Here is a 69,092-nt window from a genome sequence, read left to right as displayed (position 1 = left end):
CTCTCCAGGAGGCTGGGATTCTGGAATGGGGATGGGATCTGAGTCTGGGACACCAAGGGAAACTCTCAGGGATGGAGGGAGAGGGAGAGTTGAGTCTGGAGGATGGACTTGGGGAGGAGGGAAGGTTTTACATGTTATTTCTGAGGGAGTAGCCACCGTAGGAAATGACCTCATGCAGCTGCCTATTGCTTATGAAGCTGCAGATGTTCTGGCCCCTGGGGAGATAAGGCAGGAGGACAAGGGGAAGAGAACTCAAGGCCAGGTCATAATGCAGAGAGGTTCAGAGAATCAGGAGAGGAGAATGGGGTAGAAGATAGGTGGAGGTGAGGGAGTTAGGAGGGGAAGGGTGGAGATGGGGAGTCAGGGATGAAGGAAAATGGAAAAGGGTCACGGGCAAATGAGAAGAACCAGGGCATGGGCAGGAGTTGGGTTTGGGGAGCTCTGGGTAATGAAAGTGGGTGGTTCTTGGAGGAATGAGGCCCAGATAGTCAAAGTGAGGAGCAAATTGCACAAGGTATGGCAGAGTCACGGGTTAGGATGGGATCTCTCTGAGGAGACCAGAGGTGGCTTCTGGCCTCAGGGACCAGCTTTTGGATAGGAGAGGTGGACACTGGGTAAGGGAAGGGCAACAAGCAAAAGGAGTATGGTCATGGCCACCAGGAAGCAGGCAGGCAGGTGGTGCTGGGAACTGGACTGATAGAACAAACAGCCCTGCAGAACTCACAGAGCAGCCAGACAAGCTGAAATCAGATAGGAAGAGCACCAGACTGGAGATGAAGGCAAATGCCAGGCCCAGTTATGTAGCCAGCCTCAGATTTCAAGACCTGGGAGAAAGATGGGAGGGAATGTGGTCTGAGCCTTCAGCCAGACATCTGGGTAGCTCCTCATAGTCCTACGTCCTGTGTGTGCAGGGCAGGGAAGGGCGGTGGCAGGGGAGGCCTCTGGAGGCCAGAGCTCCCTTTATCTTCCTGTAGATGCCCCACTGGCTGTCCTTGTTTTTTATGCTGTCAGCAAGTTTAGGTCTAGGTGGGGGAGGAGGCAGAGTGATGAGGCAGAATGGACCCAATTAGCCAGCACCTGTTGAGGAAAGAGGGGACAGTCTGCCTCGTGCTCCTTCCTTACACCATCCAGAAAGCATCCTAATGCCCTGACATGGGATAGTGGGGTGCTCCAGAACCCTGCTGCTTTGTTGCTAGACTATCCAATGTAATTCACAATTTCCTAGTTCCCAACTCTACTATCCTCTACTCCAGTCCTCCCACGTGTCCCATTTCAGGGTCCCATCCATTCCCACTTCTGTGGGCCTCGTAGCATCCTCTAGGGCAACCTCCTGGCAATGAGCTAGCTGGGAGAGGGAAAGTGGAGGGACTATGTCTGATCTGACGGGTGATGGGGACAGAGAAGTCCTAGCCACTACCCACCCATCCTCACCCCCAATCTCCCAGACTTCTGGGCATATCAAATGGCTCATCTTTATTGAAAGCTTACTGCGTACCAGGCATTTTCTAAACTCTCTTGTCAATTCATCCCCCTAACAATCCTCTAAGAGGTGCTGTTATGATGCCCATTTTAGACATGAGGAAACAGGCTCCAAGAGGTTAAATAACTTGTTCAGTTCGGTTACCTATAAGTGGATGGGCAAGGATCCAAAACAGTGGCAACTATAGCAAAAGCCCATGCTCTGAACCACTGTGGTGTGTTTACTCCAAGGATCCCTGTTTTACTTCCTGATACCTGTGTCCTCTCAGTTCCTCCAAACCTCAACAGTTGCCTTCCATCCTTCCCACTCATCACTCCCCATATTTAGTGAGCAGCCACACTGTATCTATTCTCCTCCTTCTTGCCCCAGTCCTACCACAGGTGCCCTAATTCAGCTCTAATCAGGTCTTTGTTACTTCCCACCAGGATTCTGTCTCTTTTGTGGTTAGTGTAGTTAGAAAGGTAGCATGAGTACATTAAAGGAAATTTGAAAAACAGCAAAGAGAAGAAAAATTCAGCTAGAATCCAATCATCTTGGGGTGCCTGGGTATCTCAGTCAGTTAAGTGTCTAACTCTTGATTTTGGCTTAGGTCATGATCTCCTGGTTCATGTGGGGTGCCTGGGTGACTGACAACACAGAACCTGCTTGGGATTCTCTCTCTCCCCCTCTACTGCTTGTGCTCTCTCTCTCTCTCAAAATAAATAAACATTAAAAAATATATTTTTTTAATAAAGAATCCAATCATCTTATTACGACCATTGTACGTTCTTCCCATGTGTTTTTCCAAGGCATAGGCCTTTTTACATAATTATAGCCACTAGTTTTTATCCTACTTTTTCAGTTAACATTTATCATAAGTGTTTTTTTTTTTTTCACATTCTTTTAACCTATTGGTAAACATAATTCTGATGGCTGTGTTGCATTCCACTATTAGGATGTCTGAGTTAACCAAGCCATTCTCCTACCCATCACTGTCTGAAGTTTCCCAATTTTCTGTATTACAAGTGATGCTGTGGTTCCCAGAAATGGAATTAATGGGTCAAATGATGTGCACGTTAACACAAGTTGCTTTTCTGGGAGATTAGCTCACTCAAAGTGTATGATATTCTAGTCTCTTCACATCTTTCCCAGCATTAAGACTGTTGAACATCTTTGCTTCTTTCGTATGATCCCATTTATGTACTTTAAAAAAAGGCAAAACCAGTCATGGGGTTAACAATCAGTACAGTGGTTACCCTTGGAAGAGAAGGGTCATGAGGAAGACTTCTGGGGTGTCGGTAATGTTCTACTTCTCGCTCTCAGCGCTGGTTACAGAGTGTGTGCAGTTTGAGAGATTGTCAAATTGTACATGTATGATATGTGTACTTTTCTGTATGTTATACTTCAATACAAAGTTTACCAAGCACACCAAAAACACAAGCAACAGTAAACAAAAAATGATCATTTGGATTTCATCAAGGTATACAACTTGTGCTTCAAAAGACACCCTCAAAAAAGCGAGGGGCACCTGGGTGGCTCAGCCTGTTGAGCATCTGACTTCAGCTCAGATCATGATCTTGCAGGTCATGAGTTTGAGCCCCGTGTCTGGCTGTCTGCTGTCAGCCTATCAGCGCAGAGCCTGCTTCTGATCCTCTGTCCCCCTCTGTCTGCCGTCTCCCACGCTTGTGCTCTCCCAAAAATAAAGAAAAATATTGAGAAAAAAAAGTGAAAAGACAACCCCCAGAATGGGAGAAAATATTTGTAAATCATATATCTTGAAAAAGACTTGTGTCCAGACTATATAAAGAACTCTTAAAACTCAATAATAGAAAAACAACTCAATTAAAAATGGGCAAAAGGTATGAATAGATATTTCTCCAAAGAAGATGTACCTATGGCTAGCAAGAATGACAAGATAGATGCATCATCAGTCACCCAGGGAAATGCAAATCAAAAGTACAGTAAGATACCACTGAGCACACTCCAGGATGGCTATAATTAAAAAGACAAAATTAACAAGTGTTGAGGAGAATATAGAGAAATTTGAGCTTTCATACGTTGCTGATGGGAATGTAAAATGGCACAGCCACTTCGGAAAGCAATCTGGCAGGTACTCAAAGGTTAAACATAGACTTACCATACGACCCAGCAATTCCACTCCTAGGTATATGCTCAAGAGAAATCAAAGTATGTGTCTACACAAATATGTGTACATGGATGTTCACAGCAACATTATTCATAGTAGCCAAAAAGTGAAAACAACCCAAATGTCCATCAGCTGATAAATGGATAAATAAAATGTAGTATATCCATACAATGGAATATTACTCAGCAATAATAAGAAATGGAATTCTGGTACATGCTACAATAAGGGTGAATCTTGAAAACATGCTAAGTGATGGAGGCTAGTCACAAAAGACTATATATTGTATAATTCCACTTATACGACACGACCAGAATAGGCAAATTTATAAAGACATAAAGTAGATCAGTAGTTGCCTGCAGCTGGAATAGTGGGCAGGATATGTTGAGTGACTACTAATGGGTATGGTTTTCTTTTTGGAGTGATGAAGATGTTTTAAAATATCACTGTGGTGCTGGTTGTACAACACTATGAATATACTAAAATCCACTGAATTATACACTTTAAAGTTTATTTATTTATTTTGAAAGCGAGAGAGCATGTGCAGGAGAGGGGCAGAGAGAGAGGGAGAGAGAGAGAGAATGGCAAGCAGGCTCCAGGCTGTTAGCACAGAGCCCAATGCGGGGCCCAACCTCATGAACCCATGAGATCATGACCTGAGTCAAAATCAAGAGTTGGACACTTAATCAACTGAGCCACCCAGGCGCCCCTGAATTACACACTTTAAATCGGTGAATCGTGGGGTGCCTGGGTGGCTCAGTTGGCTGAGTGTCCAACTTCAGCTCAGGTCATGATCTCACAGTTCGTGAATTCGAACCCCATGTTGGGCTCTCTGCTGTCAGTGAGGAGCCTACTTCAAATCCTCTGCCCCCCTCTCTCTGCACCTCCCCCACTTGTGCATATTCTCTCTCTCTCAAAAATAAATAAACATTTAAAAAACAAAAAATAGGGTGCCTGGGTGGCTCAGTTGGTTAAGTGTCTGACTTCAGCTCAGGTCATGATCTTGCAGTTGATGAGTTCGAGCCCTGCGTCTGGCTCTGTGCTGACAGCTCAGAGCCTGGAACCTGCTTCAGATTCTGTGTCTCCCTCTCTCTCTGCTTCTCCCTCGCTCATGCTCTCTGTCTCAAAAATAAATAAACATTAAAAATATTTTTAGGGGCACCTGGACAGCTCAGTCGGTTAGGCATCCGACTTCAGCTCAAGTCATGATCTCATGATTTGTGAGTTCCAGCCCCACATTGGGCTCTGTGCTGACAGCTCAGAGCCTGGAGCCTGCTTCGGATTCTGTGTCTCCTTCTCTTTCTCTGCCCCTCCCCCACTTGTGCTCTGTCTCTTTATCTCTCAAAAATAAATAAATGTAAAAAAAAAATTGAAAAAAATTTTTTAAATTATGTCTCAATAAAGCTGTTATATACATATATATCTATATAGATACAGATATACTTTGTTTTAATGTACCAGGAAAAACACCTTCATTAGTTTAATAGACAAAAAAGAGCCATATTATTTTAATACACATTTATTTGATTGCTATATTTCTTCTTCTTTTTTTAATTTTACTTATTTAAGTAATCTCTACACTCTATGTGGCGCTTGAATTCATGACCCGGAGATCAAGAGTCACATGCTCTTCTGACTAGGCCAGCCAGGTGCCCGTACTATATTTATTTTTAAGCTTATTTATTTATTTTGAGAGAGAGAGAGGGAGGGAAGGGCAGAGAGAGAGGGGGAGAGAGCATCCCAAGCAGACTCCATACTGTCAGAGCAGAGCCCGAACTTATAAACCATGAGATTGTGACCTGAGCCAAAATCCAGAGTTAGACACTTAACTGAACCACCCAGGCGTCCCAAAGAGAAAGAGAGAGAGAGAGAGAGAGAGAGAGAGAATCTTAAGCGGGCTCCACACTCAGTGTGGAGACTGACACAGGGCTGGATCCCAAGACCCTGAAATCATGACCTGAGCCAAAATCAAGAATGGATGCTCAACCAACCGAGCCACTCAGGCAGGCATCCTGTCTCTACTATATTTCTACGAGGTTTAGTCTTCATACTTCCTCCTCTGAAATTGTCCTTTACCTACTTATCTATTGAGAAGACCCTTTTTCTTTAACTTATTTTGCATTAATTAGTTATACAAAAAGTTATAACTCATCATGTTTGCATAATATGCATAAATATGTATAATTTGTATAATAGTGTATAAATATAGATTTTCCAGAGTATCTGCTTTTTTTGCATGGAGGAGGGGGAGAAAGGAATCTAGTTTGCTTTTTATTTATACACACACATACCAAAGTTGTAAATTTAGTCTGTATGTAGTCAAATTGATCACTCTTGGGACACCAGGCTGGCTCAGTCAGTGGAGCATTGGACTCTTGGTCTCAGGGTCATGAGTTCAAGCCCCATATTGGTGGTAGAGTTTATTTAAAAAAATAAATCAGGGGCGCCTGGGTGGCTCAGTCAGTTAAGTGTACGACTTTGGCTCAGGTCATGATCTCACAGCTTGTGAGTTTGAGCTCCACGTCAGGCTCTGTGCTGACAGCTCAGAGCCTGGAGCCTGCTTGGGATTTTGCATCTCCTTCTCTCTCTGCCCCTCCCCCGCTTGTGCTCTGTCTGTCTCTCTCTCTCTCAAAAATAAACATTAAAAAAAATTTTTTTAATAAATTAAAAAATTTGTAATTGATTACTCTTGAGTGCATTTGTTTTTTCTTTTTTATATTGAGGTGAAATTCACTCTTTTCCTTTCTGATTTCTGTGGTATTTAAACTTGCAAGTTTATCCTCCCCACACATACTCTTAGAAGCCTAATGAATACCATTTCATCTATTTTCTTCTAATTTTATTTGCTTGCATTTAATTATTTAATCTTTAATTTTATGATAAGTTGGGATCTTTTCGTTTTGGTTTTCTAAGTTGCTAGCTAAGTTTCTAAGTTGTATGGACTTCATTGCCTCCTAAGTGGTTCCCCTTCTCTAGTCCTATACACCATGCCCAAACTAATCTTTTTAAAAAATAGATCTAACTAGGTCACTTCTCTGCTCAAAAACTGTTGGTGGCTTCCCACTCCAATAAAATTAAGTCAAACTTCTCAGCCTGTCATTCAAAACTCTCTACAATTTAAGAAGACTTGGAGGGCAGTCTTGCTGATGCCTTCTCTGCCATCCCTCAAAGTACACACTACTCCTTTTCTCGACACTGCAAACGGCCACAGTGCCTCCTTTGCTGCTACAGACCTACTTAACTTGCTTAGTTGTCTTCTCCCTAGACCCTCCTGCTTCAGTATCTTCCCTCAATTTAGAATGTCTGTAGGTCCTCACCAAAATCACCTGCCACAGGTCCACCTCCCTTCAACAATCACAACCAATTTCGCCTTTAGCAAGAAGTCTTTCCAGATCTCTTAGGTCAAAACAAATTTCTCTCCTTATAGGTCTTTATAGCACTTTGTAGGTTTGTAATTCTGCTCCCTGATGTGGGCTTTTTACTCATATTATGGCAAGGTCTAACTTTCCCCTGCTCTGGGAGTTTCTGGAGGGCAGGGACCAGGTCTTAATTATGACCTGCTTTACTGACCTTCACTGACATTTACATTCACTTCCCATTACATTTAGATGAAATTCAAAATCCTTGCTGACTCTATGATCTTGGGCAAGTTCATTGGCTTCTCCTGGCCCTTAGTTTTCCCCCTTAGTTTCTGGCTCTTAGAGTTCTCCTGTTAATGGGAGATAACAACAGTGCCTAAACACAGAATTGTGGTTAGCTTTTAATGAGATCACTGATAGAAGGGATTTCTCACAATACCTGGTACACAATGGACGTTAACTGCTATCGTTAACTGCTATCATCGTCGTCATCGTCGTTGTCGTCATCATCATTGTCGTGGACACCACGGTATTGTCCCATATGGCCCTAGCCTCTCTCTTGTGACCATTTCCCCTTGCTAACTAGACTCAGAACCCACTGGTGTTCTATTCTTCCAACCTGCCAAGCACTTTCAGCATCAGAACCTGTTTCCTCTATCTGAAATCCTCTTCCCTACGCTCTTCACCTGGTGAAGTCTTCCTCGTCCTTCATGTATTAGCTGATAGAATTTGGAGAAGACTTCCCTAACACCAGTTTAAATCGGGCCTCCCTATTATGTATTTATCCTGCTCTGTTCAGTTATATCATAAATTGTAACTGCATATATATGTGAACTTTTGTTTAATATGTTTCCTCACTCGGGGTGCTTGGGTAGTTCAGTTGGTTAAGCATCCGACTTCGCTCAGGTCATGATCTCGCGATTTGTGAGTTCGAGGCCCGTGTCAGCCTCTGCGCTGGCAGCTCAGAGCCTGGAGCCTGCTTCGGATTCTATGTCTCCCTCTCTCTCTTTGCCTCTCCCCTGCTCATGCTCTGTCAATCTCTCTCTCAAAAATAAATAAATAATGGGGCACCTGGGTGGCTCAATCGGTTGAGCGTCCGACTTCAGCTCAGGTCACGATCTCACGGTTCGTGAGTTCGAGCCCCGCATCAGACTCTGGGCTGATGGCTCAGAGCCTGGAGCCTGCTTCCGATTCTGTGTCTCCCTCTCTCTCTGCCCCTCCCCCATTCATGCTCTGTCTCTCTCTGTCTCAAAAATAAACATTAAAAAAATAAAATAAATAAATAAATATTAAAAAATTTTTTAAAAATGTTTCCTCGCTCAACTTTATGTGCTAAGTTGTCTTGTTCACTGTTCTATCTCTAGTTCCCGGCATGTTGTAGATGCTCAACAGCATCTTGACTGCTGAATGAAGAAATAGACAAAGTGGTTTATATAGCAGGTACTCAACACATACTTGAACTTTAATCCAAGTTAACCTTAGACCCTCTGCCATAGTGAACGCACTCAGACATAGGCTTCAGAGTTGCAAACAGGAGTTTGCAGAGATCATATCTAAATATATAACCAGGAAAAACTCTTCACATGTACAATAGAAAATAGAGGCACCTGGGTGGCTCAGTTGGTTGGGCATCTGGACTTCAGCTCAGGTCATAATCTCATGGTTCGTGGGTTCAGGCCCCATGTCGGGCTCTGTGCTGACAGCCCAGAGCCTGGAGTCTGTTTCAGACTCTGTGTCTCCCTCTCTCTCTGCCCCTCCCCTGCTTGTGCTCTCTCTCTCTCTCTCTCTCTCAAAAATGAATATTAGAAAAAATTTAAAAAAAAAAGAAAATAGGAACAAAAACATTCATAGAAGTGCTCTTCATGATAGTAAAATCCTAGAAACAACCCAAATGTCCAGTGACAGAAGAATGAAGACCTGTGGTATAGTCCTACCATAGAATATTACACAGACCTCAAGACGAACCGCAGCAATACATAATAGGAACCTTACAATATAATACTATGTAAAAATAATAAGCTGCCAAAAATTATATATAGCAGTATTTCCTTATAATAAGTTAAAAAAAAAACCTAACATTAAAAAAAAAAAAAGTTTTAGGAATACAAGTATTGCCCGATTTTCAAAAGTTCATGTTAAAAAAAAAGTTCATGTTATACCACTTCGCTTTTATGAAAGACCTACATTAGGACCTATTTTCAATAACAAAAAAATCTGAAGAAGATTTTCACTTTTATGAAAAAAGGAAAAAAGAGAGTTCAGCGTTTGTTTTGCAGTAAGCCATTACAGAGGCAACACACACCCAGAGCAACAAGAGTGGCCCCACCAAGAAGCTCGGTTCCTGGGAACGACACTCAGCATCTCTGCACCAAACCTCCACAGGTTTGAACTGTGTCTGAGCATTTGTGCTTTATCTCTATTTTGTGCGTCCCTTAGCAAGATGTGTCCTGGGGTATCAGAAAAGCCTGAGTGTGAGTCTTATTTTCTGAGTCTGGGAATGCTCAAAATGTTTTCCATATAAATTAATGGTAATTGCTTCTTTGCTTTACACCATTTCATGTTACAGGTTTCATAGGAATGCTCTACTTTCAGATAGTGGGGGAAATCTGTATGTATAGTGAAGATAAATATATAAAAAGGATAAAAGAATGACAGAATGATGGGAGGGGAGGGGAGTGGGATGGGGATGGACCACAGATTTCAGTTATTGCCAAGGTCTTCACTTTCGTGTGATGAGTTTTGAGGACAGTGTTCTAAATAAATAAATGTGTCTTGTGCATGAAGAAATGAAAAGAATGTGTCATGAACCAAAGTCATGATTAATCTAACTCTGTGCATCTGACATCTTTAAAGGAAAAGGGGAGAAATTATGCTTACCTTCTCCAGACAGACTTACTTGTTTGGGAGCAATGGGGAAAAGATTCTTCTACCTCAATCCTCTCTGTGGGGTCTTTTCTCCAGAGACAGTCTCTAGGTTCTCCTCCTGCAGAAGTGAGCCGGTGGGGCAGCAGGGAGGGGAGTAATCCAGGGTTTGGCTACTTCAGGAAAAGGGTCCCGGAATTGGTGGGAAAATGGACCATTCCCAAGGCTGGAGTAGGAACCTAGAGATGTGGGGCAGCTTCCATTCCTATCCAGCTTCCCCCACTCCCCAGTCTAAGAACTGCAGGTGAGTAGGCTTCCACTCATTTCCTGTTCTGCTTTGTCAAAGACCTCAGGGTGGGGTTGGGAGGTGGGGAGGAGCCTCAGAATTGAGTCCTGAGAGATGAGGCTGTGGCCACACGGTAGAGAGTCGTAAATATTCTGGATACTGGGGAGCTGGGACCATCAGTGGTCAAACCCAGCATCGTTGAAGTTCAGCTTGGAACTAGGGGGCTGCTGAATCAAAACTTCTTATATATCCCTTTCCTTTCAGCCTGGCCCAGAACACTCCCGGGCCATTCTCAGCACTTTTTGTAATTCCTTTGCCTGCTTTCCCTGCTCATCCCTTCTTCATCCAGGCTGTAGTTCCAATCCTGTACCCTCACCTGAACTTCTACAGTCCCTAAGATAAGGCCCTATTTTGTGAAATAAAGGTTAGGGAAGGCCCTAGGGGAACAGTTTAAGAGCTTTTCACTTTATGGGAAGGGATCTGGGGTTAGATGGAACCAGACAGGGCTGGCTGGGCTGGAATCTTACCTTTGGGGAAGGGGTTAGAGGTCAGGCTGGACTGGGCTAAGAGTATAAAAGAGGTACTGGAGATTGTGCTGGAACTCCTAACAAAGGGGCTGGAGGTCAGGTTGGATTGAGTTAGAATAGGAAACATGGGGAGGAAGCTGGGCTCAGGCTGAGCTAGGGGGTCTCAGGGTGAGGGCCTGTGTCTGCATTGGGGCTGGCTGGGGTACACAGTTGGGCTGAAACAAATTTTTCAGGATCATGCTGGGACCTGAGGCTGGGCCTTAAAGCGCCTTTTCCTTCCCCAACCCTAGCAATTCCTCCAGACCAAGGTCTTCCCCAGAGGGGCTGCTGAGGCAAACAGGGAGGAGCCAGATCTGGGGCTCCAGAGGAAGTCGCCGGCCACTATGCTTCCTGAGTTTAAAAAGTGGGTTCCCCTGTCTCTCTGACTCACTCCCTTCCACCAAGCAGGGCAGAGTCCAGGCCTGACAATCTACCTTTTCGCTAGAACACTGCCTCTTCCAAAACACAAACACCCACACACCCACACACGCCACACATACAGGATATGAACCTTGTCACACAATTCCTGGCCCAGCAACCCCATAACCCAACACAATACTGCCAAGCCACACATTCAACAACATATTCTTATTTATGTACTTGTAGCCTCTCATTCACACCCAGTAGTCACACCTTTCTGCTTTGTTCAGCACCATCTCTCTAGTACCTAAAGTTTGGCCTTGCACCTAGAGAGGGCTCAATGAATATTAGCTGAATTAATGAATCCACCAAGACACATCCCACAAACAAATGCATAGACAAGCCGACATACATATTCACACATGCAATGCTTCCTTACACACCCATATCCAAGCCCTCTCCCAGCCCAGTCACATACATACCCTGGCACACACTCAGGCAAGAAAGCCAGATGTACACCTAGTTACAAAAGCAGACACACCACAGGTAGGTGTTACCTAGCACTCCCAGGGTAAGTTGGTGGTAGCAGCGGGCTGGTCAATGTCCTTCCATCAGGTCAGGCCTGCAGAGGAGTGAAGTGGGCATGTGCACAAATGCAAGCCTTTGGGGTTCTAAGGCAATGGGCAATGAGGAGCTGGGCTGGCAGCAGGGCAGGGCCAAGGTAACCATATGGATTGGAGAGGGGTGGAATGGGCCATGTAGTCCTTTCCTCTGGTTTCTTCCTGCCAGCTGGGGAGGTGAGGGTAGAGGTACACATCTATGAGGACTTGCTTCAAATCCAGAGAATTTAGTGGGGGAATAGTCTGAAAGGCCCAATTCCCCTCCCTGGGATGAAAATGGGAGTCTGGATAGGGGGATTTGGTAGGTGCTAAGATCCCGTCCCCAATCCACAGCAGGGTTTCCCTGTCTTGCCAATCTTCTTTAGTGGTGGGAGAGGAGGGGACTTGGGGCCGGGGGAGTAAACACCTGGAAAGGAATCTGGAAAGCACCCTATTCTTCCTTCCACCTAAGGAACTTCAGGCTGCCTCCTAGCAACCGTTTTCAGGCATCCTCCTGTGTCCCCACCCAAAGTCAGCAAGGGTACAATCAATCAAGCTACTCTTACTTCCCCACCCAAGACCTAACACCAGGGAATCCTAGTTCAGACAGCTCAGCTGGGCTGGGCCCGATAGGAGCAGGAGGCTGGAGGCTGGATAGGGGCAGGAATCTATCAAAAATAGGACCAAGTCTCCCAGTCATTCTAACCACCCAAAGCTCCTCAAACCCAAGCGCCCTCCTCCGCAAGGATCCCTCCCCCTCCAAAAGCCTGATCCAAGGCCTTCTATCCCAGGAACCCTGCCTCAGGGCCACCTGTCTGGCAGCCAGGACGGTTAGGGGCAAGGAACAACAGCCCCAGAGGGTGGAAAAGTCAACTTTTGAGGGAGACAGGGCCAGCCTGGGACAGGAGGAGCAACGGTGGAAGAGTGAGGGGCATTGTGAGATGAGACTGAAGGGGGATCCACAAGCTTAATTCCTACCTCCTTTCCAATGACTGGTCTTAGGGACCAGTCATGGTCCCTAAGGGACTGCATGAAGGAGGGAGAAAAGACTGCCTGGAACTTAGTGGTTATTAGGCAGCAATGACCAACCAAGACACTCTCAAACCAAAAAGTCTCTTTATTGATCGGTACCATACATGACTCAAATGGCCCAAAAAAAAAAAAAAAAAAAAAAAAAAAAAAAAAAAAAGGCATTACATTTGGGGGTGGGACATCCATCTTCCCCACCCCACCCCTCAGCTCCTGACACAATACCCTTCCAACAGTGGCAGCTGGAGTTAAGGAAACTGGGTGTGGGGGACCCGAGAATCCAGAAGGAAGAGTGGGGAGAGAGGTGGTGCTAACACTTCTGGAACTGGCCACAGGAAAAGGCAGCGAAGCCACAGAGCTGGGCCCAGACCCACGGGACCCTGCTCCTGGCCTCACCCTGGGCCCAGAGCATCCGTGTGTCCAACTGTGAAATAGAGCTGAGGATCCTGGCTGCTTCCCCACTCCCTTCTATGAGGAAAGGGATGGAAGGGATATTGGAGATGAAGACCTTTACTTCAGCTGGGGGACACAGGTCTATTGCTCCCAGGTGGGCTTAGAGCTGGGCCATCCTCAGTGGCTCCTTCCCCTCTGTGGAGGACAGGGGAGGACCAGATACACAGTTTGAGGAGTTGGGGAAAGAGAGTGCTGGAGAGAGTGGACGAGCCCCTCCCCCTCCATCCCATGCCTGCCCAACTGAGACAAAACAAAAAAAACAGCAACAAACAAGGTTGCTCCCTTCCCTCCACACTTCCTAAGGGAGGGAGCCTCCCTTCCCCCCATCCAAGACAGCTGCTCTAGTGGAGGACTTGTAAAGAATATACACACCATGGGGGAGGGGGATGGGGCTGGGAGGGAGTCACAAGCACTAGGAGGGCAGGCCAGAGTCCTGGAGGATGGGAAGACAGAGACAACAGCAGGGGGTTGTCACAAAGGTGAGGCCATCAACGGCCCCCTACCCCAAGGCATGCCTTCCCCAACTCCAGTCACCCAGAGGAAAAGGGAAGAGAGATGGCAAAGTATCTCCTTGGTCTGAAGCTCTCAAACTGTATAAAATGTTAATGCATACCCCCCCACACCCCACACTCACCTCCACGTGGGCCCTAAGCCCCGGATTTGCCTGGAGTAGGGAGGTAGCTGGACTTTCAATAAGGGGAAGAGGGGGTACATGTGTGACTTTTTTTTTAAACTTACATTTTTAATAATATTATTTTTTAAAAAACTTGGGAGCTGGGATAGGTGGCTGCAGGGAGGAGCCAGAGGTTCACCCCTCTACTACCAGCCACCTAGGGGAAGGTTTAGGAAAGGGGCACTCAACCAAGCCCCATAATTTTAAGTCCCTAAGGGCTGTGGAATTGACAACCCCAGGCTTGAAGGGGGTGAAGTCAGGAGGATTGGGAACCCAGAACCTGGGGTGAGGATGGATGCAAATGCCCTGGGGGGTGATCAGGACATTTCTCAGAGGCCCAGGGTCCATGTTGGCATCCACATGAGTACCCCCTTCCCCCAAAAAGGCTCTGCAGAGGCCAGGCCCAGCCCAGGGCCACTGGGGGGCAAATCTTGGCACCTGCCCCCAGCGAGTCCAGTTCCTCCCTGAAGTGGGTGGATGGAGGCTGCCCATTTTAGATGCTCAGTCTCTTCATTCTGTCTTCTGCTCCCTGGGGCTGCGAGGGGTGGGGCAGGCAGGCAGAGTGCTGGGTGGCCATGGAAAGGCCTTTACTGGGAGGCCTGTGACGTGGGGTTCTCCGATTTGCTTTCTTGGCTGGATGGAGGCTTGCTGTTCCAGGGGCTGTTGGCGCCCAGGGCGGGGGAGTTGTTAAAGCTGTCCTCGTCGTCAATGCCGTTGGCCGCGTCAAACTGGGTGTTCTCCAGCCGGGTGATGAGCCTCTCGTCCTCGTCCCCGAACTCCCCGCCCATCAGGGTGGGCTCCCCCACCACCATCACATCCTGAGAGTGGCGGAGGTCCCCAAACATAATCGGGGCAGGGGCTCGCCCGGCCCAGGGCAGCAGATACCCCCAGAGCCCCAATACCCACCCAGGAAACTCAACACCCCCAACCCCTTCTCATACCCAAGTTTAAAACCCCAAATCCTCTGACACCCTCAGCCCCTGGAATCCTTCCCACTGAAGGGCTGCAGAGCATCACAGGCTTTGACCCACACGTACTAGATTCTAGAAGTCAATACTCCCCTAGCTCCCTAGTTCATCTCCCCCAAACTTCAGGGGGGCTCCTAAACTTCTGTCCACATATAATAGGGAGGGAGCAGATTAAAAGAAAAAAAAAAGAAAAACACCAATGGGGAAAGCGTGTGCATGTACATATGTGTATTCTAGATTCGCACACGTTCAAATTTATGTGTCCCTCTGTCAGTGTGAGTGTGTGGGTCTCTGATGGTATGTGTGCCCCTAAGCTGTCTATCCTGAACACCCAAATGTTCTCATGGCTGTCTCTGTCCCTTTATGTCCTATGTTCTGTCTGAGTCTGTGATCACAACCATGGCATTTGACTGACAAGGACTCTCATCAGTGACAGGAGCCAGCTCATGCTGGCACATTACACCAGGAAAAACTGTTTTTGCTTCTATGCCTGCTAGTGAGCTCAGGCTGGGACAGGGTCAGGGGTCAGGGGTCAGCAGTAGGGCAGCCCAGAAGAGAGAAGAAAGCCGAGATGCTTACAGGTACCTGGCTGGAGAGGGCGAAGGTGCTGGCTGGGCTTTTCTTCTTGCTGTTGCTGTTGTTGGTGTTGCCACCCCCCGAGCTCATGGTGCTGCCCCCTGACATCTTTCGTTTCCGCCGTTTGCTGGGCTGCTGCCGCGCGGGCTCCGCTGTGCCAAGGAAAAGGAGACTCAGGAAGGGCAAGGCCCTGGGTCCCTTGTTCCCAATTCTGGCTCCTAAGGAGCCTGAGCCTACCCTGATCCCAATCTTGCAGACCCAGGAGTGAGAAAGGGGCTTCATGAGGAGACAGAGAGAGAGCGTTGGGGAGCTTCATCAGATCCTGGTTAGAGCAGGTGCAGGTGCAAGGCACTCACCGGGGGGTGCTACCATGCGCTGCCACTTCTGGAAAAGGCAGGTCTTGAGGCAGTCACGGGGGCTGAGGCTGTAGGTCTTGTGGCGGGACATGAGCTCCTGCATGGGCTCGAGTATCACACAGAGCTGGGGGGAGATGAGGAGGTGGCTTGTCAGGAGAGAGACATGGAGCTGACTCCAAATGGGATGGGGCAGAAACTGGGTGATCAAGGACTCACTCGGAGGTAGTTGAGAGTGGAATTGGACAACCCACACCGGGTGATATTTTTGGAGAGCTGATCCAACATCTGGGGGTCCTGGGCCTAGATGGGGAGAAAAAGACTAGAACCTGGGTTGCATCTGCTCACCTGCCCTATCACTGAGCCTCATGACACTCCAGAGAGAGAAGAGGGGCTGTTATGAAACCCATTTTTCAGATGGAGATACTCTAACCCTCTGAGGTCACTGTCAGGAAATGGCAGACCTTATTCCATCCATTCTTCCCACTGCCTGCCCTCACCCTTGCATTTTGGGTCTTGCCCACAACTCACATGCATGGCAAGGATGCTGCGGGGGATGAGCTCTCGGTGCTGCCGGATGCTGAAGTGCCACGTCTTTATCCGCATCATGTCGTCAAACATGAACTCTAGGTACAACCGGCCCTCCACACACACCTGGAGACAAGCTTGTCACATCTCTGCCCTCTCCCCACGTGCCTGAAAATATACCTGCTCTCCCGTTTGCTCACAACTCTCCCACTGAACACACTTCTGCCACTTGCACATAAATCTGGGTGCATAACTGACAAAGACCATTCCCTCATCTACCTGTCACACCCCTGGCCCTTACACACATACACACACAAAGTGGAAATGCTTAACAGACCCTTGTCCTCTTCCCAAGTAGCTAGTGATACACTCATCTGCTATAAACTCTATGAGGGCAGGCTCTCATTCACTGGTGTGCCCCTGCAGCCCAGAAAACTGTCATGTACAAACTTAGTAAGCATCTGATGGATGTTGCACCATGCCCGCCCCTGCCTTCTGGTCTTGCCACTTCCCCTTTTGCCTCCCTAGGGAACAGCTGAGTACATTTTGGGAGAAAGGAGGGGAATCAAACCCAGGTGCTTCAGTATTCCACATCCAGCTGGGTTGCTGACCTGGGTGAACATGGGTTTGCCATGCTGCGTCACCATGCTGCCTTGGTCACAGTCAAGGGACACAAAGTTGCTGTGGAATGCCTCCTTGGGGTGCTTAAGCACATAGTACAGTTCCGTAGCACCCCCTTCAAAGATGCTGCGGAAATAGCGTGGGATCAAGGTCCGGCCAATGGCTGTAGAGATGGGACAAACTCATTAGAACAGAAGGACTTGTAAGAGGGTCAGGCAGATGCCCTAACTGCCAAGACAGATCCCCGGAGACAAATACCTACTCCCAGTCCTTAGAAGGACATAGGAAGTATATGCTCTCATAGCAGAACCAGCAGGACCCCCAAAGGCCACTCACTATATCTCTTTGGTCCATCCTCCAGGCAGAAAGTGATGGTTAACATGGCATCATCCTCAAAGAACTCAGTTGTGAAAGCATCCCACCAGAGATTGTCACACTCCTAAGGAGCACAGGAAGATGTGTTTGTGTGTGTATGTCAGAAGACATCCCAGGGGTTCCCAGACGGCCCTCCCCCTTCCCAGCCGCTTTCCCCTAGCCATACCTCTGTCCAGTTTTGAAGCCGTTTGTTAAGCTCGAATATTCTGTAGTCAGTTTGGTTGCCATATGGTGTGTGCCTCCTGGGAAAAGTGAAGAAGGGAGGTCAGTAGAAAGAGGGTCTCCCCACTCCACCCCACCCCCACTTCTGCCTTCCCCCATGTAATGGAAAGCACCTCCCTCCTCACTGGACTCCACTTACCCAATCCCGGGCTCCAGATATGTAGGCGGGTACATGGGAGTTGGGCTGTGTAAGGGAAGAGGCTATGAGAATGGGAGTGGAAGACAGGAATTATTGGGGGTGTCACTCCCTCCCCCTTTCAGGCAGGATCCCATCTGGAGAAGGGATGGGAAGTAGATAAGACTAACCCCACATCCCGATCTAGCATGGTGCCGGGATGGAAAGGAGGGAAGGCGTTGCCGTTCGGGGGCTCCTTCGGCGAGTACAGCTTGAATGACTTTGAGGAACAACCTAGAAGGGAAAAAGAGAAGTGGTGCCCTGAGTCCCAGGGAGCTTTCCTGGAAGTCTACTAGATTGTGTGGAAAGGGACTGGTCTTCCAGAGCACCCAAAGTGGGTGGACTAGGGGAGGGGGACTACCCTATGGAACACCTACCTCTGCTTCTAAATCTGCCTCCAATTTTATTTTATTATGAAACTAGAAGTACTCAGCCCTAATACCCAAGACCCCATTTCTTCATGTGCTGAGCCCTGGATGATAGAATTGAAGCAGCAAAGAAATGTCAACACCATAGAAAAAATGAATATCCAAACATTAGAATTTAATTTTGATAAATTCCCTTTACATCCACCTAGTATTGTTCACTCATCACAACAACCTTGTGAGGTAGCAGGGTCAACTATAAAATCCCCATTTTACAGATGAGGCAACGGAAAGCTCGAGGGGACTTGCCAAGATCACAGAGGTAGCAATTGGCAGAGCTAGGACTTGAGCCCAGATCTGATTCCCATATCCTATAGTATTTCCACCCCTCTAATGCCCTCTGGAGACCAAGCTTGGGGAACGGAACCGGAACCGGGATTTTGCCAACTCCCTGCCCCTCCTCCACCCCCAGGGTCTCAGGAGGGCAGGGGATAGAAAGATAAAGGGGAGTGGGTGCCTGCTGGGTGCCTCCCACCAGATAACCAGTTGGGCCTTCTGCCTCCCCCACCAACGGCCACTCCCTTATCAGCCCAGCCCCCTCCCCCACAGCTACCATGGGTCTAGTATTGTCTCCAAACCAGAAACCCAAAGCCTCAACCTCCTCTCACTTCTGAGACTTGCAGTGGGGGAGGGAGATAGACAGGCCTCCAATGGATTCCACTCTACTTACAAACCTAGGTCTCGAAAGGAGGAAATCTAGGCTCCAGGGGGCTTAGTCTAGGAGGCAAGTGGTAACTAGACAGGGGTCTCTGCTCACGTGTCTCTGTGTATGTGCACATGTGTCACCTCTCCACCTCAATGAGCAGCACACTGTTCCTGGTATACTATTTCCTGACTAGAAGAAGTATTACATTCATAGTTGGGTACGAGCCAGGCACCCCTACAATTCTATTTTCCCCCTCCCAACCAGATAGGAAGGGAAACTGAGACACAGCACCAAAGGTTCTAAACCCAGTCATAGGTGCTTCCTAGCCACCCCAAAACTTGTTTGCATTTGAAGGGCAGCCATATTGGCCGTATCTAAGCCCCCTCCCCAAATTAAATACAAAATCTATTTTGTTCCTTAGGGGAAAGAGACAAAGGAAGACCCTGTGCCAACACACATCATTTAATTATCTCTCCAGGGCCCCCTCCTCACAATATGGGCAAACGGAGGGTCCCAGAGGGGCTTACACTACACAGTTCCTGAAGGTGCCAAGACTCAAAGCTTGTGTGTGCCTGCACACGCGTGTGCCTCATCCTGCCTAGCAGGCTTCCACCCTCAGCTCGTTCCAACATGCCTACCAAGAGCTGGAACCCAGCAGCCCCAGGCAGGATCAGGGTGGCTGCAACAGGCCCTTGCCCCGTTCATGCTCTCTCGCAGGCCACATCCACATGCTCCCAGCACAGCACACACAACCTTCACATGCCAGTTTGGACTGAATGAGGAGCCTGTATCCTTAGGAAAGAGACAGTGCCACCCAGCTCCAAGTCTCCCCACTCCACAGACAGGTATACTAAGGCCACATAGGAAGCCCAAACTCCCAAAGTCTACCAGAGGCTGGGTCTAGTCAATGTACCCAAGAGTCTAGATTACCAGACCTTGCCCTTGCCCCCTAAGGAAGCCATCCTTTCCCTAAAGGCATCACTGGCCCTGCCCCACAGTCTCAGGGCTATCTGAAGAAATGTGTCAGCTCAGGACCCTCAGAAGGGAGGAAGCACACCTGGGTTCCTCTCTGATTATGAAAAAAGTTTCAGAGCTTCAATTTCTGTCACCAGAGACCTGACAAACATTGCCTGGGGCTGGGGAACAGCTCTGAAGAGCTAAAGCCTGAAGCTCTGAGGCCTCTATTTATACCTCCAGTGAATGGACACAAACTCAGCATCTCTCCAGAGCCACAGCAACTCCCAGTAGCCCCAGCACAAGGGCTTGGGAGTGAGAAGAGAAGGGGAGGGAACATCACCCAGACCATCTGTCCCTGTTACTGCCTGTCCCCAGCAACAGGGGTAGAGAGAGCAAGGTGGGGGTGGGGGTGAAGGGGATGTGTCATCAGCCTCGGAGTCACACATACACCCCCCCATCCCCAAGCAATCTGGGAGCCCTCAGGAGGAGGGAGAAGAGAGGAAGAGCCCAGAACTAGTAAAGTTTCTCAGGATGGAAGCTGCATCCTGGGGCTGAGGGGGGCACCTCCAGCTGAGCATTTCCATGGTAACCAGCCTGACCTGAGGGCAGGCCCCCTTCCTTTGGGGGCTGACCACAGGTCAACAAGCCGGAGAGCCCTGGCCTCTCTGAGCTGGGGCACCTCTGCCCCAGCTAGCATACCAGGCCTGGGCCAGACCCAGGATCTTCCGCCCACCCCCAACAGGCTTGCACGGTGCCCAGACTTACCTGGGAGAACTGAGGGGGCCAAGAGAGGTGCAGGGAGTGGCTGGAAGCCCAGCGGAGCCCTGGCAGGGGTGAGGGCTGAGGGGGCCAACTTCAGCCGCTCATGTCCCAAGTGGGACAGGCAGGCCTGGCTGAGAGCTCCACTCCGCGGGCCCGCACAAAGACTCGCACACACAGCCTCGGCCCGCCCCGCGGCGGCCACAGCCCCGGGGGAAAGTTACAATGGCCACTGGGCCGGGGGCTAGGGGCCAGGGGGCCGGCCTGGGGGGCGGGGGGCCGCGGGGAGTCCGGAGCCTTCTTTGTTTGCAAGGTTTCCCTCAACAATGGCTGCTCCGCTCTTTCCTCTCTCCTCCTCCTCCTCTTCGGCTCTCCCCGCCGCCGCCTCTCGCTGCCTCTGCCTCCAAGCAGCCCGCCCGCCCTCCCCAGGCCACCAGGCCCCTCCGCCAGGGCACCAGGAGAGACAGGGCCCAGCACTCACACTCACTCACACTTGCACACGCACAGACACACGCAGCGCCCGCCGGCTCCCTGCCTTTTCTCCCTTTCTAGCCCTCCCTCCCCGCTCGCTCTCCGCTCTCCGAGCCTCTCTCAGAATGAGGCCCCAGGGCGGGCGGAGGGTGGAGCTGCCCCCACTGGCCCCGCCCCCTCCCTGCGAGGAAAGAGGAAGAGGGAGAGAGAGAGGGAGGGAGGGAGAGACGGAGGCAGGCAGGGAGGACTGCTGAGAAAAACAAAAGAGAGACAGAGACCGAGAGAGATGGGAGGGAGAGATGGAGACAGAACAGATTGGGCCTGGGGAGAGACCTGGATGGAGGGGAGGTGTGTGGGGCCAGGAATTGAAATGCCCCCATCCCAGCCCCAAGCTTGGTGCTCAGGGGTGAGCAGGAGGGCTGGAGCCACTGACAGGGATGGAGAGGAGTGCTCTCCTCCCTGGAGACTCCCAGTATCTTCAAACTGCTTCCCCAATGTCCCCCAAATCTCTCTTCCTCTCCCCTGTGATCTCTGGGGTTGAAGGTTGGCCTGAGCTGCCACCCTGGGCTTCAGCCCCTGGTGAAATCCCAGAGCAGCTGGGGGAAACCTCCAAGGGGTTATTTTTGACAGAGCCACACTCTGCTTCAACCTGTAAACAGTGATTGCAGGGAGGGGGGCACTCCAGGCTCCCTGCCCTCAACCCAGCTAAGTTCCTAGCCCCTTTCCCTAACCCCCACCATAAGAGTCAGGTGGGTGCAGGGGAAAGAGGCACTGTCAGAACTGGGGAAGGCAAATTTGCCCATCCAAGGGTCCCCAGAAAGGGCCTCGTCTGCTGCTGAATCCTCCCACCATTCCAGGGGAAAAAAAAGGTATGTGGTTACTGAAGTAAAGCATGTTCTCCAATGCAAGGGGGGGAATTCCCAAGAGAGGAGGTGTTTCCAAAACTTGGGTAGTGGTCCAGGTCTACTACCTGGACACATAGGAAAAAGGGAAACACACACACACACCACAGCACACAACACACGAGGGGGTGCAGCCATACAGCCTTCCTACTTCTTTGCAATTTGAGTCTCTGTTCCCTATGCCCCACCTTGCCGTGCCAACCACATTCACACAGCCCCATGACAAGGTTTCTCATGATAGACACACTGGTTGTGCAATAATATTGCATCTGGCTCTGTGAACATTCTCCTCACGTAAAAAACTCATTTTACTTTTACATAAATCAGTCCCTAATACACACTTCAACCTGCGACATACCTCAAATGCAAGATAAACCCAAACCCAGGACACACACATAGGCTATGACATACTTTGACTTCTTTACACACTGGGACCTGTGACACATGCCCTTGGACCCCAATACACACACCCAAACTGCATTATACCTCCAGAACCTGTGACAGACTATTATGTGCACACCCTGGCCATTTGTTACCCAGAGACTAACCCCATAAACCACCCTCCCTGAAACCTGCACACCATTCTCCATCACAGTCTAGCCATATGATATGCTCCAGCTTTCACAAACATACTGAAATCTATAACATTCAGCCAGACCCTGCAACATTCTGCCCAGAATTGAAACCACCAGGAACTGAAATATTCCACTGAGTCCCAAATTTACAGCACAACTCTAGGATGACTACACTTATCCTCCACTTACGGGACAATTCCTGTTGTTTGTTTCATGCCTTTAAACTTTCCAAAGTTCATTCCTAGGCCATACCTCAAGAGATTCTTACTGAATACAGGGCCAAATATTATGCTCACTCGAACAGATTATAGTGAGACAGGAGGGCCTGAGCTGGAACCCTGGCCTTCTAACCCCACTCATACAAGCCCAGCCCTGGGGCACTGCAACCATTCCTACTCCCTTCCCCCTCCAAGGAATGGCCACTCCAAGCCCCAAATGACTGTCTACACGGGAAAGAGGGATGGGCGTGTGCTCGGGCTTCTGCCCCCAGTCTAGAGCTCAGAACCCCCAGTTTGTCTCCTCAAATTTCAGAAGCAAGGGCCCCTAAATACCAAGATGTATCAAGACTCTGGCACATCATTCAAAACGGGGCCCTTCTTCTGGTTCCCCTTTTCTAGCAAGGCTGCTCCTCTCTCATTTCTGACTTAATTCCCCCATTTGCACAGGAGCAGAAGAGGTACAACTAAAGAAAGCAAGTCTGAGTTAGATGGCCCTAAAATTGGTGGAGCAGGGAGGGGAGGGGATGGGGGGGCAGTGGGGAGAAAGCAGAGCAGCAAAGAATAACAAAGGTGATGAAAGAGCGAAGAGGAAGAGTACCCCTCCTGGAGGTGGGAACTCTGAAGGGCAGCAGCCTGCCCCAACCCACAGGATAAGGTACCAGCACTGCCCCCTGCCCGGGCCCCTGGGGCTCCCTGACCCAGGCCTCCAGTGTGCCTGCCCCCCTTCCTTTGTCTGTGCCCGGCCTCCCGTTGGCCTGGCGCTCTGCCATCCTCCTCTCCTGGCTCCCAGCCGCCACCACTGCTGCCTCCTCCCCTCCCCCTACTCCTCCCTGCCTTAACCCTTCTGAGCCACATGCTGCCCCAGACAGGCCCTGGTCCCCTCAGCAACCTGCCGTGCCTGGGTGATGCCCCTTAGCAGAGGTTCTCCCTGCTCCTGACCAAAGCTTCAGGAGCTATTACCTACCCCAGGAGCACTATGGGAGCTGGGGGTATATATGTGTGTGTGTCTGTGTGTGTGTGTCTGTGTGTGTGTCTGTGTGTGTATCTTGTGGTGTTTCCTTCCGTGTGTGCATGTGTGTGGGTCTGCGTATGCTCTGGCTTCCTTCAGTCACATGTGTGGGGCATGTGCTGTCTCTGCTGGGCTGGGGGAGGAGGAGGAGCCGGGAGACAGCAGAGCACAAAGGAGAGACTCAGACAGGCAGGCAGGCAGCAGGCAGGCGGCCTGCCAGGGCGCCTCGGCCCCCACCCCAGGCCTGCTCAAGTTGGGGGGTGGATCTTTGGGCCTGTACTGTACATGCTGCCAGGATGCCCTTGTATTCAACCATGTGCTCCCACCCATCCATCTAGTCTGGTCCCCTCCCTCACTCCCAACTCCTAACATTCCCCACCCCCAGGCCACTCTCAGTCCCCTCCCCATTTGGTTCTCCTTGAAGTCTAACCTCCATCCATTCTCAGTGGCATTAACCCATAAGACTTCTTCATATTAAGGAAAAAAGACCCCACTCTTAACCATCTTTTGCCCCCTCTCCTCTAGCCACGCCACCCAGACACACAAAAGGAACATGTGTTTTGAGGCACTGATTGAAGCTGTCCCTCCTCACGCACATCTCTGTGCATGGGTCCTCTTCCTGTCCCTATGCTGCTCCCAAAGAAAATGAGGGAGAAACTTTATCCTTTCTCCTACTGGACCCAGGCACCCTGCCCCAACTTCAGGAACAACCTCTTATCTACCTCCAACCTGACAACCCTTCCATACCCATCTCCTACCCACCACTTGTAGGAACTAAGAATCAAAATTTAAGACTCAGGCCTCTAGCTTGTTCACAGCCTTAGTTTCTGCTATGTTTATGTGTGGTAATGGAGGATGAAGGCCATGAGGAGGACTCCGAGCATGGAAGGATCTGAAGGGGTACCCAGCATAGGGCAATTATAAAGAAAATACACATACAAACATCCACACCAAGCTGGTATGAGAAGGAATGATGGTGCCAGGCAGGATTCCAGCTTGGCAAGCTCTTCCCTTTCCTCCCCTCCCCACCCTCTACAAGCAGGAGTCAGGGGTTCCCACACCCAGATACTCCAGGATCCTCAGACTCTACTAGCCCTACCTCTGGGCCCATGCCCCTTAAACATCAGCCTCAGCAGGCACTTTAAATGTGTGCCCAGCCCAGCTTGGCCTGTGTCACATGATTTTCAAGGAAGCTTCCGCACTGGCAGCTTCCCTTGGGGACGGGTGTGTGTGTGTGTGTGTGTGTGTGTGTGTGTGTGTCCGTCCGTGTGTGGCAAGGGTTCAGTTGTGGAGTATGAGGTTCCCAGAGAAAAGGCATGTGGAGAAGCAAAGGATCCAAACCAGGCTAGATCCTGGGACACCTGACTTTCAGAATAAAGCTAACTCCAGCCTGGGACAAGAGGGGGTCCTGAACATAATGCAAGAACCCAGAGTCCTGAGAATGGGGACAGACAGTGTTTGGGGGCCCTCTGAAGACCACCTCTCCAGTCACATAGCCTCCCTCTTTTCTCCTGGCAGTGAGGTACAACCTTCTCCTTCCCCAGGAAAGAACTCAGACCCAGGCTGTCACTAGCAAGAGCTGGTAAACGTTTTGGGGAGATGGGGATCTGGGCCTAAGTCCTGTCCCAAGTTCTCACTTTGAGGTCAAGTACTGCTCCCCTCAACTCAATTCCCACAAACCACTTTATTTCCTAACTTGCTGGAGCTGCCACATTTCCCCCTCCCACTACGGTGGAGACGCCAGACCTGAGGGCCCAATTATCTGAGCCCCCCCCCTCCCCAGAGTACCTCACGTCCCTCAGGAGGGCTAACCTTCCCTGGCAACAGGCAGGAAAATTTGGAGGGGACCAAGATGGGCCCCAACCAATCCCTCCTCCCAAAAACAGTCCTCAGAAAGAGCCCTGAGGGGGGTATCACAGGATATGTAAAAGCGAATAGGCAGCAAGAAGGGGGGGGCAACCCAAACCAGCCAATCAAAACTCTATGGTGACCTGAGGGGGGGGTCAAAAGTCCAAACTCACTTCTGATTGGCTAACACCCTGGAATTCTGGGAATTTCAGCCCCCCAAACCCCTCCTCAATTAGCCTCCCCCACCAAAACACACACACACACACACACACACACACACACACTCACACTCTCTCGCTCTCTCTCTCCCCCCCTCCACTAGCACCCCCTCCCCTGCCTCTATGCTGCTGCGCATTTGCAGTTGGGGAAAATCCTCCCCCGGACTAAGGCCCGCTATACCCCTCAGAGCCCCCGACCTCCGCTGTGCCATCGACGCCCCCCACACAAGTTCATGCCAAACAAGGGGTGAGGGATCTGCCGAGAGGGCTAGGGAGGGAGGGGCCGGGCGACCGCGCGCCCCACTCACCAGGACAGGCACAGCCCACTGACATCTTCACATCGCCCGCCGCTGGGGGCCCAGCCGAGTCACGGTGCCCGCCCCGCTCGGGGACAGGCCGGGCATGAGCCGCCGCCGCCGCCCGCGGCCCCGCTGCCCTCGCCGCCGGCCCGGCCCGGCCTCGGCCCGGTGCGGGCGGCCCCTGGCTGCAGCGAGGGGCCTGTCAGGCGCGGAGCAGACAGGAAGGAAGCCAGGCAGGAAGGCGAGCTGCCTCTGCGTGTGCGCGCGCGGGTGTGCGTCCCCGGAGTGTGTGTCCGTGTGTGCGCGTGTGCGTGTGCGTGTCTGTGCGCTCCCGCCGCCCTCCCCGCCGCCAACGCCGCCGCCGCTCGCCCCCCTCTCCCTCCCGCGTTCGCTCGCGCACTAGCTCTCGTAGGCGCCCGCTCTCCAGCCCCAGCCGGGCTGGGCTGGGCTTTATTAATATGCTAATTGCCTGCTAGTGGGAGGGGAGAGCCGTGTCAAAGTGACCCGGGCGAGCGCGCAGCGAGCGACGACGTGCGTGCGCCGCGCGGCGGGCGGGCGGCAAGGGGCCGGGAGCGTTCGGGGAACGGCATGCATGTGACGCAGCTTTTAAAAAAGGAGACGGAGGCAGAGACCCCAGAGGGGGAGGGCGGTGGGAGGAATGAGAGGCGAAGCCTCACACTCGGTGTCCGTCCTCCGGGTGCCTCCGAGTTGGGAGCGTAGCTGAGCCGGAGCGGGAGCGGGAGCTGGGACTGGGGGAGGCGGAGCCAGGGTGGGCCTGAGGTGTAGCTCTCCCTCCACCCCGGCCACGCTCTGGGAGGGAAAAGGGACTGCCGACCCCCGCCCAAGCTCTCTGCTGAGATTACCGTTTTACTCCGGAGGGCCTTTATCGTGCCCCCCACCCCAACCTGGGCGGGGAAAGCACTATCCTAATTCCCGTAGCAACCCAACTCACCTCCTCCCTAAATTAACCACCCCTCCCTTGCCTGCTAAACCAGTTAGAACTAGAACCAAAAGGGTTAATTAAGTATGGTCCCCGCCCTCCCCTGCCCTAGGGCTGAGATCTGCGTTTTGCTGGGGGGAGGAGGGCAGTGGAATGACCGTCAGGTTGGTCTGGGGAGGGGGTAATCTGCAGGCCATCCTTCCCCCTTGCGGGCTCTGACTCATCAGTCAAAACGCTCTCCTCCCTTCCCCCTTTTTCCATCCAGTCTCGGCCTCCCCCAACTCCCCCTCGCATGCAAGCTTCTCTCCTTTGAGGGCCTCGAGACTGGAGACAACAGGAAGCAGACCCCTCCAGTGCCCCCTACCCGTAGGGGCTGCGGGGTTGGTAGGGGGTAGGAGGAAAGATGATCTGGATGGTCAATGTAAGGAACACTCCTTCCCCAGGGAGGAGCCTCCCAACCTTCAGGCACTCCTCAAGGACTCCCCAGCCCAGCCCTAGGAAGGAGAGGGGGGCGGGGAGAGCCTCCATCACCATCCCTTCCCAAAAGCCCAGCCTTAGCTGCCTCATAAACAGGAAATACCTATTAGCAGGGAAGAGGGAGGGGAAGGGAGCTGTCTGGAAGAAAGAGCTGGCCCCTCTCCCTTCTGGGGGGTCCCCAGCTGCCAGCTTAAGTTTCAAGGTTGGCTCCAAGGAGTAGACACTCTGGACCTGGGCTGGTGTCCCCTCTCTAGGGCATCTGGCCCAGACTGGGTAGGGGGTCCCCCTCCTCTTCATTACTTGGTGGGGGCGGGGGGGGGGGCTTGATGGCCCCCACTCCTGCCCAAAGTTTGCACAGCTGGCTTGACCAGCTGTTAAGATGTGAAGGTTTAAGGTTTAAGTGTGAGACCCCTTCTCTCTATCTTTGCTTTTGCTGAAGGAGCACGAAATGATGGACAGATGCATAGTCTGGGGATTGAAAAGACAGCCTACCCAGAGATGCTTGGACCCCCTCCATATGCTTAGGAGAAGATAGGGCAAGGGAGCTGGGAGCACAGCCACACTCAACTCCAGCATTCTCATCCACGCTGTGTATTCCCTTACCTCAGGGGCTGCAGGGGGACCTGACCGAAGCCATCCATACTTATACAGGTATTTTGTTTGGCAGCATCCCCTGCCTCTGTCCACTTCCTCCTCACATTCCCCTAGGCAGAGGTCAGCACTAGAAGGATTAAGGAGAACCAAAAGCAACAGAACCCATGCCTGGAATTTGGGATACCTAGATTTGAATTACAGAGCAAATGACCTGAGACAACTGACTTCCCTACTCTGAGCTCTGGCTTTAACCTCTGTAATTGGTACCTGCAGCTTGGTGAGAATCACTAGACACGTATGCCCAGTCACCTAGCCTCATGCCAGCCGTGTAGTCAGTTCTCAATATATGTTAGCTCCTTCCTACTTTCTATGAGGTTATCTGTTATTTCAAGAGTGTCAATAGTGGTCTGGATTGGCTGAAGGATTAGAGCTAGTGTGGAGAAGAGGGGCTGTCTGCTTTGACCCCTTTCATTCTCTACTGTCCGTGAAGTTGCCTTCCCCTAATCCTGTGACCACTTACCCCTGAGGCCACTCATTCCAAACAACTAGCTTAACCAGATTCCAAGGTGATCACCAATCACTTGGGTGGACAAAGGGGCTTGCAACCCACCCTATAGGGGACTTTGCCTCCTCTGAATCTGAGGTTCCCTTCTAGATTACACAATGCAAGTTGGAAGTCAAGGAAGAAGCAAAAACAGCATTTGTTGAGCATACAGTGTAACAGGCACCATGCTAAGTTTTTCACAAACCTGAGATCTCATTTACTTTTCATAACGACCTTTGGAGGAAGATGTTATTACCTCCATTGAACGAGCAAGAAAACTGAAATTCAGATTTATAAATTTGAACTTGTCTGTAAAACACTCTTCTCCCTCTTCTTTGCCTACTAATTAATTAATGCCTCCTTTAAACCTCAGTTTCTAGCTTCGCCTCCCCTGGGAAGGAACCCCTCCCACTCCCATCCCAGCTGATCTAGTGGCCCTGTTTTCTTTAAGGAAATATCATCTCAGTGCTTTTGAATGAGTGATTAAAGTAAATGGTTTAAGTCCTTGAGGAACCAAGCTTAGGTTAAGTATCTTGTGCAAGGTCACACAGTCAACAAGTACTCAACCTAGTGCTCTTCCTCCTGTCTTCTAGTATGGACCAGACCTGGGGAAGGAGAGAACATCTTTGGAGCAGCTTTGGGAACTGTGGTGAAGGCAAAAATAGGAAGAGAAGTTATAGCTGTGGAAGGTCTTTAATTTAATGACATGTCCTGGAGGATGGCAGGCTTAGCTGATTTGGATGGATGAATATGAGCACCTAACTTTTTTTTTTTTTTTTGAGGTGAAATTACATGATACAAATTAATCATTTTAAAGTGAACAATTCAGTAGCATTCCAGTGTTTTTTAATACCAGTCATTAGTGCAAGATGAACTATAGACACAGGGGATGAAGTGAAGTAGGAGGTACTGAGGAGAGAGGTGGTGAGGAAAGGGGGAGAGGAGCCCCACAGAGAGACAAGCAGCAGAAGCAACTGGGTAAGCTTGTTCCCAGAGAGAGGTGGGCTTCTGCTTCTTCTGGCTCCTAGAACCTGTCCCACGCAAGTCCCTCTCCTGACCTTGACGGGTGAGAAGTAAAGGAGATGATTCATTTTCAGAAATACCAAATAAAAACTGTGCTGTCTAATTAATAGGTTTACCACCTGTTGGAAATACGTACGAAACCCCTCACCTCCCCCCCACGATGGAGTCCCAAACCCTTAAACACTTCACTGCCTAGTTTTTCTTCCCCTCTCCATTTCCCTGGCTTATTTTCATGGGCTTTGCAATGAGCATGCGCCAAAAGGAGGAGGGACTGAAAGTCTCTGTGTGACCTCAGGGAATGCACATTTGTTCCAGTCAGACTACTTTTTGCCTTACATGGGCATAGGTGACGTCTGGGTAAGGCTGTAACCTCTGTAGTACTCAGCCAATGAGGAACCAGGGAAAGGACTTGCATGCTAGGAAATAAATTGTCTGCTGTAACTGCCCTGAATGTGCCTGTCCATCAGACACCCACTCGTGCAAGAATGTTGATTAAAGCCCCCCTTCACTGTGTTCTGAGTCTCTGTGTCCCTTCTTTTTTTTTTTTTTTTTTTAATTTTTTTTTTTCAACGTTTATTTATTTTTGGGACAGAGAGAGACAGAGCATGAACGGGGGAGGGGCAGAGAGAGAGGGAGACACAGAATCGGAAACAGGCTCCAGGCTCTGAGCCATCAGCCCAGAGCCCGACTCGGGGCTCGAACTCACGGACCGCGAGATCGTGACCTGGCTGAAGTCGGACGCTTAACCGACTGCGCCACCCAGGCGCCCCTCTGTGTCCCTTCTTTGATTGGGTTGACGGGCTTATTTCTAACAGACCTCGGCCTACTCTATTTTCTCCCACATTTCTTTACCCCTGAAACATCCACAAATATTATTGGCATCACTCTATTTCAAGGATGAATTTTCCCTTTCCACTGAGATGGTAGATGATATATATCTTATTGATGACTATAGCCCTAGCATCTAAAACAGAGTGCCTAGAACCTACTGTGTGTCCTATAACTTTGTTGAATGATTATAAGAATTTTGACAGGATTTACCTTTCCCTGCCCCAACACATGACTCCTTTCCCTGTTCTCCATTTACCATCATTATCACCATCACCATGTACAACCACCACTTCTTTCTCTGCCAAAGGAGTTTCTTAAAGTGTGCAAAAAACTCTCAGGAAGGGGCGCCTAGCTGCCCCAGTCATTAGAGTATACAACTCTTGATTTGGGGATTATAAGGTCAATTTGGGTGTAGAGACTACTTAAAAGTAAAATCTTAGGGCACTTGGGTGGTTCAGTCAGTTAAGCACCCAACTCTCGATTTTGGCTCAGGTCATGATCTTGAGGTTCTTGAGTTGGGGCCCTACATCAGGCTCTGTGCTTAACCACCCAGGTGCCCCTACGAGAGCCTGCATTTTAAAGAAGTTTCTCTGGTGATTCTTATGCATGCCAGGATTTGGGAATAATTTTTTTTTTTTTCCTAAAAGGGCCCCTGGCCTTCAGAACATTCCCACCAAGTGGATGAAACTTATTCATTTATTTCTCTTTCCATAAGCAACTGCTTAGTACAGTGATGGAACCAATGAGCCAAAGAAAACAATAATTTGCTCACTGTGTGTCTCTATGAAAATGAATCAACCCTTCCTTAGCCTCAATTCCTTCCTCAGCAGAAAGGGGGATAGTAATCTTTGCTTTTCTTAAATTTTTTGTTTAATGTTTATTTATTTATTTGTTTGTTTGTTTTTTAACGTTTATTTATTTTTGAGACAGAGAGTGACAGAGCATGAATGGGGGAGGGTCAGAGAGAGGGAGACACAGAATCTGAAACAGGCTCCAGGCTCAGAGCTGTCAACACAGAGCCTGATGCGGGGCTTGAACTCACGGACCGCGAGATCATTACCTGAGCTGAAGTCGGCCGCCTAACCGACTGAGCCACCCAGGCGCCCCGATGTTTATTTATTTTTGAGAGAGAGACAGAGCACAAGCAGGAAAGGGGCAGGGAGAGACACACACACACAGAATCTGATGCAGACTCCAGGCTCTGAGCTGTCAGCACAGAGCCTGATGCGGGGCTCAAACTCACAAACTGTGAGATTGTGACCTGAGCTGAAGTCCAACGCTCAACCAACTGAGCCACCTCAGTGCCCCTAATCTTTGCTTTTCTAATTCTTCTGGGGATATTGCAAGGATTCGATGATAGGTGATATGTGACAGCAAGCTAAAGAGTGTAAATCATTCCTCAAAACTGGGTTTGGGGGACTAAAAATTAAGTGCTAAAAGAGATAGTGCCTGAAGGGTTGCGGCTCCCTAGCAGAATATCTGCAATCCAGGTATATTAATTATCTAATGCTGTGTAACAAGTTACCCTCAAGTTTAACATTTTAAGGCAATAGACTTTTATTATTTCACTCAGTGTCTGAGGGTCAGGAACACAGAAGTGGCTTAGTTGGTGTTTCGAGGGTTCTCACAAGATAAGTTAAGCTGTTGTCCAGGTCTGCAAGGTTTGACTGGGGCTGGAGAATCTGCTTCCAAGTTCACTGCGATGGTTGTTGGCAGGCCTCAGTTCTTCAACGGCTGTTGGACAGAAGCTTTAATTTTTTGCCATGCGGGCTCTCCATAGGCACAACATGGCACATTAGTTTTACTAGAGTAAGAGATGAGAGAAAGAGAAAGAGAGGGAGACAGACAAGAGCCCCTGGCTTGAAAGCCTCAGTCTTTTTGTAACCTAATCTCAGAGGTGATATATCATCATGTCTGGTTTGTGTTATTGGTCACATAGATAAACCCTGCCTGCTACGATTTGGGGGTGGGGCTAATAAGAGTGCGAATAATAAGAGGTAGAGATTATTGGGAGCCATGTGAGGGTTTCTGATCATACGAGGTCTGGTCTTCAATGTTGCAGACCTAGAGATCCACTTTAGGCAGTGAATCAGGATACATCAGTTTCAGGAGACTGAATCATACAAATTAAATACATATGAAACACTTTCTAGGTACTACTCTCATTCTTCTCTGGAATACTTTAGTTAAACTAGTCTTCCTTTTGAACACAACAAATGGATTTCCACTTCAGAACCTATGCACTGACTGTTCTTTTTGCTGCTCTTTGCTTTTATTTATTTTTCTAAGTTTATTTATTTATTTTGAGAGAGACAGAGAGAGTGCAAGCAGGGGAGGGGCGGCGGGGTGGGGGAGAGAATCCCATGTAGGCTCCTTGCTCAACGCAGAGCCCATTGTGGGGCTAGATCTCAAGAACTGTGAGATCATGATCTGAGCCAAAATTAAGAGTTAGACACTTAACTGAACCACCCAGCTGCCCCAACATATACTCTTTGAATTGCTAGGTCCTCCCTGTGCTTCTGGTCTTACTTCAAACGTCTCCTCGGAGGCCTTACCTGTTCACACCATATGAAATTGTTTCCGACTACCGTTTACACTCTCCAACTTGTTTATTTTCTGATAGCATTTATGGCCGATATTATTTTGATTCTTTATTTACTTGCAGATTATCTCCCCAGTAGAATTTGAGCACCACTAGGGAGGGTTTTTGTTTTTGTTTATTTGGTCTGTTTTGTCTTGCTGTATCTCCAGTGCCTAAAACAGTGCCTGGCACATAGTAGGCACTCAATAATAAATAAACCGGAGTGCTGATTTGTTAATTCTCACTGAAAAATACGTCATGCAAGCTGGACATTTTGTCTCACTTGATCAACACGCTTTCTCAACATAGAAAATGATATGGGAAGTCAGTTACTATTACCAGGTGAGTCTTTGGTGAGCATGGAGTCAGGCAAGGATACGTGATTAGAGGTGCCCAGAGTTTGATGGCTTATGTTTCTGAGATTTTCCTTTTTTTTTTTTTTAAATTTATAAACAAAATTTTTTGAAGTACTGTCTATACCTCCAGCATGGGGCTCATTGAGCACACAACCCCAAGATCAAGGGTCCTATGTATGCCCTATCAACTGAGCCAGCCAGGTGCCCCTGAGGTTTTTTATGGCTCTTAGAAATGTACCTGCCAAGGAATCAACCATGACATGCCTGTCTAGGTGTCATTGGAGATCCAAAGACATACTTGTTTTTTTAGTAGATTCCACACAGACATCATACTTATGTGAATAGATTGTTTCATTAGATGGTAAAAAAGCAAAAATGGCACAACTTTCTGCTTTAACATTCATCTTCTTCCCAAAGCCCAGTCACCGAAGTAATAACCATAATTAGAACCCAAATGGCCAGTATGTGCAGGGCATCTCTTAGAATATGTTTCTTCCATAGGGGAAGTATTGTACCATCCTGTATTGGTTGTTAATAATTTCTTATAGGCAAGTTATTCCCAGATTTATTGCAAATAAAATTTGTTGTTGCCCTCATTTGACTATTTTATGAAAAAAATGTGAAAAGGTTCAGTTTCTGAGTTTATGGCTTTTAAAAATGTTTATTTTTGAGGGAGGGAAGGGGGAGAGAGAGAGAGAGAGGGAGAGATTGTGGGGGAGGGGCAGAGCAAAAGAGGGACAGAGGATCCAAAGTAAGCTCTGTGCCTACAGCAGACAGCCCATGTAGGGCTCAAACTCACAAACCATGAGATCATGACCTGAGCCAAAATCAGCACCCCATGAATTTATGGCTTTTAAAGCCTATATGGGAAGGGCACTCGGGTGGCTCAGTGGGTTAAGTGTCCGACTCTTGGTTTGGGCCCAGGCCATGATCTCACGGTTCATGAGTTCAAGCCCCACAATGGGCTCTGTGTTGATGGCTCAGAACCTGCTTAGGATTCTCTTTCTCTCCCTCTCTCTCTCTTTCTGCCCCTCCCCACTCATGCTCAATCTCTCTCTCTCTCTCTCCCCCTCTCTCTCTCTCTCTCTCTGTCTCTCTCAAAATAAATACATAAACTTAAAAAAAAAATAAAGCCTATAACAGAGGCCTCCCCTCTCATGAATTGTGTGTGTGTGTGTGTGTGTGTGTGTGTGTGTGAGAATGTATATATATATATTTTTTTAAATTTTTTTTTTCAACGTTTATTTATTTTTGGGACAGAGAGAGACAGAGCATGAACGGGGGAGGGGCAGAGAGAGAGGGAGACACAGAATCGGAAGCAGGCTCCAGGCTCTGAGCCATCAGCCCAGAGCCCAACGCGGGGCTCGAACTCACGGACCGCGAGATCGTGACCTGGCTGAAGTCGGACGCTTAACCGACTGCGCCACCCAGGCGCCCCTGTGAGAATGTATATTGATGCAGCTTTCCTAAAAGGCAGTTTGGCACTATCCACTGAAATTGCAAATGTATACCTCCTTTAATTCAGCAATCTTATTTCAAGGAAACTATCCCATAGGAAAAGTGTAAAAAAGTGCAAAGATACATGTACACATGTACCAGAATGTTCACTATAACTTTTTAAAAAATGTTTTATTATTTATTTTTGTGTGTGAGAGAGAGAGAGCACATGCAAGCAGGGGAGGGGCAGAGAGAGAGTGGGACAGAGGATCTGAAGTGGGCTCCACACTGACAGTGGAGAGCCCAATGCGGGGCTTGAACTCACGAACTTTGAGATCATGACCTGAGCTGAAGTCGGATGCTTAACTGACTGAGCCACCCAGGTACACCTGTTCACTGTAATTCAGTTTTTCCAAAAGTCCATTGACTGATGAATGGATAAAGAAGATGTGACACACACACACACACACACACACACATATACACACACACATATATATAATTATTAGTCATTAAAAATAATTAAAGGTTGCCATTTGCAATGACATGGATGAAGCTAGAATGTATTATACTAAGCGAAATAAGTCAGTCAGAGAAAGGCAAATACCATATGACTTCACTCGTATGTGGCATTTAAGAAACAAAACAGATGAACATTGGGAAATGAGGGAAGAGAGGGAAATAAACCACAAGAGACTCTTTTTTAATGATTTTTTTAATGTTTATTTATTTTGAGAGGGAAAGAGAGAGTGCGAGTGGGGAGAGGCAGAGAGAGAGAGAGAGAGAGAGAGAGAGAGAATCCTAAGCAGGTTCCACCCTTGTCAGTGCAGAGCCCATCTCAGGACCCGATCCCATGAACTGTGAGATCATGACCTGAGCCCAAACCAAGAGTTGGATGCTTAACCAACTGAACCACCCCAGTGCCCTAAACCACAAGAGACTCTTAATGATAGAGAACAAACTATGGGTTGATGGAGGGAGGTAGGTGGGAGGTGGGCTACATGGGTGATGGGTACAAAGGAGGGCACTTGTAACGAGCTCTGGGTGTTGTATGTAAATGATGAATCACTGAATTCTACTCCTGAAACCAATATTGCACTGTACATTAACTAAGATTTAAATTTAAAAAAATTAATTTTTAATAGTAAAAAATTGGAAATAACTTAAATATTAGTATAGTCATATAATAGAATGGATACTTACTAAAGTATCAGTAAGTAAGATCTCAGTAAAGACTATTATAGTGTTATATGAAAAAAAGCAAGTTGTAGAACCATATGTATGGAATGGTCACATTTTTTGTAAAGATTTATTCTTTTTTTTTTTTTTTTCAATGTTTATTTATTTTTGGGACAGAGAGAGACAGAGCATGAACGGGGGAGGGGCAGAGAGAGAGGGAGACACAGAATCGGAAACAGGCTCCAGGCTCCGAGCCATCAGCCCAGAGCCCGACGCGGGGCTCGAACTCACGGACCGCGAGATCGTGACCTGGCTGAAGTCAGACGCTTAACCGACTGCGCCACCCAGGCGCCCCAAAGATTTATTCTTTAAAAAAATTGTTTTTAATGTTTATTTACTTTTGAGAGACAGAGAGAGAGAGAGTGAGAGAGAGTGTGAACAGGGGAGGGGGAGAGAGAGAGGGAGACACAGAATCTAAAGCAGGCTCCAGGCTTTGAGCTGTCAGCACAGAGCCTTACACAGAGCTTGAACCCACGAACCCTGAGATCATGACCTGTGTCAAAGTTAGAGGTTTAACCAACTGGGCCACCCAGGTGCTCCGAGATTTTTTCTTTAATTTTTAAGTAATCTCTACACCCAGTGTGGGGCTCAAACTTTCAACCCTGAGACCAAGGGTCATATGCTCTACTGACTGAGCCAGCCAGGTGCCCCTAGAATGGTCACATTTTTTTTTTTAATGTTTATTATTATTTTTTTAATTTTATTTTTTATTTTTAAAAATTTACATCCAAATTAGTTAGCATATAGTGAAACAATGATTTCAGGAGTAGATTCCTTAATGCCCCTTACCCATTTAGCCCATCCCCCTTCCCACAACCCCTCCAGTAACCCCGTTTGTTCCCCATATTTATGAGTCTTTTCTGTTTTGTCCTCCTCCCTGTTTTTGTATTATTTTTGTTTCCCTTCCCTTATGTTCATCTGTTTTGTCTCTTAAAGTCCTCACATGAGTGAAGTAATATGATTTTTGTCTTTCTCTGACTAATTTCACTTAGTATAATACCCTCCAGTTCCATCCATGTAGTTGCAAATGGCAAGATTTCATTCTTTTTGATTGCCGAATAATACTCCATTGCATATATATACCACATCTTCTTTATCCATTTATCCATCGATGGACATTTGGGCTCTTTCCATACTTTGGCTATTGTTGATAGTGCTGCTATAAACATGGGGGTGCATGTGTCCCTTCAAAACAGCACACCTGTATCCCGTGGATAAATGCCTAGTAGTGCAATTGCTGGGTCCTAGGGTAGTTCTATTTTTAGTTTTTTGAGGAAACTCCGTACTGTTTTCCAGAGTGGTTGCACCAGCTTGCATTCCCATTTTAATGTTTATTTTTATTTATTTTTGAGAGAGAGAGAGAATGAGCAGGGGCAGGGCAGGGAGGGAGAGGGAAAGAGAGGGAATCTCCAGCAGGCTCTGCACTGTCCCCAGGGAGGCCCATATGGGGCTTGAACTCAGGAACCGTGAGATCATGACCTGAGTCGAAGTCAGATGCTTAATGACTAAGCTACCCAGGTGCTCCCAGAAATGTCACTTTTTTTTTTTTGTTTATTTATTTTTGAGAGGGAGAGAGAGAAGAGTGCAAGCGGCAGAGGGGCAGAGAGAAAGGAGATACAGAATCCGAAGCAGGCTCCAGGCTCTGAGCTGTCAGCACAGAGCCTGACATGGGGCTCAAACTCAGGAATCCTGAGATCATGACCTGAGCCAAAGTCAGACACAACCGACTGATCCACCCTAGTGCCCCATAAGGGTCACATTTTTGAACAACAACAAAAAAAGATCAGTGTGTGTCCATATATATTTTTACATGCATAGAAAAAGTGTGGATGAATACACACCAAAAGCAACAAGGGTCAAATCTGGGGAGCAGAACTGGAATTTGCCAAGTGTAATTTTTAATATAATTTTATATATAGTTTTGCACTATTTGAAATTATTTTTACACTTGAGTAGAAAACTTTTTTTTAAAAAGAAAACAATAAGAAAAATCTTTGAAATGATGAATGAATAGCAGTGACAGTGATGGACTGTAGAAAATATACAGAGGGACCATGGTTGATTGCAATGATCAAAAAAGCTTTCCTAGATAAAAGAGGGCATGAAAGATATTTCCAAGTTCGAATATTCCAAACAGAAAAACAAAGGTAGGAGAACACCAGTTGTCTTTGGAGGACAACAAGATAAAGTGCAGCAGCGGGAAATACATTTGGCAATGAGGTGCCAGTGTGGGTTTCTGAGAAGCCCTAAGGAGATCCCTCGAACGCGGTGTTTTAAGATTAAACTCTACAAACTTCCAGTTATTAGTAGTAGGTATGTAATATGCAACATTACATAACTAACACTGCTGTATGGTATATAGGAAAGTTGTTAAAAAGGAAATCTCATCACAAGGGGAAATTTTTTTTATTTTATCTATATACGAAGATGGGTTAGCTGAACGTATGGTGGTAATCACAGTACATGTAAATCAAACAATCATATAGCATATGCCTTAAAGTTATACAGTGATGTGTGTTAATTATTTCATTTCCTAATGAAACCAGAAATTAAAAATAAAAAAAAAAGATTAAACTAGCAGGAGTGGCGCAGATTAGGTGAAGGTTAGTTCCGGGAGTGCGGGTGCCCACTAGAGGGTGCTGTTTCAAAACACAGGCCCACTTGGTCTAAGGGGAAAGGAAAGTACCGCATTATAGAACGTCAGATAAAGACGGCGTTCCGACAGTTGGACAAATTAGGACAATAAAGAGATGCGCAAATGGTAACTCTCCTCTTATTACCTCGCGCTCTCCAACTAGGTTCCCCCCAGCGGAACACAAAATTAAGCATGACAGTAGGTCTGTAGCACGTGCCGCTGGGCTCCCCTTAAAGCAACTACTACTCCCAGGCTCCCTTGCGAGGCCAGGGCCCTCTTCCCAGGTGCGAGTGGGTCTTGCCGCAAGGCCTTTTGGGATCCGCAGTCTTGCAGTGTCTTCCGGGAATTGTAGTTCCTTTCCCACAATCTGCTGGGCGAGGCGGTGCCGGCGACCAGAGCTGCGCTGAGTGTTCAGGGGCCAAGATGGCGGCGCGCCGGGGACGGAGAGACGGAGTCGCGCCGTCACCAAGTGGGGGCCCCGGACCCGACCCCGGGGGTGGAGTGCGCGGCAGCAGTTGGGGGAGTCGAAGCCAAGCGCCGTATGGGACTGTGGGCGCTGTGAGTGGTGGGGAGCAGGTGAGAGGCTGGCTGGCGGCCCGCGGCTGGCAGCAAAGCAGCGTGTGCCGGGCGATGACACGTGGACGCCACAGGAAAGGGAGGAAGCGCTCGGGAGGCTATGCGGGTGGCTGCGGAAGACAGGTTGGGCTGAATGGACCTGGGCTGTTTGCTGGAGGGATGCAGGCAGAGGCGGGGTCCCCATGGCCATTCCTCCGGAATGCTGGAGGGGCATAGTCGGGTGTTGGAAACGGCCCGTGGTGGGGAGTCAGGGATTCGGACTTGGAATCGTGGACTAAGACCTTCCTCTAAGGATGCCGAGTGGGGGTGCCCCTAGCACCGCGCCGCAATGCCTTTTCGGAGCCACGTGGGATGGCGGGGGGAGCAATTTTCCCGGGAGAACTTGTCGGCTTCCCCTCCCCCTCTAGGCGGCCCTGGCACCCACGTGGGTTGGGCTTCTGGTGGGGGGGTGGCCCTCGGGTCCACGTGGGGGCGGGGAGGGGATGTCCACGTGGCTCCCGCTCCAGGCTGCCCGGCATCTCGTATCGGCGTTGGAGCCGCACTGCTGGGAACTGGGTGTGTCTCAGCCCGTCCCGCCATCTCCGGCGGGGCTGGGGGGGCCCCTGGCTGGGAAGGAAGGTAGGGGCTGCTAGAGTAAACTTTGCTCAGAGCCTTGGAGGAGTTTTTTTTCTCGTGCATTGGTCCACGGCGCCTCTCGACAGGGGATGGTGAAGGACTCTCCAGATGTGCGGGGAGTCAGTTCCCTGTGGATGTTAGAGTGTGTTGGGCAGTGTAGAAGGCTGAGGTTGAAGGGCTGTGAAGTAAGCTTGTGGCGGCTTCTGTCTGACCGGCTTGTGGTGGGTTGTGAGTCATGGACACTGGCGTTTTGGTTGCTTTCGGACCTGCTTCATTCCTGATACAAGGGGCATGGGGAGTGTCAACATATACATGGGATAAGCCTAAGTAAGGTAAAGAGAATCCTTTCTCCTTCCCCCACTTTTTCCTCCAGCGTCTCTTTTGAGGCGGCGGCTAAGGCCTGCTTCTTTTATTGACACACAAAAAATTGAGGTGGTCTGTATTTAAGGCTCTTTGGAATTTTGCTGGGGATGGGGAAAAGTTAGAGGCCGTTTGAGAGCTATTCACCACTAGTTGAACATTTATTGGACAAAGGTGGTTTCTTTCTGTCAGATTCTATTGGCTTGGCCTTCAGTTCTCCATACTGAGAAAGTGTTATCACACTCCTCAGCAGAGGGCTTCTTAAAAGTTGCCAGTGGGCTGGACTCAGTCTGAAAGGTTATCTCTCTTAAGCAATTAAGTGGAGTCCTTGAAAGCTTTTGGGTTTTTTTGTTTTGGTTTTAGGTGGGAATTGGGCCGCAGGCTACCAGGTAATGTCAGTTCCAGCCAACCAGTTCGGGCCCATGATTCTGGGGACGTAGCTTGGGAGCTGCCCACCTTTTGGAGGAGAGGCAGGAAGGATCCACGATCCAGCTGTAGTCCAAATTAGATGGTTATTGGTGGTTGGAGGTGGTCTCATGGAGAGATTATGTATATCTCTTCCCTTACGTCCTCCCCCCAAAAGATGGGCATGTGAAAGCTAGTCAACCAACTATTTATTGAGATACTGTATTCAGACACAAGGGATGCTGTGGTAAAACCACACACGGTCCGTGTTCTCCAGTATCGTCCAGTTTTATCGTGATAGGCAATAAATAAATGATAAGTGGCACAAAAGGAAAAGTGCAGCATATTTGGGATTATATAACCAGCAGTAGTAATCTATATTGTGAAGTCTGGGAAGGGATATTTTAAGTTGAGGTGAGGGAGGGAAGTTTTCATCAGAGGAAATAGTATGGAAAGGCCTTGAAGTGGGAGGCTTCAATATGGCTTATTAAAGAAACAGAAACCTGTATGGCTGATGCATAGAGAGAGAGGCACAGTAGTAAGAGAGGACATACTGGAGAAGAGCCTAGTAGGGAAGATCAGGACCCCTGTAAGACATATTAAGGAGTTTAAACCTAATGCTAAGAGCAGTAAGCTGCTATTGGAAGGGTTTAGGAAGAGTCTCAAAGTAATCAGATGTGTATTCTTAATAACTTGTAGTTGTTTTTGAACCCTGTAGGGACAAGACTGGATGTGAGAAAGCCAGATGGGTTTCTCTGCTAGATGATCTTGGTATCTGGGAGCTGTGCTGTGTGAGGATTGAGGGATAGGTGCTGTCAGGTGAAGAGAGGGGTGTCTCTGACTAGGGCTCTAGTACCTGCCTGATGGAGGTGGTGAGTGGTTCCCAGAGCTGGGCATTGTCTTAAAGACTCTGGCCTGGTGGCTGGGTCAGGTAGGTGGCAGGGCAAGTTGAGATGCAGTCTCCTTGCTCACCCAGGAGGAGTGTTTGCTGAGCCAGGTGCTATTCAGTTGTTGGTTGTAATTATAGGATTGTGAAGGTCTGGGAGGAGTTAGTGCCTAAAACCTGCCACCTTTCACTTCCTCTCTGGACTTGGTCTCCTAAAGTGTATCTAGCCTTTCCTCTCTGGGCATTTGAACTCCTCAGCTTGGTTAGGGGGGTGGGTTTAGAGGGTATAGTCACACCTGTGTTTTTGTTTTTTGTTTTCTCTTGAAAGAGGTGCAGAGTTTCCCTTTGCTGAGTGGGGGAGGGAGGCTTGTATTTGTTTCTATTCAGTCTTTCCATCATCTGTTTCCTATAGTGGAGATACCCCTGGCTTTGGCCTCTGGCCTTGCCAGTCCCATTCCAGCTACTTCTGGCTCTGCCCACACCCACACTCTTGACAGGCCTGGGCGGGTGGCTCCCTGCCTGACAAGGCTGAAGATGTTGCTGGTTCCCAGGCAAGTAGTGGGGTGCGGCTTTTCCATGTACTGACTCAAGGAATCAAGCTTTCTCTTCTTATGCTCTCACATGGTAGGAGTAGGGAGGAGACTTTTCCTTTGGGACTACCATTGAGAGGTTCAGTGGCACACTGTAGGGCCTTCAAAATAAAAGTGTGAATTAAGTGTGAATCACAGCTGTGTATAAGACATGGTGCTAGGCATCACGAATAATTAGGAAGTATAAGAACAGTTTAAACCCTTCCAAGATCAAAGAAGGATATAGGCTAGTATCGTACAAAGGATTATTTTGCCCCAAAGGAACTTAGAATTTAGTTTTAGTAATGATGCTAGGACTATCATGCGGTGGAGAGGGGACAAGATGTGATTGCCACTGGTACAGAAACCTGAATGAATTCAGGGGTGTGAGGAGAGATCAGCATGGATTGGGGAAGCCTGAGTTATCTTGAGGAAGGTAGGGTTTGAGCTAAGCAGAGAAGAGAGGCCTAGGCAGGATTTGGGAGAGGGAAGGTGGTTGGAGCTGAAATTGCCTGTTTGCTGACCACCACTCTTTTGGTGTACCCCTCAGACTGTTTGACTCTTCTGAAAAATCTTGTTCTTTCTGATGTTTTTACTCCCTGGTTTAGTGATCTTCAGTGGCTCCAACTGTTTCTGGATGGAGTCCAGACTTTTTTTTTTTGCCCAGAAGATCCATGAACACTGCCATCCTGACTGGGGCTTTGTTTCGTGGGTTGTACTTCTCTCTGCCCAGCAAGTCCAGAGGTTTGGCTTTGTTGGGGCTCCTGCTGAGTCTGTGGCCATTGGTGGAAGCTTGGGCACCTGGTTTACAGAGCATATCATTCAGCTGCCCTAGGTGCCCCGTGCTCTGCAGACTTTACACCCTTCTGACTGTCCTGTTTGCCTCAGGTGCTGCTGCATGAAGAAGGGGACGATTCTGGTTTTGTCAGTCTGTCTCGGCTTGGCCCCTGTCTGCGGGACAAGGACCTGGAGATGGAGGAGCTGATACTGCAGGATGAGACACTGCTGGGGACCATGCAGAGCTACATGGATGCCTCCCTCATCTCACTCATTGAAGATTTTGGGAGCCTTGGGGAGGTGAGCTGGGACTGGGTTTGGAGGTCTTCAGGTGGGAGCTTTGCATTGGAGGCTATGGCCCGGTGGCTCTGCTTTCCCAGGATCTTGGCTCCTGGATACCCAAACTGAGTCCTTGAAGTGTGTTTCTCATTTCTCCAGGAGAATTGGGCTACAAGCTGCCAGATTATATCCCGTGTGAACATGCCCTGGCAGGCTTGGACTGTAGTCCTGCATGGGCCCCCAACTTACATGTCCAGGGGGGTTCCCATCTGTGTTTTGAGTTCAATTCCAGCCTAGCCGAGGGTTGTCTGCTGAGCATCCCACATCTAGGGGTGGAAGGAATATGTGAAACATAAGCCTAAGTATCAATTCTGACAGGCCTCTGTTGGCATTAGAGGGGTGGGAGATGGTAATGAATGAGATTAGAGCCCATGCCTCCTGGCACTCTAGCAAATTGAGCTGAACTGAGCCTGAGAGGCTGATTCTCTTGGCTTGCAGTCATTCTGAGTGGCCAGTAGACCATTAGGAATAATGGTAGGAACTTCCTTTTGTCTTTCTGGAGCAGAGCAGGTTATCTCTGGAGGACCAGAATGAAGTGTCACTGCTCACAGCTCTGACAGAGATCTTGGACAATGCAGATTCCGAGAACCTGTCTCCGTTTGACAGCATTCCTGACTCAGAACTGCTTGTGTCACCTCGGGAGGGCTCCTCTGTGAGTGTGGGACCAGGGGAAGAGGGTATGTGGTTGGTGCAAATGTTAGAACCATGACTGTGGGCCTACTTAAATAGTTGTGAAGCACAAACTCATCTCAGGTCTTTTTCTCCCTGTCAGCTGCACAAGCTGCTCACCCTCTCCCGGACACCTCCAGAACGTGACCTCATCACCCCAGTTGACCCACTGGGGCCCAGCACAGGCAGTAATAGAGTGAGCGGGGTAAGCCTGACCTAGGGAGCCTCGGAGACTCCCAGGAGGGAGAGGTATGTGGGGACAGGCCTGGAAAAATATATCCTTGGCGAAAACATCTGTAGCTTCTTTTCTCTTCTGCAGGTTGAGATGTCCCTCTCAGATCCCCCTTGGGACTTCTCCCCACCCTCCTTCTTAGAGACTTCCTTCCCTAAGCTTCCTAGCTGGAGACCCTCAAGATCAAGAGCCCGCTGGGGCCAATCCCCTCCTCCCCAGCAGCGTAGCGATGGGGAAGAAGAGGAGGAGGTGGCCAGCTTTAGTGGCCAGATGCTTGCTGGGGAGCTCGACAACTCTGTGAGCAGTATTCCAGACTTCCCTATGCACCTGGCCTGCCCGGAGGAGGAAGATAAAACAGCAGCAGCAGAGATGGCAGTGCAGGCAGCTGGCGACGAGAGCATCTCCTCCTTGAGTGAGCTGGTGCGGGCCATGCATCCATACTGCTTGCCCAACCTCACCCACCTGACATCACTCGAGGATGAGCTTCAGGAGCAGCCGGATGATTTGACACTGCCTGAGGACTGTGTGGTGCTAGAGATTGTGGGCCAGGCAGCCACAGCTGGCAATGACCTGGAGATCCCAGTTGTGGTACGGAAGATTCCTACTGGACCCCAGCCTGTGCTTCTGGATGACTCACTAGAGGCCAGTCCAGCTTTGAAGCTACTCATGCCTACACTAGAGTCAGAGACAGAGGCTGCTGTGCCCAAGGAAAACCTCTGCCCTCAGAAAGAGGGGTTGTCAGAGGAAAAGCTGGAGTCAGTCTGCTTGTTAGAGCCCAAGGAGGTCATGGAACCAATGATGCCCAAGGAGTCTCAGAACCCACCAGCCAACACAATGCTGAGTTCCCAGAGAGCTCGAAAGGGCAGGAGGAAGAAGAGCAAAGAGCAGCCAGCAGCCTGTACAGAAGGCTATGCCAGGAGGCTGAGGTCATCTTCTCGTGGGCAATCTACTGTGGCCACAGAGATAACTTCACAGGCAGGAAATTTGCCTCAGGAGGAACTTAAAAGAGAGGTCGCACCTCCCCGTAGTAGAGGGAAGCCCCGGGCTTGGGCTCGGGCCTGGGCAGCTGCCTTGGAGAAACCTAGCTCTGGGAACTTGGAGAGTAGTGCTGGACAAGCTAGTGCTGCTAAAGAAGATCCTCTAGACCTTTATTCCAACCTGGTAGACAGCATCCACGCTAACCCTGTTCCAACTCCTCTCTCACTGGTTGATTCTGCTCCAGCTGACCCCATGCCACTTGACTCTGTTGAAACTGATCCCACTGCAGTTAACCCTGTTCAAGCTGACCCTGTACCTGTTGATCCTGCATTGGTTGACTTTGCTTCAGCCAACTCAGAGCTGGTTGACCCTCTCCCAGCTGACCCAGTCCTGGCTGACTCAGCAGAAATTGACCCTACAGTGGTTGTTCCCATCTCAGATGACTTGCCACCAGGTGACCCTGTCCCAGCCGACTCAGCACCAGTTGACTCTCTTCCCAGTGACCTGGCTCCAGTTGATCCTGTGCTAGTTAAATCTAGGCCATCTGATCCCAGACGTGGTGCAGTGTCTTCAGTCCAGGGGAGTCCAGCTCCCCAGTTACTTCTGGAGTCAGAGTCCTTGGACCCCCTAAAGGCCATCATCCCCGAAGTCCGGGAGGTTGTGGGTCCTTTGAAGGTAGAAAGTAGTACCAGTGCCACAACCCAGGAAGCCAGACCTCGGCCTCTTAGCCTATCAGAGTACCGGCGACGAAGGCAGCAGCGCCAAGCAGATGCAGAAGAGAGGAGTCCCCAGCCCCCAGCTGGGAAGTGGCCTAGTCTCCCAGAGACCCCCACAGGGCTGGCAGACATCCCTTGTCTTGTCATCCCACCAGCCCCAGCCAAGAAGACAACTCTGCAGAGAAGCCCTGAGGTTCCTCCTGAGGCTTGCTTTGTGCCTATGGGTCCCAGCCCTGCTTCTCCTAGTCCTGAGCCACCTGCAAGCAAACCTGTGGCCTCAACTCCCACTGAACAGGTGCCATCCCAAGAGATGCCACTACCAGCAAGACCTCCACCTCCTACTGTGCAGTCCATGCCCTCCACAATGCCCACTGCTTTGCCTTTTCCCCCAGGTGGGCTAGGCATGACTCCCATGATGCCCCTTCCTACAGGTGGGCAAGGGATCCCCAGTCTGCCCCCACCTCCCTTGCAGCCTCCCAGTCTTCCAGTGTCTATGGGACCAGTGCCACCTGATCCCTATACTCATTATGCTCCTGTGCCACCCTGGCCTTGTTATCCCCCTGTGTCCCCTTCTGGCTATCCATGCCTCCCCCCGCCACCAACAGTGCCCCTAGTATCTGGTACTCCTGGCACCTATGCTGTGCCCCCCACTTGCAATGTGCCTTGGGTACCCCCTCCAGCCCCAGTCCCACCTTACAGCTCCAGCTGTGCCTATGGGCCCTTGGGATGGGGCCCAGGGCTGCAACACCCTCCATTCTGGCCTTCTATGCCACCACCTCCTTTGCCTCTGGCATCTGTTGGGAGAGCTGCTCTCCCACCCAAGGTGGAGCCCAGTGGCATCCCAGCTGGCCCTCCTGAAAGTGTACTTTCTGTGCCAATGGCTCCTCCTCTCAGTCTTGGGTCAACTGGTCAGGGAGCTTTGCAGATAGAGCCCACCAAGGTGGAGCCCACCAAGGTGGAAGTCAAGTCAGTGCCTGTGTCTCCTCATCTGAAACCTAAGGTGTCCTCCCCAATGCAAAGCCCCCAGATTAAGGCTCCACCGTGTTTGTCTGCTGAGAGTGTGGATGTTGAGGAGCCTGCATCAGAGAGGCTAAAGCCTGAGATCCAGGAGACAAGGCCCAGGGAGAAGCCCCCCTCTCCTGTTACCAAGGTTGTTCCTACACCCACACCAAAGCAGAGCACTGTAACTAAGGTGCCTGCTGTCCACCCAGCCCGTCTAAGGAAACTCTCCTTCCTGCCTACCCCACGGACTCAAGGCCCTGAGGACGTGGTACAGGCTTTCATCAGTGAGATTGGTAAGTGCCACATGGTTTAGTTGATGTGAAAGGCATGGGGGTTGGATGGGGAGTGTCCTCCATAGAACACGATAAACCACTCTCATAGGGACTGGTCTTTGTCAGATTTGTTTGGAGGGTTCTTTGTTTTTTTGGAGGGTTCTTGAGAGACAGAGCTCTGGGTTTGTTTGATTTCTGCTTTGTGTTGCTGCCTTGGTTTGCTTAGTACAGTGGTTAGGGACAGCATCAAGGGAATTGATTTGGGAGATGACTTGGGAATTCCAGGACCTGGGCACTCAGTCGATAGGGGCTGGATTCCAATCCTGTGTTGTGTACTTCCACAGGAATTGAGGCATCGGACCTGTCCAGTCTGCTGGAGCAGTTTGAGAAATCTGAAGGTGAGGGCACCTAGGTAGCTATGCTGTAACCCCTTTTTATTGATGCTTTATTTGGGCCCAGCCCTGTAGTTGCTTAGGTGGAAGGAAGGGAACGGTGGAGGGGCGGTCTCAGTCCCAGAGAAGTAGTTTCAATCTGATTGCAAGGGGAAGACCAGGTTCATGGACAATACAGTCTAAGCCAGGGACAGGTGGCAGTAAGCATGGCAAGAATTATAAAGAGTAGTTGGATGTGGAGGTCCCGGTGGGTTGGGTTGGTTGGGGACATTTTTCTAGAAAACTGGCTCTTGGGCTGGGCTCTGAAATACAGGATGCGTGTGTAGTGAATAAAGGCAGAAGTATAAGGATTGTATGTTTGGAAGACAGTGGATAGCTGAGCTTACTCAGTACAAAGCAAGGATCTAGGTGCTCTGGAGGATACTATGTCCTGTTTGTAAGGAGCTTATGGTCTAATAGGGGAGGAAAATTACATAAATGTCCCTGAGTTAGTAACAAGTTATCTACAATACAAGGAAAAATATAATATGGTATAAGTGTAGAACCAGAATAGACCAAGACTGGGAAGTTAGGTCATATAGAACCTTGAACGCTAGTCTTAGAAGTTTGGACTCTATCTCAGATTCACTGGGAAGTTAACAGATATTTCTGAGCAGAAACATTAAAAATAGTACCTGGGTACCTACTAGAAGAGAATGGATCTCTCTGGGGAGAGTCCAGTGAAATATGTACACAAAGTGGATTTTTCTTCTTTGGGTCTCAAAGCCAGCCCTTCTGTGCCTCCTCAATCTGGAACATCTGGTTGGCCTTTTAACTAATTTGGTTTCTTTGCAGCCAAAAAGGAGTGCCCTCCCCCGGCTCCTGCTGACAGCTTGGCTGTAGGAAACTCAGGGTGAGTATGGAGACATATGAGCGAGTTACCCTACAGCTGTTGGTCAGCAGCCGGCCGGTGCTTCAGGACCGTCAACTGGATGCCTCTGTTACAGGGCTTTTAGTCAGCTTTAGAGTCTTTCCCTGTTTCCCCCTCCCCTCCTCAGCTCATCACTACTGGGCACTGTCTTGGGTGGTAGGTAGGAGGGTGTGTACCATCCTCTGGCTGATTCCAGTCTGGGATTCCAGATGTCCTGGAGTTGCCTTTTGTCTTCTGGCAAATTGTGCCTTTGGGGATTTCTTTCCTTCCTTTTATCAAGTGTTAAGCTTGCTCAACACTAGTGATGATAAAAGATCAAGTGGGGTAAGATGTTGGTGGCTAGGGCTCTCCTGACTCCTCGGACGAAGTACCCTGGACCTCCTTGTTCCTCAGTCTTCCAGCACTGAGAGGCCTTTTTTCATTTTTCATGTTCATAGTACCCTATCCTGTTCTGCCAAGCATATTCCCATCCATGTTGATTTTGGGTTGGTTTGAGCTAGGCAGGCAAGTCTCCTGGCTTAAAGGAGGTGGGGGGTATTTAAGGTCATAGCCAGCCTGCCTCCTAGAATTGGACAGAGCTGAGCTGAGACCCAAACTACATTCAGTCAGTAAGATCGCATTTGTGCTGGAGGAGAATGATAGGGGCAGTTTGTGTATCCTATTCTTCTCTGCACACACCCCTCTCCCGTTGCTTTATGAGGAAAACATATACAAGATGTTGAGGAGGCAATGAACCAGGCTTTCCCTTTTCCCCCGCCAGCAACGTTGACACTCCCCAGGAGAAGAGGCCCCTAGACCGGTTACAAGCCCCAGAACTGGCCAACGTGGCAGGTGGGTTCAGGGTGGGGAATTCTGCCTTTGATTAGTTTATGCAGCGAATGTTTGTAGAGTCTGCCCTGCACTGGGTGTGTGTAGTTGTTGGGAATACAGAGATCTGATCCTCATCCTTGAGATTCTCACAGTCCAGGGAGCAGATGTATAAACGAGCATGTTGAGTATCAGAGATCGTATGTTAAAGGAGCCTTTGTGGTTTATAGTGGGATCTGAAATGGGTCAGTCAGGGGAGGGTCATGTACAGTTGGTGTTATCCCTGAGGCAGAGGTTTGAGAAGATCACTAATACCAATTAGATTTAGGGGATGGGGCATTCTAGGGAGATGGAGCTGCTGGAGAACTGAAGAAATGAAACCAGCCTGGTATGTTTCGGGGAATTATGAGTTGTTTGGTTTGACTGGAGTGTAGTGGCTGATGAGGGTGGTGGGCAGAACTAAAGCAAGAGATAAAGCTGAAGTGTTAAGTAGGAAGTCAGATGAAGGGAACTTTGAATGCCGTGTTAAGCTGTTTGGACTTTATCTTTGCATTGAAGAAGCAATTGGTTATGGGGTGTTCCCTGTAGCAGGAATGTAGAAAACCGGTGGATGGGCATGAAGCCCCAGGCAGGAGATCATTGGAAGGTGATTACAGGAGTCCAGGCAGATGCAGCCCAGGCAGTGTAGGGGGAGGGCTGGGTCTAAGAATGGAGAGGTAGACCATATAGGAGCTGGTCACTAACTAGGTTTGGGCAGTGAGAGGCTGAGGGGTTCAGGAGGACGCTAGCTGTCTGGGTTTATATTGCTTGGTCCCCAAGATGGGGAACTTGGGGGAAGGAATAGTTGCAATAGTGGGAGAAGTTGGGCTGTTGACCTTTGGTGTACTTTGTGACATGAGGTGGGGGTCTCTGGAGCCCCTGGAAGTGTAGAATCGGATCTCATCCTGCTATCTCCATCCTCCCTCCCCTCACAGGGCTCACCCCACCAGCCACCCCTCCCCACCAATTATGGAAGCCCCTGGCTGCTGTTTCACTGCTGGCCAAAGCCAAATCTCCTAAGTCCACCGCCCAGGAGGGAACCCTGAAGCCTGAAGGAGTTACAGAGGCCAAACATCCAGCTGCAGCCTGCCTCCAAGAAGGGGTCCATGGCCCTAGTCCAGTCCATGTGGGCTCTGGGGACCATGACTATTGTGTCCGGAGCAGGACTCCCCCCAAAAAGACGCCTGCCTTAGTCATTCCAGAGGTGGGCTCCCGATGGAACGTCAAACGCCATCAGGACATCACCATCAAACCCGTCTTGTCCCTGGGCCTGGCCGCCCCCCTGCCCCCACGCACAGCTGCCTCCCAGGAGCCACTTGATCACAGGACTAGCAGTGAGCAGGCAGATGCCCCAGCAACTTGCCTTGCCCCATCCGCCTTGCTCTCCCCTGAGGCCTCACCTTGCCGGAATGACATGAACACTAGGACTCCCCCTGAGCCCTCAGCCAAGCAGCGGTCGGTGCGCTGTTACCGAAAAGCCTGCAGGTCGGCCAGCCCCCCAAGCCGGGGCTGGCAGGGCTGCCGTGGCCGCAGCAGCCGTTCTATCAGCTCTGGGTCCGACCGGACCAGCGAAGCATCTTCCTCCTCATCCTCATCGTCGTCTTCCTCATCCCGGTCCCGGTCCCGGTCCCGGTCCCTCTCCCCCCCACACAAGAGGTGGCGAAGGTGAGCTCTGATGGCCTGTTAGGTCCTCTTCATTTAGGAAGTCCATGGGCTCTCCTCTGGTTTACTTAGAAAGCTTTTGCACATTGAGCTTGATGCTTTCAGGCATTAAGGCTTCTACTTCTGTCCTTGGCTTTTGTCTTCTCCCCCTTTACTGGATTATTGAAGGAGGCAAGCTGTGAGAATTTAGCTTCTATACCCTGTTTGAGTTTGGGGATCACCGAGGCCTGCTGCTTCCTTGACCCCTGCCTTGGGGAGACCATTAGGCTTGCGTCTCGCCCGTATTTGATCCTTTACATACTTTATCAGTCCTCACTTCTGCTCTTTTCTTGTGGGATGTTGGAAGGTGGGATAAGTAGCTTGTTAATGGCAGCTCTTCTAATCATCTGTCCAGGAAAGAGTCTGGGCAGTTCCTTTGGTTGTCACTGTGGCCTCATACGTTTTCTGGCAATACCTTTTTCTCAGTTAAAGACCAAGATTTTCCTACTTAATCCATGAATAATTTTTTGTTTTTAAACCAGAATAATCTCTTTTTTAAAAAATTTTTTTAAATGTTTATTCATTTTCTGAGAGCCAAGACAGAGCACGAGTGGGGGAGGGGCAGAGAGAGGGAGACACAGAATCCAAAGCAGGTTCCAGGCTCTGAGCTGTCAGCACAGAGCCCAATGTGGCGCTCAGCCTCACTAACCGTGAGATCATGACCTGGCTGAAGTGGGATGCTTAACCGTCTGAGCCACCCAGGTGCCCCTGAGCCAGAATGACCTCTTAAGAAATGAGCTCTACTCCATGTCTAGCAAGTCACCTCCTTTTTACATCCTGGTCACAGTACTGCTATGAGACATGTTAGGGGAGCAGGAACCCAGAGACCCAGGCCTGGCATCCCCAGCTAGACCTAGGGCCCAGCCCTTTATTCCCAAGTCTCCATTTATTTTTCTTTGACTTGTTAAACGTTTTTGTTGGTAATTGCATAGTTGAAAATAACTATGATCTATGTGAGAACACTCTAAAACATTCCAAAAACACCTAAAATTCATGAGGGCTCAGTTTGGTCATCTGTGGAGTTCTTCTAGATCTCTTTTCCTCTGCTTTGCCTTTGGTCCTGAGCTTCCGGACAGGGAGGCAAGGTTGGGGCCAAGGTGAGGTAAGCAGAATATATCTGCACCACTCCCAGCATTCCTGCATGCCTCTTTATTCTCTAGATCCAGTTGCAGTTCTTCTGGACGTTCCCGAAGATGCTCTTCCTCGTCCTCCTCCTCATCTTCCTCATCTTCCTCATCTTCGTCATCCAGTTCCCGAAGCCGGTCCCGCTCCCCATCCCCCCGCCGGAGAAGTGACAGGAGGCGGAGGTGAGTGTGTGATCAGGGAGTCTGTGTATCTGGGATGCAAATCCCAAATTTGAGAGTTCTGAGACCTGAGTTGTCTAATGTCTGGAGGGCTGATGGCACCTTCTTTTCATGTCAGGTACAGCTCTTATCGTTCACATGACCATTACCAAAGGCAGAGAGTGCTGCAGAAGGAGCGTGCAATAGTGAGTAGAGGAATAGGTCCTGGGAGGATGGGGCTTGCCCCTGAGCCATGAGCTTGGAGAGCCTTCTGCAGCAGTGGCCTTGGCTCATGGTGTGTCAATTTTCCTTGTCTCAACATAGGAGGAGAGAAGAGTGGTCTTCATTGGGAAGATACCTGGCCGCATGACTCGGTCAGAATTGAAACAGAGGTTCTCTGTTTTTGGAGAGATTGAGGAGTGCACTATCCACTTCCGTGTCCAAGGGTAAGGTTGGACCTATAGGTCAGAATGTCCTTTCCACCCCATTTGTCTACCTTGATGCTGCTTTGTCTTTCCCCCTTCCTTCCTCTGGTGTGTTAGGCAATGTAGGATGACACCTTCACTCCTAGTCAGAGGGTTGGCCATTTGGGGAAGAAGAACTACCCGAGTCTCTCTCTACCCTGGGAAGTATCTCTTCTCCTTGGCAAGTGCCTAAATAGCCATCCCAGCCTCTGCCTCACCTTCCTCACCAGTGACAACTACGGCTTCGTCACTTACCGCTATGCTGAAGAGGCATTTGCAGCCATCGAGAGTGGCCACAAGCTAAGGCAGGCAGATGAGCAGCCCTTTGATCTCTGCTTTGGGGGCCGCAGGCAGTTCTGCAAGAGAAGCTATTCTGATCTTGGTGAGTGGAGGAGACCCCGAGGCTTTGGCATACTTCATATTGTCCCCAGAAGGGTTTCCAACCTTTTGAGAGTGGAGCTAGGTAGACTTGTCTCTATGTGACACACAAAGAACACAAAGGGGGTGGGATGAGAGGAGAAATGGGGGCTCTTTAGTCTTATTTACTTAAAACCAGGGTGATTGATGTTATTCCATCCATTATTGGGGTGGGAGGAGGCTGGCCATTTGAGGACCCTGTGATTGGGAAGTATTGTCAGAGACCTTGATGTCTGTCTCTATTTTTATAGACTCCAACCGGGAAGACTTTGACCCTGCTCCTGTAAAGAGCAAATTTGATTCTCTTGACTTTGACACATTGTTGAAACAGGCCCAGAAGAACCTCAGGAGGTAACCCTGGGCCCTTCTCCCCCTTCCCTCTTTCTTTGGAGGTGTCCAACCTCCTCCACCCTCCCCTCCCCCAATTTAGGGGAGAGAGCTGCTAGTGAGATGACTGTTTTATAAAGAAATGGAAAAAAGTGAAATAAAAAATGTGTTAAATCAGATTTTTGAAGGGTTATTTGTTTTTTTATAACAGGCATTGAAACAAGTTAACTTGGGGCTGAGGGGTTCCCCTGTGTTTGGAAGTTCTAAGGCACTATGCAGACCAATAAACACGAACTACAAACAATTTCCAAGTGCTGTTGTGCTTCTTTCAATGGTGCTAGTGCCAGACATACTCACTTTTCCAATCTGAATACAATCAGGGACGTGCTTACCTCCATTTAGTTCCTAGGACCCCTCTTTGGTTTGATGCAAAATCCTATTGGACTTGATACTTGTCTCCTCAGGTTGTGTTGTCTGTGAAATCAGTCTTCTAGGGCAGTGTTTCTCAAACTTTAAAAGGGATCTCTTCAGAATGTAGATTCTGACTTCTGGGGTGGAGCCTGAGATTCTGCATTTCAAACAAAGGGATGCTGATGCTGCAGTCTCAAGGAAGGGATTTCACCATCAAGAACCTGGAGGAAGTTTGCAGTTGTTCCAAATGAAGGATCTCTAAACAGAAACTTCTGTGTACATGTACCATTTTAGCTTGAGCACGCTTGGTACACAAGAGCTACTCAGAAGAACACATGCATGTGGACAGACCTCTGGGAAAGAGGGAGTTGTAGGAGTTATATCTGTTAGCAGAGTGCCTATTTTGAGAAAAGCAAAGGAGACATGGGTCCCCTGAGAAAGTGGGTCCTTACCCTTCAGAAGGTTTATTAATGGGAAGTAGTCAAAGGGTAGTGGGTAAAGGGATTGATGTCTGCTAATGTGAACTGAAATGTGATAAAACTTGGAATTAACTTGGCAGGCCTGGGCATTGATTTTTGAATATCATGACAGACACTTGGGAGGGTTTTCTAGTTCTCCCACAGGGAGAGTTCAGGTGTGAACTGTGACTCGGGAGGTAGGAGGATTATTTCCAGGATTATAGATTTGAAGAGATTGCTGCTGCTGTATTGCTCAGGGTTGGTGCAATGGCTTTACATTTCATGGAGCTGACCTAATGCTGAATGAATATGTAAGAGAGGAAAGGGTTGTCTCATGGGCAAATCATGAGGTAGGGGCATTTTGGGGAATCGTCCCTCTATTACCGTGGATAAAATGAAGGATCCTCTGTATTTGAGGTGGGAGTACAGGGGCTGGGGTGGTATCTAACGGCCTCTTCTGCTTAGTGGAGACAGGGAAGATGAAGGGTGGAATTCTCTGGCCGTGCGAACGGTAGTGATTGGGAGATCCTGTGACCCTAGTCTAGAGAGTCCAAGGACCGCTCAAGCCTCCCGGCTCACTCTGGAATGCGAATCCCAGCTGCGGCTCCGGAAACCAAAGCTCTGAAAAAAAGTGGCTCTAGCAGAGCGCGGGAAGGCTGGAGATTTCCCGCCACTACCGAGGGCGGGACACGTGACGTCAGGGCTCCGCCTTCACAAGGTGGCGGACGAAGGGCTCCGCCCTTACCAAGATGGCGACACTTGTGGCACCGGAAAGACCTTACAGATTTCGCCTCGATCCTGCCTCCAAAGTGGAGGCGGAACTGCCCTGTGGGGAGTGCCCGCCCCTTCCGCTGTGCCCCCGCGCCGCGCGATGACGTCACAACGGATCCGCCGTCGTTCCGCCGGGTTCCCGAGTTCCTGCGTTGTGCGCGTCAGCAACGGTAGTGACGCGTATTGCCCGGAGGATGGCGGACGCCGGCTTGCGCCGCGTGGTTCCCAGCGACCTGTATCCGCTCGTGCTCGGCTTTTTGCGCGATAACCAGCTGTCGGAGGTGGCCAATAAATTCGCCAAGGCAACAGGCGCTGTGAGTGCGGGCTTGGGGCAAAGGCTGGGGTGGGATGACCACAGGGCTTTGGGCCCTGACAGGTTCAGGTTTCCGGGTACGGAGGTCTCTGGGGTCTGCCAGTGCAGTATCTGCGGACCCTTTGTGCTGAGCTCCTGGCGGTGAGCCGAGAGCCTAGAGCCTAGAGTCTCCGCACCTGGTCTCCCACGAGGTCTCAGTAGATAGCGCAGAGTCTTGTTGCTTTTTTCTGGTGAGCGGTGCAACGACAGCAGCGTGGGATCCTCGTGGCTCAGGTCACGTGGCTGGCGGAGTGCGGCGAGGAGGGAGCGTGGTGTCCTACCGGAGGCATTGGGGGCTCTTGGTTTCTCCTTTGGGTTTTACGCTGGCTGATGCAAAGCGTGACTTGACCATAACTCTCAGAATTTACCCGGGACTCCATGATAAAATTGCTTTTATATATAAATGAAGGATGGGATTTTTCGTTAGTAAAGAACAAAATGAGAGTAGAGGCATGGTTCTGCTTTAAGGTATATTGAAGCAGAACTGAGCATCAAAGCCCTAGCAAGCAGTGGTCTTGGATCTCCGACTTGTGGAATCAGGCACATTTAGATTTGGAACCAGGCTCTGTCACTTTTTAGGATGTATAACCTGAGCAGCTTGCCCAATCTCTCTGATTCGGTTTCTATTCCTATGGGGAATGTCATCATCCACTTTATAGGATTTTTGTGAATTTTAGTAACATGATAAATATGAAGTGACAATCTAGGTGCCTGATGCTCAGGAAGCATCAATGAGCGAAAGCTGTTATGATAGTTACATTAATTAAGGATGTTTTAAACACATGTAAAGAGAAGGTGGCTAGGGAGGTGAAAGGTTTGGAATCTCCCTTTCAAGAAGAGCAAACATGAGAGTAGAGTGTAGTAGTCTTTGATAGTGTTCTTAGCCTTTGACTAAGAAGATAGGTTTCTTTGTGGCAGAATCAGGCTGCACAAGAACAGGACCAGATCAGCTTTAGAAATGACTTCTTTAAGCTGGGACAGCCTGCCATGTGATCTCCTACAACTGCTTTCATATTGGAACTTTTAAAAAATTTATTTTATTTTATTTTTTTAGTGTTTATTTTTGGGAGAGTGTGAGAGCGTAGGGGAGGGGCAGAGAGAGAGGAAGACAAAGAATCTGAAGCAGGCTCCAGGCTTTGAGCTGTCAGCACAGAGCCCGATGCAGGGCTTGGACTCACAGACTGTGAGATCATGACCTGAGCTGAAGTCCGATGCTTAACCGACTGAGCCACCCAGGCACCCCTCATATTGGAACAGTTTTTGAATTGACTGTTAGGGAGGCTGCAGAAAGTGTTTCCACAAGGGGCTGGGTGGAATTGGGTCTTTGAGAATCAGGATTCTTTTATGTGACAAAAACTAATCCTTGTTGGATGGCTTACTAAGTGCTACGTGGTGTTTCCAGATACTAAGTCCTTTACGTATGCTATCTCTAATTCTCTAAACCACTTAATAAGATGTATAGTATTATCTTCATGTTATAGTGAAGAAAACAGTCTCAGAAAGATTAAATAATCTGCTCAGAGTCACACAGTAGTAACAGATAGAGGTGAGTTTCATACCTGTACTCGTCTGATTCTGAGCCTATTCTCTTATTGATACTGTAATGTCCTGCCATTATGTTTTTTTTATTGCATCAACTAATAATCTATATCAGTGTAATTAATAGCTGAATGGAATTTTGTATTGAGTATATAGCTTAGCTTTTTAACCAGTTTTGGAAGCTGGGTTCCAGTGATTTGGTATTATAAACCACATTGCAGCAAACGCTCTCTCGTATTAATGTTTGTGTTCTTGTTTCATGGGTAAGGATACATTTCTAGGCAATGCATTGCTAAAATAAAGGGAATGCACATTTTCTTAAAAACTGTGATAGGGGCGCCTGGGTGGCGCAGTCGGTTAAGCGTCCGACTTCAGCCAGGTCACGATCTCGCGGTCCGTGAGTTCGAGCCCCGCGTCGGGCTCTGGGCTGATGGCTCAGAGCCTGGAGCCTGTTTCCGATTCTGTGTCTCCCTCTCTCTCTGCCCCTCCCCCGTTCATGCTCTGTCTCTCTCTGTCCCAAAAATAAATAAACGTTGAAAAAAAAAAAACTGTGATAAATAGGACTGACTGGGAATAGATGGTGCCAAAAACTATATACAGGAGTAACCCAAGCTTTTGATGTCAAAAATTGGGGGAGTACACAAACAGGCTATTGTTCTCTTAATTTAAGCAAGTCGGAGAAGTCTTCCAAAGGTGTAACATTTACAGCAAATGTAGCAGATATAAAACTGGCTACTTTTAATGAGAGAATAAAATAAGATCTAATTTCCCCTAGAACAACCAGGATAAAATTTTCTTATTGACCTTTCTTTTTTCTTCTCTAGACCCAACAGGACGCCAACGCCTCTTCCCTCTTGGACATCTACAGCTTCTGGCTCAAGTAAGTCTTCCCTGTACCACTGTGGCTATTTTTCCCCCCAAGGGGTTGGGCTGTGTTCCTTGGTGTGAGAAGGTCCTGAGCCCTCAAAGGTTAGCCTCATCTACTTCAGCAGGTCCACCAAGGCCCCAAAGCGGAAGTTACAGGTAAACGGACCAGTGACTAAGAAGGCTAAGAAGAAGACTTCATCCAGTGACAGCAGTGAGGACAGCAGTGAGGAGGAAGAAACCCAAGGGCCTCCAGCTAAGAAAGCTGGTAAGGGTGGGCAGGTAGTTGGGGTTAGTGGTTCCCAGAAAGGGATTTGTAGCCTGCCAGTACCCATGGCTGATTTTCACTGGGGTCTGTGCTTTTGTTCAGTTGTACCTGCCAAGCGGGCCAGTCTGCCTCAGCATGGTGGAAAGGCTTCAGCTGAAGCAACAGAGAGCAGCAGCAGTGAAGAATCCAGTGATGAGGAGGAGGAGGACAAGAAGAAAAAGCCTGTTCAGGTTTGCAACTTGGGGGAGGAAAGAGATTGCTTAAGGAATTAGAAAAAGTGGCTTATAGCTTGGAACCAAGGGATGGCAGTGGTATATAACAAATGACCATGGAGAAGAAAATCTGAGGACTTTGAGAGAGGTGATAGAAGTATGAAGTTTGGAAAGGATATTCGAGGTTGAAATTGTACTCTTAATCTAGAGGAACCCGTTTTGTTTTCCCAGGTGATATTAGGTTTCTCTGGGATACTAAGACTCCCAAGAGTAAGAGTCTGTTTTGTAGGTAGGTGTTGGGAGCTCTAAGCAGGGAATGGCAGGGACAGGGCTGATATTTTTGTTTCTTATGAAGAGTTTGGTGCTCTTCTCAGATGCTTGCTTTCTTTCTTTTTTTTCTGTTTCTGTCTTTCTCTAAGTAAACTCTGTACCACACATGGTGCTCGAACCCATGATCCTGAGATCAAGAGTTGCATGCTCTACCAACTAAACCAGCCAGCCACTCCCAGATGCTTTCTTGTTTAACTTCCCCTTGCTTTTATTGTTCTGTTAGCCCCTAAAAAATAGTCTAGGATGGTTTCTACCTTAGGATGTACTTTGGGTACCAGAAGTTTGCTGATTCTCCCCCTTATTGTGTGTTTTCTCACAGAAGGGAGTTAAGCCCCAACCCAAGGCAGTCAAAGCTCCTCCTAAGAAGGCCAAGAGCTCTGATTCTGATTCAGACTCAAGCTCAGAAGATGAGGCACCAAAGAACCAGAAGCCAAAGACAACACCTGTGGCAGCTAAGGCTCAAGCTAAAGCCTCAGCCAAATCAGGTACTATTACTGTTCCCAAAAGCCCAGTCTGGGGTTGCTGTGGGGACTGGTATTAAAATTGCTTATTCAGGGGGCACCTGAGTGGCTCAGTTGGTTAAGTGTCCGACTTCAGCTCAGGTCATGACCTCATGGTTCATGAGTTCGAGCCCCACATTGGGCTCACTGCTGTCAGCATGAGCCTCAGATCTTCTGTTCCTCCTCTCTCTCTTCCCCTTCCCCGCTTGCGCTCCCTGTCATTCTCAAAAATAAATAAGCGTTAAAAAAAAAAAATTAAAAAAAAAAAAAAGCATGTTTTCAAAATTGTTCATTCAGCACAGGAGTGAAATGGTAGTGGTTGTTGAACTAGAGGTATTGATTAGTGTCTTTTTTTTTTTTTTTTAAATGTTTATTTCAAGTATGAAAAGTAATGTTTAAACATTATCCAAAAATTATGTTCAGCTTAACAAGTAGAAAACAAGATTTCTGACAAAGTTTACAATTAGGTATAAAATTAGTGTCTTTTTTTTAAGAAGCTTTTTATTAATAAGTGAAGATTACGTAATTAGGAGTTAGGTATTAGAGATAGCTTACGGTAAGGAAAACTTTTTAAGAATGGTATCCATTTGCCATTCTTGTCGATTTCATAGACGATTTATATTCTCATAGATCCCATTCTGTAATGACCATTTCTATCTCTACCCTTTGTCCTTTTCACTACCGTTATTTCTCCTGTGCATTCACTCCATAGGGCATGTGAGAGTTTAAACTTCTGTAGTTCTCTCATGGTGACAGGTTATGATTTATAGGAGCTTCTCTGAATGGAAGTTGGAATGAAAGATCTCATAGAGCATATTTGAATTATTTACATTATATCATTATCTTAAAGATAGTTTTATTCTTGAAATTAGTCAGGAAAGTCATCCTTTGATAGTTAGCCACAGCAGTCCCCCTCATGCCTGCTCTAAAGGCAAGAGGACTGGTAGACTCCTAAGTTCTGAGCTACAGGTTTCTGTGGTCCCTTACAGGCTTGATACTTCTTCTTTTTTTTTAATGGTTTTATTTATTTTTGAGATAGCATGAGGAGGGAAGGGGCAGAGAGAGAGGGAGACACAGAATCCGAAGCAGGTTCCAGGCTCTGAGCTGTCAGCACAGAGCCTGACGTGGGGCTCGAGCTCCCGGACTGTGAGATCATGACGTGAGCTAAAGTCTGACACCCAACCGACTGAGCCACCCAGGCGCCCCCAGGCTTGATACTTCTTAACGCTTTTTTTTCCCTTCGTAGGTACACCAGCTCGGGTGGCACCTAAAATAGCCAATGGCAAAGCAGCCAGTAGTAGGAGCAGCAGCAGCAGCAGCAGTAGTGATGACTCAGAGGAGGAGGAGGCAGCAGCCATACCTAAGAAGGTTTGGGCCATAACTTCTACCAGAGGACTGGGCACGGGGGTGGGGGTTTCTCCATTTCCTGGCAGGATTGGTTGGACCAGCATTTTCCTGTGGTAACTGACTTTCTCTGTATAATGCAGACTGTACCTAAAAAGCAAGTTGTGGTCAAGGCTCCAGTGAAAGCAGCAGCCACCCCTACCCAAAAGAGTTCCAGTAGCGAGGACTCCTCAAGTGAAGAGGAGGAGGAGCAGAAAAAACCCATAAAGAAAAAACCAGGTAACTGGACATGGGGATTCAAGCTGCATGACTGTGACCAGATCCAACTGCAGGAGGATCTCTGCAGTCACCACATGGACCTCTCCTTAGAACTGCTTGACATGACAGCTCGCTTCTCCCAGAGAAATCTGCATTGCTTTTTACAACCCAGATGCAGAAACGATATGCCATCATCTCTGCCATATTCTTTTGGTTAGAAATGACTCACTAATTTTAGCCCACACTCAAAGGAAGAGGAATTAAGCTCCATTTCTAGAAGGGAGCAGAATCAAAGAATTATTATATGTACATTAAAACCATGACACTGTCTTTCTTAAACAGGTCCCTATAGTTCAGTCCCCCCACCTTCTGCTGCCCTATCCAAGAAGTCCCTGGGAACCGAGGCTCCCAAGAAAGCTGCAGAGAAGAAAGAGCCTGTAGAGAGCAGTGAGGACAGCAGTGATGAGTCTGGTGAGTCCCCACCTGTGGAGACTGGGTCTGGGAAGCTACATGAGGAATATGGAAGACAAAAATACCTCTGTCTCTTTTGCTTTTCGCTGAAGCAGGACAAACAGGGCTGTGTGGGTCTTTGCATCCTTCTTTTTATTGCCTTTGATTGGGTCGGGACTCCGGTCCCAGCCTAATGCCATAGGTTCTCTCCAGATTCGAGTTCTGAAGAAGAAAAGAAACCCCCAGCTAAGACAGTCATCTCTAAAGCAACCATTAAACCAGCTCCAGCAAAGAAGGCATCAGAGAGCTCTTCAGACAGCTCAGGTGAAGCATATGGAGGCCATCAGGGCAGTGGGGACTCCAGGGGCTCCCTTCGATTTGACTTTATTCTGTCTTCTCTGTCTAGACTCTGACAGTTCTGAGAATGAAGCTTCTCCCAAGTCAACTGGTACCACCAAGAATCTCCCAAGTAAGCCAGCTGCCACTCCCAAGCAACCTGCAGCTAAATCAGCCACAGCTCCCAAGCAAGCTGCAGGCAATGTCCAGAAGCCTCTGACCAGAAAGGCTGATAGCAGCTCCAGTGAGGAGGAGAGCAGTTCTAGTGAAGAGGAGAAGACGAAGAAGACTGTGGCCACCCCCAAGTCAAAGGCAATGGCCAAAGCAGCTCCATCTCCGGCTGCCAAACAGTCCTCTCAGGGTGGTAGGGACAGCAGCTCTGATTCAGACAGCTCTAGCAGTGAGGAAGAGAAGGAAGAGAAGATATCAAAATCCCCAGTTAAAAAGAAGCCACAGAAGACAGCGGGAGTGGTAGTCTTTTCCAAGCCAGCCGCCACAAAGAAAGCAAAGGCTGAGAGTAGCAGCTCTTCCTCTGATGATTCCAGTGAGGAGGAGGAGGAGGAGAAGCCTAAGGGCAAAGGCAGTATAAGACCACAAGTGCTGAAGACCAATGGGACCTCTGCACTGACTACCCAGAATGGAAAAGCAGACAAGGACAGCAACGAGGAAGAAGAAAAGAAAAAGACAACCGCAGTTTCTAAGCCAGGTCCATATCCAAAGAATTGGGTGGGATATACTTTTGGGGGATGGGACAGGGAGAGGAGGCCTACGATTAGGCTTCCAGTTGTATGCATTAAGTGCGTGGGAACTTGGGAGGAGGAATAGGAAACTGGTCTCCTGAGTCTGGCTGTTTTGTAGGTTCAGGAAAGAAGCGGAAGCAGAATGAGGCTGCCAAGGAGGCAGAGACTCCTCAAGCCAAGAAGATAAAGCCCCAGACCCCCAACACGTTTCCAAAAAGGAAGAAAGTAAGTTATCTTATTTCTTTCTCAGGAGTCCGCTTTTAAAGAGTAGAAAGAAAAATCTGGGATCATCTTGACAACTCTCTGCCTGGCCTGCCCCAAATGCTCCTATGTGTAGCTGAGGAGGGCTTTTCTGTTACATGACAGAACATGTTTAGTTTCTTACTTCATTCTTCTCCAGGGAGAAAAAAGGGCATCATCACCATTCCGAAGGATCAGGGAGGAGGAAATCGAGGTAGATGCTCGAGTGGCAGACAACTCCTTTGATGCCAAGGTGAGGGGGGTGCAGGTGTTGGCTATTCTTGAGGGGAATGGGTGGAAGAGAGGACAGCATTTTGGTTTAGGTTGGTGGGAAGCTCTCTGGGTTCAGGTTGCCTTGAGCAAAGAGAAGAAAGTAACAGGGCCTTGTTATTGTCCTTCTGTGTATTAACCACTTCTCTTTGCTTACCAGCGGGGTGCAGCTGGAGACTGGGGGGAGCGAGCCAATCAGGTTCTGAAGTTCACCAAAGGCAAATCGTTTCGGCATGAAAAAACCAAGAAGAAGCGTGGCAGCTACCGGGGAGGCTCCATCTCTGTCCAGGTCAATTCCATTAAGTTTGACAGCGAATGACCTGGGGCCATTTGTGGCGAAGTAGGGTGATGATTGGAGACCACTTGCTTTCCCCAGTGGACCTGGGAACCATCAGCTCTCTTAAGGAAGGGTCTTGGTGAGGACAGCAGTTTAGAATAGGTCCGAAGACTTTGCATTGTCACAACTTCTCTGGTCCTTTTCTGTGTCCGTAGTTTTGTACAGATTTGTTTTTGAGTGTTGAGTAGTAAGGACAACATAAGAGGAGTGGTTTTTTTTTTAAGAAAAAAAAATTTTTTTGTTGTTGTCATTCCCTTCTCCCTGTTCTGTGGAAGTCCTCATACTGAGAAATTTGTATATTTTATATTAAATCATTTCCTATAGATTTTTGTTGTGATTTTCAGAGGTCGGTTCCCACAGATAAAATCTTAGCTATTGCCTAAAACATAGTGAGGGTCACATGTACGAGTTTTTATAATTGAAGAATTCTGCCTGTGTGAGTACACGGGTCCACATTTCATCCGTCCTACCCCTCAGTGCTCTGGGAAGAGGCAGTTAAGAATGATTAATGTGTATATGTTTGGTAAGCATGCAGTGTGTAGTTCATCCCCATTCATGGGGTCTAGGACTGATGTTTTCAGCGAGCATGGACTTAACTACTTTTTGGGGTAAAATTCACTTTTGTTGGCAGACACAGTTCTGTTGTAGTGTGAATGCTGTGGGGTTAGTCTGAATATTTTGTTTTCTGTAATTTTAACATTACCTAATGTTTGCAATACATGTTTAGTTTTTCAATTTGAAAACATAAAACTTTTCTATTGTTCAAAGGCTTTTTTTGATGACCCTTAATAGTACTAAGTTGAGGAGTGCGTCTTGGTTTTTACATTTTACAGAACAAAATGACATTAATTTAATCTGAAAAGTACACATCGCTTGGTATTTCTGTCTTGGTAACAGTGGTGACACAAAATTGATTTCATTAACTCCTACATGGTTGGAAATCTGATCGAAACGAAAGAATAAAAGCTATACTTAAAATTCTCAGTCTTCAGTAGGAATTAGGTTACATTAGTCAGGTGAATTTATAGGTAACCTGTGTATGTGCTAATGGAACTAGGATGAACCTTTATAAAGCATATTAGGTGGTAAGACTTAACGTGGGGTGGGGTTGGTTGGTACGCATCCTAACAAGATTATGGTGTCTTGTAGTTCGAACATGGGAGCAATTGATGTGCCCCTTTCAGAACCTTAACTGTCAGTAACAGTGGAGAGAATGATAAAAACCAGTGAGCAGAAAGAAGACTCCCGAGGCCAAGCTAGCTTATCGTAAAGCTGTTGGAGATGACCGTGCTTATTAGCCAGAGCAGGATGGGGAGGAAAGAGAAGAGACAACAGCAAACGAGTCTGAGCTGTTCCTTTGGTGGGAAAGTGTGCTTTAGCTTCGTGGATGAGGGAGGTGTAGGTTTTAAGTTTAGCCTCCCCTTGTTTGGATTCCACACTTGCCAAGTAACTTGATAATTACTTGGTTTTCCCTGTAACTGCCTCTAGGAAGAACATACGCTGTTCATGCTGACATAGGTACATCAGTCTGCATGGTAAAAGTTACACATCTTACTACAAAATAATAAACTGGCTGGTTTATAATGTGTCTTGGGAGTTTTTTATTGAGTCCAGAGCCCTCCCACCTACTCAAACCAGAATTTGGGGGCCAGTTAGAGGGCTGGAATGAAGACTTGTGACTTCATTGTAGAACCTTCTTGGCAGTGACTTTTATTGTTCACTTTTGTCCATACCTTGTGTCATGGTGCCTTTTCCAGGCAAAATAGCCCAGGCTATGCATAGTCTAATAGGGGGTTGGCAAAATGGCCTATGGGTGAGTTCAGCCCATGGCCTTTTTTGGTAATGTTTAGGTGCTAAGAATGATTTTTACATTTTATAAGTGCTTGAAAGAATATGAGGCTGACTCTATATGGCCCACAAAACCTATGATATTTACTGTTTGGTCCTCTGGACAAAGTTTGCTAACTCCTGGTCTAAATCCGTGATTTCATAACAGTGGCTGAAAATTGGAATCATCTGGGGACTTTTAACAGTGATACTCAAGGGCTTATCCCAGACTAGCTGAGTGAGATCCTGGTGCTTTCTGGTGGGGCCTGGGTGTTAGAATATTCTTTAAAACTCATAGGTGATGCTAATGAGCGGCTGAGATTGAAAACCACTACTCTAAGCTGTTTAAAAGAATTGGTATTTTTTCATTCCTCTCATGCATCCATTTTCAAATATGCTTGTTATATCTAATAGCATGAAGTGAAGTTTAAATTTCCCTCTTAGCCCTAGCTCTTGGGACTTGATTCTGTGTCTTCTCCATAGTTTCTCTGAATGTACTGTTACGTGCATCCACTCATTTTTTCCCTTACACAAATGGGGTAGCTTGCTATATGCAGTGTTTCATAACTTTGGAGTTCATTTCATAACAGCTCATTTTTAATGACTGCATGGTACTCCATTGTATGGAAATAGAATGCTATTCAAACCGGTAACTTACTGGTAGATGTTTAGATTTTTTCAGTAATTTGCTATTACAGATAGACCCGCAGTAGTTTTTGTTTGTTTGTTTGAGGGAGAGAGAAGCTGGGCTCAACTGAAGTAGGGCTCTTGTTTACCCAAAGCAGGGCTGTGTTCACCTGAAGTGAGGGTTCATGCTCACCCAGTGCGGGACTTGAACTCATGAACCATGAGGAGATCATGATCTGAGCCAATGTCAGATGCTTAACCATCTGAGCCACCAGGTGCCTTTTTTTTTCTTTTTTCTTTTTTTTTTTTTTTAAGTAAACTCTACCCACAAAGTGGGACTTGAATTCATGACCCCAAGATCAACAGCCACATGCTCAATGGACTGAGCCAGCCAGAGACCCTACACAGTGGATATTACAAGAGTTTATTTTATTCTATTAAAAAGAAATTTTTTTTAATGTTTATTTTATTTTTAAGAGAAAGAGCCCGAGCAGAGTGAGGGCAGAGAGAGAGGGAGACACAACCCAAAGCATACTCCAGGCTCTTCAGCTGTCAGCACAGAGCCCAATGTGGGGCTTGAACCCACGAGCTATGAGATAATGACCTGAGCCAAATTTGGACATTTAACCGACTGAGCCACCCAGGCGCCCCTATTTTATTCTATTTTAGAGAGTGTGCACAAGCCAGGGAGAGGGGAGAGGGTGGGAGAGAGAATCTTAAGCAAGCTCCACGCTAATTGTGGAGCTGGATACAGGGTTGCAGGGCTTGATCCCACAACCCTGGGATCATGACCTGAGTTGAAATCAAGAGTCAAAGGCTCAATTGACTGAGCCACCCAGGCACCCCTACAAGAGTTTATTCTTAAATGTATAACAGGATCTAAGACAACTCTTCATTCTAACTATAGATAGCAACAGATGCTATGACAGGAAAGACAGAAATGGAATTAAGGATCACCATTGCCCCAGGCACAAGGAAGAGCTTACTTCTTGCCACATTTCTTAATTCCACCTATGGCCAGGAGGCCTTTCCCCACAGCTTGCACTTTTAGCTCAAGTTTTCTTCTCTTTGTGTTTTTGCTTCCAAACCTTATCTTCCTCCCATCTCCTGCACCTTCTTCTGCTTCAGGGATTTCTTGCCACATTTGTGGCCAGCCATGGCACCTGCTGCTCTACACGAATAACGTGTGTGTGTGTGTGTGTGTATGTGTGTATGTATATACACACACATTTTATATATATACATACACACATATATTTTAAGCTTTTATTTATTATGAGAGAGCATGTGCACACACAGGAGGGGCAGAAGAGAGAATCCCAAGCAGGCTGCTCACTCCAGAGCTCAGCTGGGCGCAGGGCTCAATGCCACAAACTGCGAGACCGTGACAAGCTGAAATCAAGAGCCGGACGCTTAACCAACTGAGCCATTTGGGCGCCCCTTAATTGTTTTTTTAATTGAAGTATAGTTAACATACAATATTAGTTTCCGGTGTACAACATAGAGATTCGGTGTTTATATGCATTATATTTGTATACATTATGAAATGATCACAACTCTAGTTACCATTTGTCACCATACATTTATTATAGTATTATTGGCTATATTCCTTATGCTATACTTCACATTCTTGTAACTGGAAGCTTGTACCACTTAATCCCCTTCCTATTTCACCCATCTCCCCACTCCTCTTCATTCTGGCAGCCACCAGTGTTCCCTGTATTTTTGAGTCTTCCTGTTTTGTGGCTTGTTTTTTAGATTCTACATGTGAGTGAAATCATACAGTGTTTGTCTTTCTCTCTGTGACTTATTTCACTTAGCATAATATCCTCTAGGTCAATCCATGTTGTTGCAAATAGCAAGATCATATTCTTTTCTTACAACTGAGTGTATATACACATATTGTGTATATACACACACGCTACATCTTTATCCATTAGTCAGCAAACACTTAGGTTGTTTCCTATCTTGGCTATTGTAACTTTTGCAGTAAACATGGGGTGCATGTATCCTTTTGAATTAGTGTTCTTGTTTTCTTTTCATAAATACCAGAAGTGGAATTGCTGGATCATAATGGAATTTCTATATTAGATTTTATTTTTTAGGATTTATTTTTTTTAAGTTTATTTTATTTTGAGAGAGACAGAGCAAGTGGAGAAGGGATAGAGAGAGAGGAAGACAGAGAATCCCAAGCAGGCTCTGTGCTGCTAGCACAGAACCCGATGCAGGGCTTGAACCCGTGAGACCTGTGAGATCATGACCTGAGCCAAAACCAAGAGTCAGACACTTAACTGACTGAGCCACCCAGGCGCCCCAGATTTATGAAAAAAAAATTTTTTTTTGAAGTTTATCTATTTGCCTTGAGAGAGAGAGAGAGCATGCACAAGTGGGGTAAGAGCAGAGAGAGGGGAGAATATTCCAAGCAGGCTCCGTGCTGTTGGCTCAGAGCTTGATGCAGGGCTCAAACTCACAAACCGTGAGATTGTGACCTGAGCCAAGATCAAGAGTTGGGTATTTAACTGACTGAGACACTCAGGTGCCACTTAAAATTTTTTTTAATTTCTGAGTGATCTTTCTTTCCACCCAATGTGGGACTCAAACTCCTGACCCTGAGATCAAGAGCCGCATGCTCTTCTGACAGCCAGCCAGGTGCCCCTGGAATTTCTGTTTTGAATATTTTGAGGAACCTCCATGCTGTTTTCCATAGTGGCCCTCTTCTCCATATCCTCGCCAACAGTTTTTTTTTTTTTTTAATGTTTATTTATTTTTGAGAGAGAGTAATAGAACAGGGGAAGGGGAGAGAGAGGGAGACAGAATTTCAGGCAGGCTCCATACTGCTCCAACATGGGGCTGGAACCCACAAACCATGAAATCATGATCTGAGCCTAAATCAAGAATCACACTTAACTGACTGAGCCACCCAGGCGCCTCAACAGTTGTTATTTTTGATACTAGCCATTTGGACAAGTGTGGAGTGATCCCTCATTGTGGTTTTGATTTGCATTTCCCTGATGAGTGATGTTGAGCATCTTCATGTGTCTGTTGGCCCTTTGTATGTCTTTTTTGAAAGAATATCTGTTCAGGTCCTCTGCCCATTTGTTTGATTTTTTTGGTGTTGAGCTGTATGAGTTCTTTATATGTTTTAGATACTAACGCCTTATTGAGCTTATCATTTGCAAATATCTTCTCCCATTCAGTAGGTTGCCTTTTTGTTTTGTTGATGGTTTTCTTTGCTGTGCAAAAGCTTTTTAGGTCTTCTTTCTTTTTCTTTCTTTCTTTCTTTCTTTCTTTCTTTCTTTCTTTCTTTCTTTCTTTCTTTCTTTCTCCCTCTCTCATTCCCTCCCTTCCTTCCTTCCTTTCTCCCTCTCTCACTCTTTCTTTCTCCCTCTCTCACTCCTTCTCTCTTTCCCTCTTTCTTTTCTTTCTTTCTCCCTTCCTTCCCTCCCTCCCCTTTCTTTCCTTCCTTCCTTCCTTCCTTCCTTCCTTCCTTCCTTCCTTCTGTTGCCCTTGCCTGAGGAGACCAATCCCCCATAAAAATATTGTTAAGACCAGGGGCGCCTGGGTGGCTCCATCGGTTAAGCGTCCAACTTCGGCTCAGGTCATGATCTCACGGTTTGTGAGTTCAAGCCCT

The 69,092-nt window shown here is 48.2% G+C and overlaps 3 protein-coding genes across 10 annotated transcripts; 2 read left to right on the top strand and 1 right to left on the bottom strand.

Moving 5' to 3' along the window:
- Positions 1-12,736: 12,736 nt before the first annotated feature.
- Positions 12,737-26,067, bottom strand: LDB1 (LIM domain binding 1). Of its 4 annotated transcripts, none has more exons than XM_030334244.1 (11): positions 25,944-26,067; positions 17,739-17,841; positions 17,572-17,616; positions 17,377-17,452; positions 17,172-17,274; positions 16,826-16,998; positions 16,218-16,340; positions 15,906-15,989; positions 15,690-15,813; positions 15,337-15,485; positions 12,737-14,607 (listed from the first exon to the last, which is right to left on the bottom strand). In XM_030334244.1, the coding sequence occupies exons 1-11, from the start codon at positions 25,966-25,968 to the stop codon at positions 14,377-14,379; spliced, it is 1,236 nt and encodes a 411-aa protein (XP_030190104.1). In that variant the 5' UTR covers positions 25,969-26,067; the 3' UTR covers positions 12,737-14,376. The 4 variants fall into 4 exon arrangements, with proteins under 4 accessions (XP_030190104.1, XP_030190105.1, XP_030190107.1 ...); XM_030334245.1 differs by having other exon boundaries at positions 15,343-15,485; XM_030334247.1 differs by lacking the exon at positions 25,944-26,067 and adding an exon at positions 20,401-20,573.
- A 12,913-nt stretch (positions 26,068-38,980) lies between these two features.
- Positions 38,981-53,631, top strand: PPRC1 (PPARG related coactivator 1). 4 transcript variants are annotated; one of them, XM_030334710.1, is made up of 14 exons: positions 38,981-39,167; positions 42,891-43,079; positions 43,624-43,770; positions 43,891-43,992; positions 44,107-47,008; positions 47,332-47,385; positions 48,214-48,271; positions 49,050-49,120; positions 50,071-50,800; positions 51,997-52,143; positions 52,259-52,325; positions 52,444-52,565; positions 52,814-52,965; positions 53,252-53,631. In XM_030334710.1, exons 1-14 carry the CDS (start codon positions 39,015-39,017, stop codon positions 53,353-53,355), a joined length of 4,998 nt encoding a protein of 1,665 aa, XP_030190570.1. In that variant the 5' UTR covers positions 38,981-39,014; the 3' UTR covers positions 53,356-53,631. The 4 variants fall into 4 exon arrangements, with proteins under 4 accessions (XP_030190570.1, XP_030190569.1, XP_030190568.1 ...); XM_030334709.1 differs by having other exon boundaries at positions 38,993-39,149; XM_030334708.1 differs by having other exon boundaries at positions 38,993-39,167; positions 43,891-43,983.
- Positions 53,632-55,081: 1,450 nt separating this feature from the next.
- Positions 55,082-64,595, top strand: NOLC1 (nucleolar and coiled-body phosphoprotein 1). 2 transcript variants are annotated; one of them, XM_030334755.2, is made up of 13 exons: positions 55,082-55,281; positions 57,683-57,738; positions 57,848-57,990; positions 58,093-58,220; positions 58,852-59,017; positions 60,279-60,400; positions 60,520-60,655; positions 60,977-61,105; positions 61,298-61,408; positions 61,491-62,126; positions 62,279-62,385; positions 62,561-62,653; positions 62,831-64,595. In XM_030334755.2, the coding sequence occupies exons 1-13, from the start codon at positions 55,162-55,164 to the stop codon at positions 62,987-62,989; spliced, it is 2,106 nt and encodes a 701-aa protein (XP_030190615.1). In that variant the 5' UTR covers positions 55,082-55,161; the 3' UTR covers positions 62,990-64,595. The 2 variants fall into 2 exon arrangements, with proteins under 2 accessions (XP_030190615.1, XP_030190616.1); XM_030334756.1 differs by having other exon boundaries at positions 55,128-55,281; positions 57,851-57,990.
- Positions 64,596-69,092: the final 4,497 nt, after the last annotated feature.

Source organism: Lynx canadensis, chromosome D2 (genome assembly GCF_007474595.2).
Source record: "Lynx canadensis isolate LIC74 chromosome D2, mLynCan4.pri.v2, whole genome shotgun sequence".
NCBI classification, from domain to species: domain Eukaryota; kingdom Metazoa; phylum Chordata; class Mammalia; order Carnivora; family Felidae; genus Lynx; species Lynx canadensis.
The sequence above is the reverse complement of the archived record's forward strand: the minus strand, read 5'-3'. Positions and strand labels throughout refer to the sequence as shown.

What these genes read in the sequence shown, in the direction of transcription:
- LDB1 (XM_030334244.1), bottom strand. Translation starts at nt 25,968, where the DNA reads ATGTCAGTGGGCTGTGCCTGTCCTG. An exon ending in GCAAACCCATGTTCACCCAG is followed by an intron (nt 16,341 to 16,825) that starts GTCAGCAACCCA and finishes GCTTGTCTCCAG; the next exon opens with GTGTGTGTGGAGGGCCGGTT. An exon ending in CCACTCTCAACTACCTCCGA is followed by an intron (nt 15,814 to 15,905) that starts GTGAGTCCTTGA and finishes ATCTCCCCCCAG; the next exon opens with CTCTGTGTGATACTCGAGCC.
- PPRC1 (XM_030334710.1), top strand. Translation starts at nt 39,015, where the DNA reads ATGGCGGCGCGCCGGGGACGGAGAGACGGAGTCGCGCCGTCACCAAGT. An exon ending in AGAAGTGACAGGAGGCGGAG is followed by an intron (nt 52,144 to 52,258) that starts GTGAGTGTGTGA and finishes TTTTCATGTCAG; the next exon opens with GTACAGCTCTTATCGTTCAC. An exon ending in ATCCACTTCCGTGTCCAAGG is followed by an intron (nt 52,566 to 52,813) that starts GTAAGGTTGGAC and finishes CTTCCTCACCAG; the next exon opens with TGACAACTACGGCTTCGTCA.
- NOLC1 (XM_030334755.2), top strand. Translation starts at nt 55,162, where the DNA reads ATGGCGGACGCCGGCTTGCGCCGCGTGGTTCCCAGCGACCTGTATCCG. An exon ending in GGACAGCAGTGATGAGTCTG is followed by an intron (nt 61,106 to 61,297) that starts GTGAGTCCCCAC and finishes GGTTCTCTCCAG; the next exon opens with ATTCGAGTTCTGAAGAAGAA. An exon ending in CGTTTCCAAAAAGGAAGAAA is followed by an intron (nt 62,386 to 62,560) that starts GTAAGTTATCTT and finishes ATTCTTCTCCAG; the next exon opens with GGAGAAAAAAGGGCATCATC.